The sequence below is a fragment of the Oncorhynchus tshawytscha genome, linkage group LG10 (genome assembly GCF_018296145.1).
Source record: "Oncorhynchus tshawytscha isolate Ot180627B linkage group LG10, Otsh_v2.0, whole genome shotgun sequence".
Taxonomy (NCBI): Eukaryota; Metazoa; Chordata; class Actinopteri; order Salmoniformes; family Salmonidae; genus Oncorhynchus; species Oncorhynchus tshawytscha.
The window spans coordinates 19,077,654-19,144,944 of record NC_056438.1 but is presented as its reverse complement, the minus strand read 5'-3'; the positions used below and the strand labels follow the sequence as shown (position 1 = coordinate 19,144,944).

The following is a 67,291-nucleotide window of genomic DNA, read 5'->3' as shown; positions in this document are numbered from 1 at the left end:
TTTTCCCCCACTCAGTCACCACAAACAAACCTCCCGCAGGTGGACTTCAACAACTACAGGCTGATTTGATGTAGATATTCGAAACGAAGCGTTTCGTATCGGGTCCATGTAGGATAAACGGTGCTTTACTTAATACCAGAGAAGCAGTGTTATGCCAATATAACAATGTGCACCTTTCATTGTCATTCCCAGCCATTACAGACACGGTGCCGATCAGCATTTTGTCTGGTGGTAACGGGGTTACCTTGGCGAACATGTCAGAGCGCTCATTACTTCCTGTGCGCTGTCCCATATACAACAGACGTACCCTGAACCTGGTGCAGAATACACAAGGTTTCTCCCTCCGTGTATTTAATGATACCATTCAATAAATAAACAAAGACAACACGAGTAAATTTGTGTCTGGTAAAAAATGTATTCCAAGTGCCAGGTCTCCCTCCATTCAGAGACAACAGTACAGAGTGTCAGGTCTCTCTCCATTCAGAGACATCAGTACAGAGTGTCAGGTCTCTCTCCATTCAGAGACAACAGTACAGAGTGTCAGGTCTCTCTCCATTCAGAGACATCAGTACAGAGTGTCAGGTCTCTCTCCATTCAGAGACATCAGTACAGAGTGTCAGGTCTCTCTCCATTCAGAGACAACAGTACAGAGTGTCAGGTCTCTCTCCATTCAGAGACATCAGTACAGAGTGTCAGGTCTCTCTCCATTCAGAGACATCAGTACAGAGTGTCAGGTCTCTCTCCATTCAGAGACATCAGTATCAAGCCCACGCGTCAGTCTGGACTTCATCACATCATCATTGGTGAGCGGGCAAGAGGTGAGGCTGGAGGTAAGGTCTCTGTCAGCGCCCCATTGATGGGCATGGCAGTCGTAGATCACCTCCTGGCCCTTCATCAAAGATACTGGTCGGTCTCACACACACACACACACACACACACACACACACACACACACACACACACACACACACACATACAGAGCACTGATTGCATTCTCAACCTGATCACTGCGTTCCCATTTCTATTTCACTTCAGATATCATGAAACGTGACCCACCACCTATGTGGTGCTTTTTTACATAGGATAAAGTAGAGACTCATGGTGTATCATACACTGCAGTTGAGGAACAATGGGAAAGTCATTCTGCCTTGAAAGTTGATCAACTTGTAACCTCACTTTTGAGAAAATGGCCTTGACTCAAATGATGTCAATTAGCCTATCAGAAGCTTCTAAAGCCATGACATAATTTTCTGGAATTTTCCAAGCTGTTTAAATGCACAGTCAACTTAGTGTATGTAAACTTCTGACACACTGGAATTGTGATACAGTGATAAGTGAAATAATCTGTCTGTAAACAATTGTTGGAAAAATTACTTGTGTCCTGCACAAAGTAGATGTCCTCACCAACTTGCTAAAGCTCTAGTTTGTTAATTAACAAGAAATGTGTGGAGTGGTTGAAAAATGGGTTTTAATGACTCCAACATAAGTTTATGTAAACTTCCGACTTCAACTGTAAATGATGTTTCACAATGTGGTTCTCAAAGTAATGAAGTGGGTTTGCCTTCTGTATGTGTATAAATGATGAGTCTGTGAAAGCTTTTGCAGCTGACAGGTGAAGGTTGCTGGTCGGATTCTTGTCAACATGTCGCTGACTGTTCCATTCATTGGAACGCTCACAGTGAGGGCATGTCTACGTGATACTGATGAGGGCCCCCTTGCTGCTCTTCTCTCTGCTGCATGTTCAGCTGCAACCTAGACATCTCTCCAACAACTGCAGCAGACAATCTTATGATGTGGTGTTGACTGGGAGGGCCTGTGACAGGGTGATATACACTGAACAAAAATACAGTATAAACGCAGGACACAACAATTTCAAAGATTTTACTGAATTACAGTTCATATTAGGAAATCAGTCTATTTAAATAAATCCATTAGGCCCTAATCCATGGATTTCACATGACTGTGAATACATATACACATCTGTTGGTCATAGATACCTTAAAAAGAAGGTAGGAGCATGGATCAGAAAACCAGTCAGTACCTGGTGTAACCCCCATTTGCCTCGTACACGTTGATCCAGAGCATCCCAAACATGCTCAATGGGTGATATGTCTGGTGAGTATGCAGGCCATGGAAGAACTGGGACATTTCCAGCTTCCAGGAATTGTGTACAGATCCTTGCTACATGGGGCTGTGCATTATCATGCTGAAACATGAGGTGATGGTGGAGGATGAATGGTACGGCAATGGGCCTCAGGATCTCGTCACGGTATCTCTGTGCATTCAAATTGCCATCGATAAAATGCAATTATGTTCATTGTCCTTAGCTTATACCTGCCCATACCATAACCCCACCGCCACCATGGGGCACTCGGTTCACAACGTTGACATCAGCAAACCGCTTGCCCACACAACGCCATACATGCTGTCTGCCATCTGCCCGGTACAGTTGAAACAGGGATTCATCCGTGAAGAGCACACTTCTCCAGCATGTCAGTGGTCATCAAAGGTGAGCATTTGTCCGGGTGGCTGGTCTCAGACGATCCCGCAGGTGAAGAAGCCAGACATGGATGCCCTGGGCTGGTGTGGTGTGTGCCCTAGATATGGGTTGCACCTGGGACACTAATGTGACTGTTTTGTCTAAATTCCACTTAGAGAGCCATGGAAATACTTTTACATTGCTAAAGTAGGCAACTCATTTGTAGGAAACAACTTTACGGTCGTCTCTTCAATCAAATACGCGGTGGTCCCCTCAATCTTAGTTAGCTAGCTAAAGTTATACTGCATCTAGTCAATCTGGCGACATCACAATCTTGACAAACGGTTTTCCTACTAATAATTTGCCTTCTGTTGAAATGTTTATTGTGTTTCCAAGCCAAATCTGATTTGTATTGAGGTAGGCTAACATTAGCTAGCTAGACAACTAGTTAGGTAGCAAACATCAAATCAAAATAAAATCATTTTGGTCACTTACACATATTTGGTATTTGTCAGATGTTATTGCGGGTGGAGCGTAATGCTTGTGTTCCTAGCTCCAACAGTGCAGTAGTATCTAACAATTCTCAACAATACACACACTAAAGTAAAATAATGCAGTTAAGAAATATATAAATATTAGGACGAGCAATGTCGGAATGGCATTGACTAAAATACAGTAGATGAGTAAAGCAGTATTTAAACATTATAAAAGTGACTATGCTATTCTAGCGATGATAGTGATAATGATTATCAAAATATACATAACCAGATAAATATCAAGGGGTCTAGCTACCAGTATACTCACCACCACTGGGGACCAACGAAGTCCAACCACCTATTCCACATGATAGGGTCCTTCGGCAGGGCATGCAAACCATAGTTGTTGGCTGTGCATCCTGCTGGAATCATGCATTGCATGCTCAATCCTTATAGGGCTTTTCAGTCTCAAACGGCCGCGATTCTTTGAGCGCGTTTGTTTGGGGTGATGAAACAACGGAGCCCACATTCAATGAAGGGAAGCAAAGTGAGCGGAGGGGCGATTTGCACGTGGAGCTTGGCAAAAGGGGGCATGATTTGTTGACATAGTTGTAATCCAAACCCAACCTTCATTTACTCGTTGTGACGCGCTGAGGTCCCAAACTCTGTTTTAGACAAGACTGACTTTATCACCAAAATGATCCTATTTTCACTTTGTAGTCAGTTTTGACACTAGAATACATGTTTGATGCCACATACACTGTTTTCCAAGGGATTGTTTGGTTTTTAGGGGTAGTCACTCTTCAATGTATTTTTCCAGTGTGTGTGTGTGGGCGTCACTTGAGCCTGTACTGTATACAGTAGATGTGTTTGTGTGAAGTAGGAATGACAGGAATCTTTTTGACTTGTACCCATGAGAGGGATGCTATATATATCTGCAGTATGAGAACTGAACTCTCTCCACTCTCCCCGCAGCGCTTCTCTCTCTCTCTCTCAGTCCCTCTCCTCTCATTACAGTAGGCCCAGTCACTGTAATTACCCTCCACACACACACAATCACAAACACACATCCTTAAGGACTGTGCCCCCACTTACCCTCCCCTGCTGTGGGAGAGGAAGGGGGATTCTACTACTCAACAGAAAGATATATACACTACTTCACATTCGCACCCCCCCCACCACCACCACCACCACCACACAGCATCACACACACACATACTATACACAATACTGTACTATTCAGGTTGAGGAGGGAGGCGTTTTCTTAGCTAAACTGACCAAAAGGCTCCTCCAACAACACATAAAACTTTGCATAATTCTTTCCCTAAACAATGAGAATTTCTATCAACCAGTGGCAATATGTGAAAAATCATAAACATCTATGTTTGGTTCAGATGTTGTCAAGACCAGCCTTGATTTGGTCCAAACACAACGTCTTTTCAACTTTCATTCAGAACCGAAAATGTACCTGATTTCAACGTCCCGAAAATAAACATTTTCAACATCCGGAAATACGTATTTTAAACATCTGGAAAATATGTATTTTCACCTTTCATTCAGAACCTAACTTTAATGTCTGGAAAATATGTATTGATTTTTCTTACTGGGTCTATTTTACATTTGCTGGGGGGAACAAGAAGAGGCTGTTGATTGATGTGGCCGGGGTGGGACTCAAGTGTACCACACACACTGCTTCAGCCCGTAACCCCCCACGATACACACACACACACACAGCCCCCTGAGTATAAAGTACATTGATGACTGAAAGCTATGTAGTTCATACCCACTCAAACACACATGCATGGGATAGCAGAGAATAAAGAGAGAATACACTAAGCAATATATATCTCTCTATAATGCATTGCTCTGAACACACTCCATCACTTTGTTTTTGACTCGTCATTACAAGATTTATAATCAAACACACACTCTCACATTGACATAGAGCACTCTCACGTTGACATATGGCACTCTCACATTGACATAGAGCACTCTCACATTGACATAGAGCACTCTCACATTGACAGAGCACTCTCACATTGACATAGAGCACTCTCACATTGACTTAAAGACTCCATTCTACTGGTCGCTTTCAGACAGTCACGCAATACGGAACATTGAAAGAACATTCATTCTCATTCTCAATTACATGTCAATACCATGTACTGCTATGTCTTGAGTCTTTCTCTAGTGTGGTTCTGTGTGTGTTCTCTCTATGTGCGTACTTGTATGTGTGTGTATGTGTGCGTATGTGTGTGTGTGTGTCTTGTCCTGTCTTGTCTGGGGGAGAGGAAAGACACCTTGTATGTTCATTGTGCCAGAGAATATCTCCTTGTGAGGTCACGATGTAATTTACTATCGGTAACAGGAACAGGCAGTTCAAACTCATGTTGTGTGTGTGTCCCTGATTTTGGTTCTGTGGGAGAATCATCAATGACACACTCCTATCCTGCTGAGGTGGTGGATCTAAATATACTGTGTGTGTGTGTGTGTGTGTGTGTGTGTGTGTGTGTGTGTGTGTGTGTGTGTGTGTGTGTGTGTGTGTGTGTGTGTGTGTGTGTGTGTGTGTGACACATGCTGCCTTTAATAACAGACCATGTGTTTGGCATTATTATAGTACCCACGTTGGTGAGTCCTGGGGGGATTGAAGTGCCCAGCCATTTCCGTCCCCAGAGAGCCAGAAACCTGGTACAGAACAGAGTTGGGGGTTGATCAACCGCATTATATCCCATGTTCCACATGTACACAACATGACCAATAGTATGTGGACACCTGCTTGTCAAACATCTCATTTTTAAAATCATGGGCATTAATATGGAGTTGGTCCCCACTTTGCTGCTCTAACAGCCTCCATTATTCTGGGATGGCTTTCCACTAAATGTTGGAACATTGCTGTGGGGATTCGCTTCCATTCAGCTGCAAGAGCATTAGTGAGGTCGGGCACTGATGTTGGGTGATTAGGACTGGCTCGCAGTCTGTGTTCCAATTCATCCCAAAGGTGTTCCATGGGGTTGAGGTCAGGGCTCTGTGCAGGCCAGTCAAATTCTTTTACACCGTTCTCAACAAACCATTTCTGTATGGACCTCGCTTTGTGCACAGGGGCATTGCCATGTGGAAACAGGAAAGGGCCTTCCCCAAACTGTTGCCACAAAGTTGGAAGGACAGAATCGTCTAGAATGTCATTGTATGCTGTAATGTTAAGATTTGTCCTTCAATGGAAATAAGGGGCCTAGCCCGAACCATGAAAAACAGCCCCATATCATTATTCCTCCTCAACAAAACTTTACAGTTGGCACTATGCATGGGGGCAGGTAGTGTTCTGTGAGCTTTTGTGTTCTACCACTTCGTGGCTGAACCGTTGTTGCTCCTAGACGTTTCCACAACAACAGCACTTACAGTTGACCTGGGCAGCTCTAGCAGGGCAGAAATTTGACAAACTGACTTGTTGGAAAGGTGGCATCCTATGACGGTGCCACATTGAAAGTCAGTGAGCTCTCCAGTAAGGCCATTCTACTGCCAATGTTTTTCTATGGGGATTGCATGGCTGTGTGCCTTATTTTATACACCTGTCAGCAACCGGTGTGGCAGAAATAGCCGAATCCACAAATTTGAAGGCGTGTCCACATAGTTTTGTATATATCGTGTATTTTGGAAAAATGTTAAGGCAGGCACAGTACATTGACTTATCAATATGCATTAATATTATCAGTTATTATAATTAACCATTGATATTATTGGTGTTATAAAAGGTTTATAACAGGGTATAAGATATTTTCATATTATTCTGTATTTGTAATCTATTCTAGTCTTTGCTATTATATTATATTATCGGGCAGGATATCAATTATAGATGGTATTACTGTCCTTAGATCAACACGGGATCATTTTAGACTACAGCAGGATAAATGCTTTAATAGCTGTGATGTCAGGATAGTACATTGTCCAAAAATAGGCAGTCAGACGGAAAAGCTGTCCGGGTGATCAACCGGTAGGTCAGTCACGAAGCGAGCCCACCTTTAAAAAAAAACACACACACACACACACACATAGAGAGGCAGAGGAACACGCCCCGGTAGTCGCGGCTAGAGTGAGTCTCTCGGTATTCGATGCCAGTTTGCTCTGTCAGGGAATTCCGGGGACCGTGTGGTGACGTCAGCGAGCGAACGGACAGAGCAGGGCGCAGGAGGGGCGTGTCGTGTCTGTGTGTGGAAGACGCAGCCAGTGGGTTGGTGTGTGAATCTGTAGCGATAGCATCATAGGTTGAGCAGAGACTTGTCCCAGAGACTTGTCCCTTTAAAACACAGTTCGACTCAGCGCAACCTAATTGCCTTATGTCGACACAGAGAGAGAGAAGAAGAAGACGAGGACTGTAAAAAAGATAGAAGGCAGGGAGAAAACAAACGGAATAATAAAAAAGAGTATCTCGCTTGTCGACTGAAGCTAGGATTTCAAAGCCAGACAGAGTGACATTAGTTGGGCGTCAAGTGATATAAGTTTACAAGAGCTTCGAAAGGAAGCGAGTGAGACTAAGTGAACTATGTTACATTTGTCTGAGTCGCTGGAATTCAGCTGCACAGAGAGAGAAACTTGCAGATACAGCTCTGACTACTGCCTGGATTCAGGAAACTCCGCAAATACGGACTACAGTGTTACACACTGAAATATTTTTACTAGTGAAAAAAAGCTAGTTTGTTTTGGAAATATTCTCAAGAATTCCTACTACTCCAGACAGCAGTACGTGAATATATATATTTATTACTACAGTGTTACATTGTGAATATCTTTATAGCTTGTGTGTTACATTGTGAACGTCTTTTATTACGAGCATTCTGTTGCAATACTATTCGAATGTCAAATGTAACTTTTTATCTTGCGCCGCAGTTTGTCTAATGTACACAGAGAGACATGTTGCCATTGGCCGTTTTTACTTGAGGTCTTGTAGGACGAGTTTAAAAATAAAATACAAATCAGTAAAACTTTAGTAATGTGGAAATGTCTACTTTGGGCTTTTCGTCGTTTTCTCTTCGGCTTGTTTGTTCATATCGATTACAAGAGAGCGCGTTCAGAAAGTGACATTTAGCGACGGGGTCGGGGAGCTGATATTCAGCCTGGTAACGTTAGTGTACAACATTTAATAGTTAATAGATGAAACCGGAAGACTTGTTTGCTCACGCTGGCTTGTTATCTCTTGTCGTTTGTATCAAATATATTACATGGGAAATACGTCGCCTATTATAATTCCCATTTTAGCTCATTTGTAATGACAAACCGTCTACATAATGGGTTGAATGCGTAAATTACAACAAGGCCATAGTCTATTCTCTTGATGCTTGTGCGGTTGTTTTGGTGAATTTATTTTGACAGTAGAAAGAGGGAGGCACTTCAGAAACATAGCAGCATCCCACGTGTGTTTGTGGGACAGATACGAGGAATATATGGAGGGAGAATAGGGGGGAGAAAGAAATTGCTTGTGTAAAGATCTCCCCCCTCCTCCGGGCCTTTGTTTGTGGGAGGGCTGACTGGGGAAGTGTTGAGTGGGGATGGGCAGACAGGGGGAGGTAGGCAAGCTGCCTTATAAAGCGAATGTATTGCCCCAAGTCAGACCTTCCTCTGGCACACAAAGAGTCGAATTGAAAGGAAGTCATTTGCATCGTCCACGGGGGGAGGGTGGTGTTTTTGGTCTGGTTTTGGTGTGTCACTCACTGTGTCTCAAAATACCCCTTTCTGTCTGGAAGAGCCGTCAGGGAAGAGAAATAGCACAGAACAAGCAATTGAAACACGATTGGAAAGTTAGCCTGTTACTGACGGTATTCATGATCATTTGACCGGATAAAAAAATAAAGTCGTTCGTGCAAGAACTCGACTCGGTGCTATGCATTTTATGGGCCGTTATAAACCGAGCCTTGTTCCAAGGACCGGCGTGTGCTGGCATGGGGTCGGTGAAACCCTTTGAACCCCACTTCCGATCAATCAAGGCGATAGACATGGAAACGAGTGGCGTGTTTCTTGTTTGGGACTCTTTGAAGTCCGGAGCTGTAAAGTTAGGACAGGTTGAAAGCTGCTTACGAAAATATATTCTCCTATCATACGGCTCCAGTTTCTTGGCTGAATAGTAGCCAAGTGACTGCTTCTTGCTCTGGCTTGAATCACCCGCCCCCATGTGTCCCATCCCGTGATCTAAATGCGAGTGAATGAACAATCGCCGCCCATTCTACTACATCTATGACGAACATGTACCGTTAAAGTTGTACACACACCAAATATTTGTCTGAATATTTTTTAAAGATGCACCATGCAGAAATCGCTCCGCTATTTACAGGTTGCAAAAATGATATATGAATTTGGTCGGGTTTCCCGAAAAGTTACATATTAAGGCTCAACTTGAGTCAACACTGATGAAAGGGGAATAAGCAGGGCTATAGAAAGTGTAAGTGTGTGTGTATAGGTGTTGGATGAAGATGTTTGGCCCATGGTGTTTTGAGGATGGTGTATCTTACATAATTGACAGGTGGTGTGGGTGTGAGATTGGTTGTAGAAACAGGTGTGGCTTGTGTGTGTAGGGGAAGAGTGGCGGTTGTGTAGGAGGTGTTTGTGGCATGAGTAATGTGGGTCAGTAGGCTAGTTTACATTTCTTAGTCACCTGACACTTCCTCGGTCGTTGAGGGAGGTTGTGATGAAATGGGGTCAGTGTGTCGTGTGAACATCTCATGTTGTCTCAGGCCCTCTGACATTATTTTCATTGTATTGCGCCCGTGAAAAAACAAAAACTTTCATATTGTGTGGGTGGTTACTTGGGTCAGAGGCACGGGGAACTAACTTGATGATGTCAGACACTAAAAGCCTTGTTTTACTCTACCTGAAACGAAAGGTGTAATTTCTTCAACAAGGAAGTGGAGTACAGCATTTGTCATGCTGCAAACAATAACATGAACTTCTGTCCTATCTCAAACATCTAGCAGGCCATTTTGATAACAGTCCAACATATAATCAGGCAAAGTTTTCGGCTGATTACTTCCACCTATCCAATCCTTTCAAATATACAGGAGTGGATTATAGAGAGAAGGGTCTAGAGGTCCATTTAGAATAAGAGCACGTGTATTGATAGGAGAGCGAAGAAGCAGGGTGGGTGAGAGGAGGAGGAGGTGCTAGGAATTACTGGGGTAAAGCTCAAGCAGCTCTGTGTGGAATTCCACCTAGCAGTGTTGAGGCCTCTAGCTGTGACTCTATGGAGACCGACAGGCTGGTGTATCACACCGTGTGTGTTGACTCTGTCGGCGAGGTAGTTCTGTGTTTCTGTCTTTGCATTCTACGGTTCCAGCGCCATATGTGTTCCTGTTATGGAGTTCCAGAACCGTCTCTGTGTGTGTCATGAAAGCTCCCTTGTGGGATCTGTGACTATTCTTTAGCTTCGTTATCCCTGGCAAAGTGCCACCGATGATGCAGAGGTGAAAGGGAGGTGTATAAACGTGTGTGTGTGTGTATGACTAACACACCACAACACACACAGGGAAGGAATGTGCTGTTTTTTCCTCTGTCACCCCAGTGACTACTTCACTCCAACCCCTGAGAGAGAGAGGCCAGGAATGAGTGTTTGAAAGGGAGAGGAAAGAGATGTGAGTATTAGAAAAACAAAGAGCGAGAGAGAGGTGAGGACAATCGGTAAACGAACAGTCCAGTGTTCTTTGGGCTATATGAACACACAGTTCAGTCTGCCGTAACAACAGAAATGCATCATTATCACTGCTTTATGTCTGTTCAGAGAACTAGAGCTGTGTAATTATTACCTACCAACTATAATATGAACACTGGACTGGACGGTAGCTGTACCTCATCTGGCTTTGACTCCGATGGGGAACTTTCAGTTCAAGAGGTTTGTTGACTACTGACAGTCATGTTCTCTGCTCGGTCCCGATAGGCAGGCACACACACGCGCTCAGATAGGGGTCGAAGTGTGTCGAGGGTCAGGTTGTCCTTGATGTTGTTGTTCAGTGGAGACATGATCGCAGACCTCCAGCTCTTGGAAGGAACATAAAGGACAACCTGATTCTCAATAGACTCCCACTCCTATCTGTGTGTGTGTGTGGGGGGGAGGTTCAGTCCAAGAGGTTTGTTGACTACCGTCAATAATGTTCTCTGCTCTGCTTTTTCCCGATTGGCGCACACACTCTCAGATGGGAGTGTGTTGAGGGTCAGATTGAAAATGAGGGGCTGATGATGAAAAGTAGCTGCTCTTAGCTAACTCGGGTGCACGCATCATATTTCACTGTCTGAAATGTATGTTTTTAATTGCACGTGGTTCCTTTAAATAACCTGCCAGTACTACAGGTTGACCTTAATGTTAATGTTCTTGGAATGGAGAATGTTCAACCTGTACTAGGGAATAGAGAATGTTCAACCTGTACTAGGGAATAGAGAATGTTCAACCTGTACTAGAGAATAGAGAATGTTCAACCTGTACTAGGGAATAGAGAATGTTCAACCTGTACTAGGGAATAGAGAATGTTCAACCTGTACTAGGGAATAGAGAATGTTCAACCTGTACTAGGGAATAGAGAATGTTCAACCTGTACTAGGGAATAGAGAATGTTCAACCTGTACTAGGGAATAGAGAATATTCAACCTGTACTAGGGAATAGAGAATGTTCAACCTGTACTAGAATGTTCAACCTGTACTAGGGAATAGAGAATGAATAGGGAATAGAGAATGTTCAACCTGTACTAGGGAATAGAGAATGTTCAACCTGTACTAGGGAATAGGGAATAGGGAAGAGAATGTTCAACCTGTACTAGGGAATAGAGAATGTTCAACCTGTACTAGGGAATAGGGAAGAGAATGTTCAACCTGTACTAGGGAATAGAGAATGTTCAACCTGTACTAGGGAATAGAGAATGTTCAACCTGTACTAGGGAATAGAGAATGTTCAACCTGTACTAGGGAATAGAGAATGTTCAACCTGTACTAGGGAATAGAGAATGTTCAACCTGTACTAGGGAATAGAGAATGTTCAACCTGTACTATACTAGGGAATAGAGAATGTTCAACCTGTACTAGGGAATAGAGAATGTTCAACCTGTACTAGGGAATAGAGAATGTTCAACCTGTACTAGGGAATAGAGAATGTTCAACCTGTACTAGGGAATAGAGAATGTTCAACCTGTACTAGGGAATAGAGAATGTTCAACCTATACTAGGGAATAGAGAATGTTCAACCTGTACTAGGGAATAGAGAATGTTCAACCTGTACTAGGGAATAGAGAATGTTCAACCTGTACTAGGGAATAGAGAATGTTCAACCTGTACTAGGGAATAGAGAATGTTCAACCTGTACTAGGGAATAGAGAATGTTCAACCTGTACTAGAATGGAATAGGGAAGAATGTTCAACCTGTACTAGAGAATGTTCAACCTATACTAGGGAATAGAGAATGTTCAACCTGTACTAGGGAATAGAGAATGTTCAAATACTAGGGAATAGAGAATGTTCAACCTGTACTAGGGAATAGAGAATGTTCAACCTGTACTAGGGAATAGAGAATGTTCAACCTGTTCAACCTGTACTAGGGAATAGAGAATGTTCAACCTGTACTAGGGAATAGGGAATACTAGGGAGAATGTTCAACCTGTACTAGGGAATAGAGAATGTTCAACCTGTACTAGGGAATAGAGAATGTTCAACCTATACTAGGGAATAGAGAATGTTCAACCTGTACTAGGGAATAGAGAATGTTCAACCTGTACTAGGGAATAGAGAATGTTCAACCTGTACTAGGGAATAGAGAATGTTCAACCTGTACTAGGGGGAATAGGGAGAATGTTCAACCTGTACTAGGGAATAGAGAATGTTCAACCTGAATACTAGGGAATAGAGAATGTTCAACCTGTACTAGGGAATAGAGAATGTTCAACCTGTACTGTACTAGGGAATAGAGAATGTTCAACCTGTACTAGGGAATAGAGAATGTTCAACCTGTACTAGGGAATAGAGAATGTTCAACCTGTACTAGGGAATAGAGAATGTTCAACCTGTACTAGGGAATAGAGAATGTTCAACCTGTACTAGGGAATAGAGAATGTTCAACCTGTACTAGGGAATAGAGAATGTTCAACCTGTACTAGGGAATAGAGAATGTTCAACCTGTACTAGGGAATAGAGAATGTTCAACCTGTACTAGGGAATAGAGAATGTTCAACCTGTACTAGGGAATAGAGAATAGTGGCGAAAGTCAATCTCTCTTGAGAAAGTACTTTCTCTCTTTCTGTATCCCTCTCTCCACCTTAATAACCGTCTGCCGCGACGCCACCGATACCACGGCAACCGTTGTCTAGGAAACAGAGTCTCAGCTCTGTTGTGGTCTGTGCGTGTTTTTGGGGGAACTAATCAGGGTGCTGACTTGTTTGTTTGTGTCTGTCTTGCTCTAGATTCTGGGAAGTGAGGCCATGGGTAGTACTGAAGACACTGACTGGGGGAGGGGGGACTTTGGGCTGTTCTGTCCCTTTCTGGTACCTTCAGACAGAGAAAGCAGGGTGTCGTGTGTGACGCTGTTTCCCTGTGATGTTGTGAGCCGGCGTGTTCGGGGAAAAGGCAGGCAGGTTTTTTTTTTTTAAGTGAATGAACGGGAAAGTGAGTGAGTTTGATCAAGTGTTATTGTCGATAGTGAACGTAAACACACGCTTATGGTCGTTCAGATTTCGGCGGCACAAATGTCACAACATATTTCTATATAGTCACATATACCGTTTTCGGTCTCTCACAGACATTCGTATAGTGAGTCACTGCTTCACATCCTCACACACACTGGCACGCACATCTGTGTGTGAGTGCTCAGACGAAGGCATGGGCTCTTGGTCTGACTGACTATCTCCCGCTTGGAGTCATGCTGTTTCTGGAAAACGAGAAAAGAAGAACGTCACCCCTTCTTGTGAAGTCTTGTCCTCAACATCTCTTTCGCAGAACATCTGCTTGAGTGACTGACTGGAAGTCACCTTACCCTACCCCCACACGCGTCAGTCAGCCCCCTCAAACTTTATTAGTGGACGATCAAGAAGAAGAAAAACTGCCTTCAGCCCTGTTTATGGTCCGTTAACGTTCAAATGCCTCGGTTCCGTTTGTTTTAACATCTACATTTAGAGGTGAAACCCTGTTAATGGTTTTGTATTGACTCAGGTTTACTCTCACTCGGTCACATATTTACACAGAATTATTTTGTCCGCACGCGCACACACCGCTTCTGTTCCGCAGGAAACTACTACTGATGCCCTCTGCCGTCCTCAAGGCATCCACACACACACACACACACACACTGACAGTTGTTACAAGCACAGGTGCGATGGCAGTTAGATAAAACAGCTCTTGCTGTTTCCATCTCCTCAACCTGCGTAAACCAGCAGGCTGCCAAAATACCACACTAGACTTTCAGCCTTGTACATGTACGAGAATGTAAATATCAGACCATTTCACCACGTCTGTCAGTAAAAGTCATGTTAGAGGATCCAAAGAGGGAGAGAGGGGTGTTGGGCATGGCTTTCCTCTTGAGTGTACTCTGCGACTTGGACCGACTTTTCAGAAACCACACATGTTCAGCTTCACTCCAGCCAGGATGAAAATCCACGTTCTCCAACAGAATGGGGGATAGGAACATATTTCAGCCCTCTCTCTCTCGCTCCGGTTCTCTCAGCCTGCGTTGTCTACCCTTATTCTTGGGATGTGACAGTAAAAGGTGAGAGGTTGTCCGTTTTAGAAGGCCAAACAGCTAGACCTAAAGAGACAGAGCAGCAGTACTATAGTTAGTGTGGAGGAAGAGTTACCTCTGTTCTCTACTAACCATAAATAGCCGCTGTAGGATGTTCTCTGTGTGTGTTTGACCATATCGGTGCTCTCCCGGTTTGTGTAGGCGGTAGTGTGTGTGGGAAATGCTTGGCTGCATTGGTGACGAACTAGCCTGCATCACACGCGCACACACACACACACACAAACAAACACACGCTGTGGGAGCCTGGCAACGGAACGGACGCAGGCAGGCTGTGTGTTCCCGGCGGTGTGTGTGTGTTTCCTTAAACTCAATCCCTTTTTGGGGCCAGGTATGTAATGGACCAGTGTGGAGAGAAACCCACAGGCCTTTCTCCTCCCTCATCTCTCGAACTCGCCAGACACGCCGGAACCTTCTTTCTCTCTCTCGCTTTCTTATCAAATCGATCACTTATCTCTCGGCCTGTCCGGAACTAGTGTCTGTAGGTCGTCATCTTTACGTCATCCTTTATCTCTCTCCTGCGCTCTCTCTGTCTCTCTCACTCGCTGTCTCTGTGTGTGTTCGTAGTCTGTTATCTATGTTTAACTGAGCCCTTCTATGTCGCTTGTCTGGCTCTGGACCAAACCACTATGAGGCTGGCAGGGGAGTTCTCTGTTTGTCTCATTACTGGAGTCAGACGGGGGGTGAGGGTGATTTGGTGGCTGACCGAATGTTTGTATTTAGCTTTGTAACAGTGGTAGTTGACTTCTAGTGGCTTATCATAGTATACTTCTATTCTTTTTTACAAAAAATAGTTTTATTTCCATATACACCGAATATGTGCAGTGAAATGTGTTGTTTTACAGGGTCAGCCATAGTAGTACACGACTATTCAAAGCTGAGTACACCGAATGTACCAAACATTAAGAGTGTCTTTCACCCTCCTCCTCCTTCCTTTTACCCTCCAGAACAGCCTCAATTCATCAGTCAACAATGTGTTGACTCCAATGCTTCCCACAGGTGTCAAGTTGGCTGGATGTCCTTTAGGTGGAGGACCATTCTTGATACACACAGGAAACTGTTGAGAGTGAAAAACCCAGCAGCGTTGCAGTTCTTGACATAAACCGGTGCGCCTGGCACCTACTACTATACCCCGTTCGAAGGCACTGATATCTTTTGTCTTGCCCATTCACCCTCTGAATGGCACACATACATACACAAGCCATGTCTCAAGGCTTAAAAATCCTTCTTTAACCTGTCTCCTCCCCTTCATCTACACTGATTTGAAGTGGATTTAACAAGTGACATCAATGAGTGATCATAGACTGACCAGGTGAATCCAGGTGAAGTCTGGGGGAAAGAGCAGATGTTCATAATGTTTTGTTTACTCTGTGTATATTAGAGATGTGAGTCTTGAGTAATGTTTTGGTAGTTATGGCTAGGAACGTTTAACATGATGATGGCATGGCCCTAGCCTCTCTCTACCAGAGTGGTAGCCAGGTTTGTGATGCCGTAACCATGGTGACGGAGGTGTTGACTGGAACAGGTCTTTAACGTCTGTCGTCGTGAGAGTTTCACTGTTACCCAGGTGACATACAGGGGCAACCGTGGGAATTCACACATTCGAACATTCGTTATGTTGCACAACATTCTTAGTTGCAATGTTAATTCTGCTGGTGAGATTCTGCGGTCTGTGTGGTAACTTCATTGTGGTTAGTAGGAATTCCCCTTACCCAATTGGGGAAATCGGCAACACCACAAGAGAACGCAGAATCTAAAAGTGACTAATAAGCCCCACTGTAATTGTATCATGGTATGGTGGTCTGGCGATTCCTGTGTTAGCCATAAACCCCCGACCTGCCTATCTACATGTTTCACCATAACACCGGTTCACTAACCACCGATGACGGCACCTGAGAAATTCCCTGAGACGTCACACTGTCACTACCAACACCCCCGGTCACCTGACTGTAAGTGGCGTCCCAGTGGGAGGGGGAAGGGGGTGAAGTGTTAAGTTTAGGGTAAGCCCTTTCCCCCGACCGCTGGGGGGGGGGGCAGCGTATTGTCACACACACACACACACACACAGCGTACTGACAGATATAATCAGTTGTCTGTCTCTCTATATAACCTGAGAAAGCTTGTCTTAGCTTCCTAATATTATCCGAAGTTTGTTTCTCACCCATCCCCAGTGTTCAGTTCCCCATGCTGCACGTTTGTTAGTTTCGTTTTCTCTCTTCCCCTCATCGGTCTCTCTGTGCCTCTACTCTCTCCTCTTCCCCCCGTTCCCTCCCTCCCTCTTGTTGCTGCGCTACAGTTTCACATGTGATAGTTGACTTAACGTGCCGACCTCTTCCTGTGAGAGGCTACTGTTGTTTATGTAGCAACAGCCCTTGTGCCTCTAACACAGTTATTCTCACCATTGTGTGTGTCTGAGCCCCCTCTCGCTTTGTGTTGTCGGTCCCCTGCTGATTCACCCTTTCCCCTCCTGCCCTCCCTGGGTTTCCACACACCCACTCGACTAGGGAGTCGAAGCAGGGGAGAAGAGCGGAGGGGTGATGTCTCCATGTTCTTAGTAACCGTGGGAGAGAGCGAGACAGAGATAGGAGGTTAGACAGTCATACTAATATCTAAAGTCCCTGTCTGTCTCCTGACTCTGACTGATAAATGCAGTGTTGGACAGGTCTGGTTTCTCAGATCCGTTGTCGTTCTGGAGAAGTCTACCGACGCTGTCTGATGTAATAATATGAGTACAGCTATTGGGTCATTCCACCTCCATAAAGCACCAGAAAGAGGATTTCAACACCCACATCTCAGATTGTTCTGAAATAGTTTCTGTATGTAGAAACCGATACGATAAGCATTCCAGAAACATTATTTCTTTATTTTTATAATTAGATTTCTGATAAATTACGCTAATTGATTGCACCCAAGTTGGCTATTTGAATTTATTCATATAATAATCAATAAATATAGTACCTAACATCCATTTCAGACCAGAATAGGAAACTATATTCATTGGAAAGGAGCATCAAGATCACCGTGCACTTCCACCACCCTGTGAAGTTCATCAGAAGTTATTTCATCTGTAGCCCCTGTTTCCTGAGTCGTAGTGGGAGGACCACACACCATATCATCACGTGACTCCAACTTTACTTCCACATGATGGTTGTTATATCAATATTTTCACATAAAGGCGTTTCTGCCACCATTTCTCGCGTAATACTTTTACAGACAAAAAGATCCCACCGCGTCAAATGCACACGTGATCTGTCGGATATTTATAAAATTGTACTGAAACACAACAGCTGTGTTTTCATCACAGCTGTTGTGATTATTTTTATACGGTATGATATTAATATGTACCATGTTAATACCTAATATGCATAAAAACTGTGGATGGAAACATGCTTAGTGTTAGAAAAAAGTTTGATCCATATCGCATATTAGGTACTATAATTATTGAATGTTAATAATTGAATCGTATACATTACAATGGCCAATTTGGGTCAAATCAATTAGCTTAATTTCTCAGATCAAATTGTATTTCAACAAAAGTAAGTTTCCGGGAACGCTTATCTCATCTGTTTTTAACAACAAAGGTTTTCAGAAGAATCTGAGATGGCTTTCTGAAATGACATGGAACAGCCCTGTTGTCTGACACATACAGCTATTGGCTAATTGGGATTGTGTGTGAACAGATGTTGTTGCGATTTTGATATTAAATCTGACTGTTTCTTCTGATTGGTCCAGGGCTGAAGAGATCCCAGAGATGATTGGCTGTAGAAGCTGAGACTTGACGAGACAGCGGATCTTGAATTAGGTGCTATTCTGAAAGGTAACTGTGTGTGTGTGTGTGTGTGTTGCTTGTGTATACAGTGCATTCGGAAAGTATTCCGACCCCTTGACTTTTTCCACATTTTGTGATGTTAGACTTATTCTAAAATGGATTAAATTAAATGTTTTCCTTTTGCAAATGTATTAAAAGTTTTAAAAAATACCTTATTTACTTACATAAGTATTCAGACCCTTTATGAGACTCGAAATTGGGCTCAGGTGCATCCTGTTTACATTGATGATCCTTGAGATGTTTCTACAACTTGATTGGAGTCCACCTGTCAAAAGAATTGTCCATAGAGCTGCCAGACTGTGTTGAGGCACAGATCTGAGTAAAGGTACCAAATAATTTCTGCAGCATTGATGGTCCCCAAGAACACCGTGGCCTCCATCATTCTTAAATGGAAGAAGTTTGGAACCCCCAAAACTCTTCCTAGAGCTGACCGCCCAGCCAAACAAAGTAATCGGGGGAGAAGGGTTTTGGTCAGGGAGTTGACCAAGAACCCGATGGTCATTCTGACAGAGCTCCAGAGTTCCTCGGTGGAGATGGGAGAACCTTCCAGAAGGGCAACCATCTCTGCAGCACTCCACCAGTCAGGCCTTTATGGTAGAGGTGCAAGACGGAAGCCACGCATCAGTAAAAGGCACATGACAGCCTGCTTGGAGTTTGCCAAAAGGCACCTAAAGGACTCTGGCCATGAGAAACAAGATTCTATGGTCTGATGAAACCAAGATTGAACTCTTTGGCCTGAATGCCAAGTGTCATGTCTGGAGGAAACCTGTTACCATCCCTACGGTGAAGCATGGTGGTGGCATCATGCTGTGGGGATGTTTTTCAGCGGCAGAGATTGTGAGATTGAGGGAAAGATGAATGGAGAAAAGTATAGAGAGATCGTTGATGAAAACCTGCTCCAGATCAAGGTTCACCTTACAACAGGACAACGACCCCGAGCATACAGCCAAGACAACGCAGGAGTGGCTTCGGGACAAGTCTCTGAATGTCCTTGAGTGGCCCAGCCAGAGCCCGGACTTGAACCCGATCGACGATGTCTGTAGAGACCTGAAAATAACTGTGTAGCAACGGTCCCCATCCAACCAGACAGAGCTTGAGGATCTGCAGAGAAAAATAGAAGAAACTCCCCAAATACAGGTGTGCCAAGCTTGTAACGTCATACCCAAAAATACTTGAGGCTTTGATCGCTGCCAAAAGTGCTTCAACAAGTAAAGAGTCTGAGTACTTATGTAAATGTGATATTTCAGTTTTTTTTAGACATTTGCAAACTTTAAAAAAACAAAACATTTTTTGCTTTGTCATTATGGATTAGTGTGTGTAGATTGAGGGGGGGAAAAACAATGTAATCCATATTGGAATAAGAATGTAATGCAAGAAAATGTCAAAAGTCTTTTGGAATGAGCTGTGTGTGTGTGTCTGTGGGAATGTGTAAACCAGTCTGAGCTGTGTGTGTGTGTCTTTCTATGTGGCTGTGAGAATGTGTAAACCAGTCTGAGCTGTGTCTGTGGGTGTGTCTGAGCTGTGTGTGTTTCTTTCTATGTGTCTGTGGGAATGTGTAAACCAGTCTGATGTGTCTAAACCAGTGTGTGTGTGTCTTTCTATGTGTCTGTGGGAATGTGTAAACCAGTCTGAGCTGTGTGTGTGTGTCTTTCTATGTGTCTGTGGGAATGTGTAAACCAGTCTGAGCTGTGTGTGTGTGTCTTTCTATGTGTCTGTGGGAATGTGTAAACCAGTCTGAGCTGTGTGTGTGTGTCTTTCTATGTGTCTGTGGGAATGTGTAAACCAGTCTGAGCTGTGTGTGTGTGTCTTAAACCAGTCTAGCTGTGTGTGTGTGTCTTTCTATGTGTCTGTGGGAATGTGTAAACCAGTCTGAGCTGTGTGTGTGTGTGTGTCTTTCTATGTGTCTGTGGGAATGTGTAAACCAGTCTGAGCTGTGTGTGTGTGTGTCTTTCTATGTGTCTGTGGGAATGTGTAAACCAAGCTGTGTGTGTGTGTCTTTCAGTCTGTAAACCAGCTGTGTGTGTGTGTCTTTCTATGTGTCTGTGGGAATGTGTAAACCAGTCTGAGCTGTGTGTGTGTGTGTGTCTTTCTATGTGTCTGTGGGAATGTGTAAACCAGTCTGAGCTGTGTGTGTGTGTCTTTCTATGTTCTGTGAGAATGTGTAAACCAGTCTGAGCTGTCTTTCTATGTGTCTGTGGGAATGTGTAAACCAGTCTGAGCTGTGTGTGTGTCTTTCAGTATGTGTCTGTGGGAATGTGTAAACCAGTCTGAGCTGTGTGTGTGTGTCTGTGGGAATGTGTAAACCAGTCTGAGCTGTGTGTGTGTCTTTCTATGTGTCTGTGGGAATGTGTAAACCAGTCTGAGCTGTGTGTGTGTCTTTCTATGTGTCTGTGGGAATGTGTAAACCAGTCTGAGCTGTGTGTGTGTGTGTGTCTTTCTATGTGTCTGTGGGAATGTGTAAACCAGTCTGAGCTGTGTGTGATCTCCTAGTCTCTCTTTACATGGCATTAGTGTGTGTGTGTCTGTCTAGGGTGTCGTTATCCCACTCACACACGCGTACACACAGATGAGTAGAGGGGGAGTGTCAGCGTGGCTCGGTGTTGTCTTTATTTCCGTCTCCCTGGAAGCTAAAAACGGAGCGCCTGAAATATCTTCCCCCTAGGCTTTTAATAGCGGGGCGGCGCGAGGGAGGGAGGGATAAGGGAGGGATGAGGGGGAGGAAGGCCCCACACATGCTAGCAGAGCTTATTTAGGAACCAACGCTGACTAGAGTGGAGCTTTCTGCTGGCTCGTCGTCACACTGTGTGTCTGTCACGGGTGTGTGTCTGTCACGGGTGTGTGCTCGTCTCCATTTTTAACAGGAATCTCATTCTGTCTTCTGTAACTCTGTGTTGGACAACATGGGCCTTTTCTAGCTGAGTCTTCTCTGTTTCTTAGTGGTTGTGATCCTGTGTGTCAGCATCTCTTTTTCTGGGTGATGTGACTTTTTGCGTGTGTGTCACCGTGTGTGTCACCGTGTGTGTCACCGTGTGTGTCACCGTGTGTGTCACCGTGTGTGTCACCGTGTGTGTGTGTGTGTATATATATATATACCAGGCTATTTTCTGTGTTCTCCAACTTTCTTTGTTTGCCTCTCTGCCACGTGTGGGAAGGTGTGTGGGCGTGAGATATAGGCAGCACAGCCCCTCCCTCCTTCCTTGAAGAGCACTTTTATTTTCCACACATCTCTTCTTGGTCTTCTATCCTTCCTTCCTGTTCAGACCCTCTGTTGTGGCTTCCCCCTGTCCCTCTCCATCACGCCTGTTCTAATAATGGGATTAAAACCTAGTGGATCCAACACACACACAAAATATATATATATATTCTACAGATCTATGCACGCGCACACACCCTATACCCTTGGTTGGTCTGTGTGGGTCTCTACCCCCTGTAGGGATTACAGTAACCTCAGGGCTCCCCTGTCATAGGTCCACCAACTCCCCCAGAACCATCTGTGCTCGGTTATTAATCCTTCAGTCAGCTACAGCAGAGCTACCGTGGCCCCCTAGGGGCTGGGACACAGTGCAGCACTACCAGAGTGTACTAGCTAATTATACCGACACACAGACAATCTGGTTAGACTGTAATACCTAGACCTACTGTCTGTTGTGTAATAGTTGTTAAACTATTGTGAAGTTGACACATTTCTGCAGATAAACAGTTAGAGCTGTACAATGTCTGCTGCCTCCCTCCAACACAACACACTGTATTTCAGTCACTGAGACGTTTGTAAGCTCTCTCCTCTCCAACTGTTCCATATCTAGACTTTCTACCTCTTCTTCCTTCCTCTGTCCTGTCTCCTCAGTCTCAACCCCTCCTCTTTGTCTGCCAGTGAGTTCTGCTCTAGAGCTGAGCTATATAATGGAACACCTACTGGCAATTATTGACTTGCACCTCTCTCCCCTTCTCTCCCTCCTTGTTCTCTCTGTCTCCTCTCTCCCTCTTATTCTCTCCTATACCTCTGTATTTCTCTCCTCTCGTTCCCTTTCCCTCTCTAGCCTAACAGGCTGTATAGTATTGGTGTTGAAGACAGGTGTGTAGTCTTCCCTTGGTCTTTGGTGTGTGGCCTTCTCTGTGCTGCAGTGGAGGGCTTCACAGACACAGCTACTGTGGTGAGTAGAAAGCGTGCACTTGCATTTTTGGGCAATCCACAAATGCTATAGGATTATAGTTTGTTGACTGTGTGCCTGTGTGTTTGTGCATGTGTGAGGAAAAAGAGGGGAGTGTATGTGAGAAATTGCGTGTTAAGGAAATTCCTCTGCAGAGGGCACACGTTGTGTACATGCTGAGTGTGCATCTCTCCAGTGTGTGTGTGTGTGTGTGTGTGTGTGTGTTCCATATATTGAGTCCCGCCCTCTTCCTCCTCCAGGCTGGATGCATCACGCAGTAGAGCAGTTTGGTGGGCGTGGCACACGGGACTCCTTCCCTTTGGACGGACTCAGCCGGGTACCATGGACGCCCGTGGGCAACCGCGCCACCTGGGCGCAACCTGCCAGGTATGTTAGGTTTCCACGGCAACCAACAAGCCCCACACACACACACACACACCTACCTACTGGTCAATTAATTACACCTACACTAACTGACTTAGACCTCAAGTGAGAGAGTTTGAAGCCAAGACCACACATTCAGTGCAGGGTAGCCTAGTGGTTAGAGCGTTGGACTGGTAACCGGAAGGTTGCAAGTTCAACCCCCTGAACTGACAATGTACAAATCTGTCGTTCTGCCCCTGAACAGGCAGTTAACCCACTGTTCCTAGGCCGTCATTGAAAATAAGAATTTGTTCTTAACTGACTTGCCTAGTTAAATAAAGGTAAAAATAAAATAAAAAAATTTTTTTTAGGTTGAGGTGGATATTTCTCTCAGGTTAACAGGTCTCACAGTATTTAGTCCTGGTCTGACTCTTATTCTTGTTCTCTCTACCAGGTTTTCGCCAGGTGTCAATCAACACCAGCTCCTCCCCCATCTAGCGCCAAGTCACATGGGCGGACTGAACCATCCCAGTAAATTCTTCAATAATGGGTGAGTCCGGCATATGTTCCATTGGGCTAGCTGTAGTCTCCGCCTTGTCTTTCCTTGTCACTACACTCATAACTCCAGGCTGTAGTCACTGTAATCTGACTCTCTCTCTGTCTCGCTCTCTGTTCCCAACAGGCCCATGCAGGTTCGTGGTGGGGAAAAGCTGGAGCTGTCCCAGGCCATGTTACCTAGCCTCCAGAGAGGGGACCAGCAACGCCCCCCTCCTCCCCCCCACCGGGTGTGGGAGCAGTTGGGTCAGCTGTATGACTCCCACCCCCCTCCTCATTCACTTGTACCCCTACCCGGCGACCACGCCCCCCGCCTGCACAGCGGTGGATACAGCACTAGGCCTCCTACCCACCTGCCTTCCAGACCCAATCAGCTACTGAAGGTGAGAGAAGGGGCCAGTGATATCATCTGACAGGACGAGTGTAGATAAACGAGTGGCCTATCAGTGAGTGATGATTAAAGGTGGATATCTTGTTAGGAGATGTAATGCTGACTTTTCCTCACTCTCCTCACTCTCTCCTTCTCTCTCTCTCCTATCTGTCAGTATGAGGGTCCTCAGGAGCACCATGTTCCCAGGGGTCCAGCATCACTGGGTGATGATATGTGGTCTCAGGTACAGCAGCAGCAGAGGGGTTACCCAGGGAAAATGCTGGGGGGGCAGCTGAAAAGGCCGGCCCCCCCTCTCGGGGAGCACTCGGTCATCCAGCACACCCCGCCCCCCTCCCTTCACCCCTCCTCTCGCCCCAATGAGGACTGCCCCAGTCCTAGCAAGAGGAAGAGGAGTTCTGAGCAGGTACGTGGATGACAGAAACCACTGCAATCAACACTTCACTCACGCAGTTACTTTTACTTTACACATACAGGATAAAGAAATCCAAGTCTATACTCTCTCATATGTAGCATCAGGTGATTGCATAGAATTATTTGTGACCTTTTGATATATCAACTTAGTTTGTTGTAATTTGATCATGTTGTTTTGATGGGACCTGCTGTAGTATTTACATTGTTACTCTACTCCTCTCCAGATTCCTCACCCCGGCATCCAGAGGTTCTCTGGCCCAGGAGGACAGCAGCAGCCCCCGGCCCACCTCCCCCCTCCCCCATCCAAACCTGCCTTCTGGAACCCCATACACAAGGGGAACGCCCCCTGGGCCCAGCCCGAACGCAGGAGTGGGCCTCCAGAGTTCCAGATCAGATCTGTAAGAACACTACCACATCGTCAAGAGAATTCACTGTACTTATCAGGTGTTCTTATCAGGTGTGCTTATCAGGTGTGCTTATCAGGTGTGCTTATCAGGTGTGCTTATCAGGTGTGCTTATCAGGTGTGCTTATCAGGTGATTATTATAGTATTTGTTGTTGGTGGAACTTGGTTTGTTGTGTTTGACATAAAGTAACATGTCAGTTTATGAGATGCAGGTTAGGTGGTCAAATAGTTTGTCTATGGTCTCCTAGCCCACAAGTTCTTATCTGATCGTGTCGCTCTCTTTCTCTCTGGTAACAGGACTCAGCCAAGTCGGGTCTGGGCGGCTACACCTACAAACCTCCCCCTCCCTCCGCCCCTTCGCCAATCTCCCCAATCCGCATCTCCTCCCCGGGAGACTACCCCCAGGGGCGCGGAGCCCCCCACCCCACAAGCCCCAGTACCCACCTCAGGCCCTCAATCATCCCCACAATAACCACCCCCAGTACCCCAAACAACCAGCTCCAGCCCCGCCTCTCATGGGGATGGAGCCCCGGGGAGGTCCTCCTACCCCCCAGAGAGGCCCTACCACTGGGGGCCGAGGAATCAACAACCATCCCCCCTCTCATCCTCCTCACCACCAAGCTCTAGCAAGGGGGGACAGTAGAGGAGACAGGGACAGTAGGGAGCCCCCCCAACCCTCACCAGCAAACCACACCGGCGTGCCTTACAACCCCCACCCTCACTTCCAGCCCCACGCGGGGCTGGGGCACACGGCCCCCCGCCCCCCTGCCCCTGCCTGCAGCACCGCAGTACCTCCGCAGCACAACCCCACCACCCCACACCATGAGGCGTGGAGGCCCCAGGGCCAGGGGAGGCCACAAAGCAACCACCCCCTGGTGAGTCCTGGTTTCCCAGCAGAGCTAATGTTGCACCCAGCCTCCATTTGTTAATGTGTGATCTCCGCCTTTTTCACACGGATTATTTTCAAAATCCCGAATCGACGCCCGGCGGGCTGACTGGGCACTTCACGTAGACCCGAAGAGTCCGTGAACAACTCTCATTTTACCTACTCATTGTCATTTAGTGGATGGTTCTGTTTGGAATTGATTGGGCTTGGTTAATGGGCTTGGTTAATGGGCTTAGTTAATGGGTTTAGTTAATGGGCTTAGTTAATGGGCTTAGTTAATGGGCTTAGTTAATGGGCTTAGTTAATGGGCTTAGTTAATGGGCTTAGTTAATGGGCTTAGTTAATGGACTTAGTTAGTTAATGGGCCTAGTTAATGGGCTTAGTTAATGGGCTTAGTTAATGGGCTTAGTTAATGGACTTAGTTAATGGACGTTTGCATTGTAGTGAATCGGGTTGGCGTCCCAAATGGGCCCTATCAAAAGTAGTGCACTGTGTAGGGAATGGGGTGCCATTTGGGAAGCGACCCGTGTCTGTTTGTATTGCGCAGTATCTTCAGTGTACTAACCTAGCATGTGTCTCTCCCTACAGGAGTCAGGTCTCTACAGGGCAGGGCCGGTATCTCAGGGGCAGCATCAGAACCAGGTCGGGGAGACCCGGGGTCCTGCACCCCTCCAGCATCATCAGCACCCCCGCCCCCACGTCAGCCCCCCTCTGGCCTCCCCCATAACTCCTACCAGGACGCCAGTCATCACCCCCCATCCCCTCTGCTCACAGTCACATAACAACCGCTACAGTAGTAGTATGACTGGACCTGCACTCTCCACTGTGACCACAGCGCCCCCTGCTGTGTGTTCAGCTAACAACACCCCCAGCAGCAGCAGCAGGAGAGGCAGGGAGACGATGGGAATGCTCCACCAGACCTCAGTTCCATCTCAGCTGGAGAGGGACCCAGAGAGGGGGCCCATCCACCCCATGCTACACCCAGGGTATCAGGGAGCCCGCGTGGGCACTGCCAGCCACCCTCACCCCCAGCGGGCACCACCCAGGCCCCAGCAGCAGCCTAGCCGCCACCACCACCAGTCTGTCCAGGGGAAGGGTTACTACGGACGGCCTGAGGCTGATCGCACTCCTTCCTCTTCGTCATCATCCTCAGGACACCAGAGGGCAGGGGAGAGCGTTATCACCAGCAGAGGGTCTCACCCCAACCCCCTCCCGCAGACGGCGGTCACTAGCTCGCCCCATGACCGCACCATGACCGCCCCCCAACCCCACACGGTCAACTCTGCCCCTCAGCCAGGCTCCAATCCCTCTTACTCCAGACTCTGTGCCCAGTCTACACCCCAGCCACCCAAGGCTACCACCACCTCAGCCCAGGGGTATCTTAACTCTCGACCCCAGCCACCACCACCCTCAGCCCCCCAGTCCATGGAGGAGGCCCTGGATAAACTGGATGCTGAGCTGCAGGGTCATATGCAGGCCGAGGAGAGGAGAATGGACTGGGAGAGGGAGCAGGAGGAGAGGAAGAGGAGGGACTGGGAGAGGGAGCAGGAGGAGAGGAAGAGGAGGGATTGGGAGAGAGAGCAGGAGGAGAGGAAGAGGAGGGAGTGGGAGAGGGCAGAAGAGGAGAAGAGAAATAAGGAATGGGAAAAAGAGCAGGAGGAAAGGAAGAGGAGGGACTGGGAGAGAGAAAGGGAGGAAGAGGAGAGGAAGAAAAGGAGAGAGTGGGCAAGAGAGGATGAGGAGAGGAAGAGGAGGATGGAGAGGAAGGAGGAGATGAGCAGGAGCAGTAAGGGGAGAGAGGAGTCCGCCATCGAGAGTCTGGAGAGACTCCTGTCAGGCAGCACTTCTTCTGCCCCACCTCCTCCTCGCCTGTCCACTGTCTCCACCTCCTCCTCCTTTGTCCTACCTCCACCCCCACCACCCCCAGCCAGTCCTCCTCCTCGCCCCCTACCCCTGGCTGAGCCGGGCCGGGGCACCCCTTGTCCCCCAGGCCAGGCACCACCGTCTCCTGCCCCCCTGGAGAGGTCGCAGCCACCCCCTCTCACCCCCCAGACGGAGTATGCCAGGGAGAAGCAGAGGCAGAGGGAGAAATGGAGTGGGAGTCCCCAGTCATCTCACAGTAGTAACGTTACCTCAGGGAACAACGCCCGGTCCTCTTTGGGGCCCTCCTACCCTAACAACCCCTCTGCTGTTACCTCTTACCCCAACCACCCCTTAAATAACACCACCATGCGAGGCACCCCCCGTCCACCCAAAGACACTCCCCAACCCAAGGAGAAAGCTAGTCAGCAGGCCAGAGGAGGAGTGATGGGGGCTACGGGTCCCCTCCACAGCTCCATCAGCATCACCCTCCGAGAGCCCCCCAAACTCTTCCAGGCTTTCCCCAGGGACAGCCTTTCGTCCGCTACCAACCCCTCCAGAACCACCAGCAGCACCTCCAGCACAGGGGGTCTCCTCCACAAGCGCATGCCCAGCGGAGGCCTAGGCAGCCTGGGTAGCAGCGCCAGCAGCAGCAGCAGCGGAGACTCGGACAGCGCCCAGTTTGAGGAGGAATCATCGGAGCTCTCTACGTTACTCCCGGACGGTCTGGCCAACATCATGGCCATGCTGGATGAGTCCATCAAGAAGGAGGAGGAATCTTTCTATAGCAGCGACCGAAATGGAGCTAGAGAAAACAACACCTTCTCTGATACCGTGCCACCGGACAAGAGCTACCTGTGCGCCCCGGACCTCATTCCGGCGCCCAAGCAGCAACCGCAGGACGACTTTGTTGGGGCGAACCTCCACGCCAGCCCCCCCGTGCTGAGCCGACAGGGCTCCATGGCCTCCCCCTGCAGTCGGACCTCCTCCCTCAACGAGGAAGAGGAGGAGGGTTGTCCCACCCCGAAACCCGCTCCGGAGCTCCACAAGCCAGCCGTCCCTCTCAACCCCAACCCCCAGTCAGGGACTAACTACAGCCACAGCGACCTGGCTAAACTCTACGGTCTCCCGGAGCCCGCGAAGAGCGAGTGCGACGACGAAGATGAGGAAGAGGAGTCGGAGACCCCGTCCAGTTCCCCTCCCCCGCCCCAGAGGCCCCACCTCCACCAGACGGGGGTGAGCAGCACCTTCAAGTCCCCGGCCGCCCTGGAGAACCAGAAGTACACCTACAGAGGAGGTCCATTTGGCCGCCCGCCCCCCTCCGCTCTGGGGGGACTGAAGTACTCCTCCTCCCTCTCTCTGGGTCCCGACATCCAACAGCAGCAGAATAGCACCTCCCCCACCTCCGATTCCACCAATCACCCGGGCTTTACACCGCCCCGAAAGTCCCGCCCACACTCACCCTCCAACTGGGAGGCCAAGAGACAGGTCAATATCAAGATGGAGGCGCCTGATATCTGGAGAGATGGGAGGGAGGCCACGGAGAAGAGGATCCATTCCTCAAAGTCACATTTGAATCCCTCCACACAATCCATCAAGAAGGAGCCGAAAGAAGAGATGAAGCTCACTACCATCTCTGAGTCTTCTCTAGCCGAGCTGGGACGGAGCTGTGAGGTCTCCCTGACCCGGCACTCCAATTCCCTCCCCAGCAACAACACCTCAGACAGGACCAAGACTGAGCTGAAACACGAGGACAGGCACCACAAGCCTGAGAGAGAGAGGGAACGAGACAGGGAGAAGGACAGAGAGACTGAGAAGAAGAGGGAACACGGTAGCAGCAAGAAACACCAGGACAGGAAAGAGAGGAAGAAAAAGCACCGAGAGAAACGAGAGGAGATGTCCTCCTCCCACTCCAGTTCCAAACGGCACAAGGAGGGCAAAGTTCACAAGGAGAAGAAGGAACACCTGCGGATCCTTGGGAACCTGGACCTCCAGAGCAAGGAGATCCGGGAGAAGCACCGCGACCACGTTCACGCTGACATGGAGAGAGACCGGAAGAGGAGGAAACAGGCTGGTTCCACTAGCGGAGACGAACCCTCAGAATGGGCGTCCCATAGTAGAAGTGAAAAAAGTTCTGGTGTCATGTCCTCTTCTCAGGGCAGTGAGGTTGGATCGACACTGCAGGGTTCGGCTGCTGACTTCATGAAGCTGAAGGCCCTGTCGGACGGGCCGCCCAAGGAGCTGAAGGCCCTGTCGGACGGGCCGCCCAAGGAGCTGAAGGCCCTGTCGGACGGGCCGCCCAAGGAGCTGAAGATCAGGCTGATCAAGGTGGAGAGTGGAGACAGAGAGACGTTCATCGCCTCGGAGGTGGAGGAGAAGGGGACATCGCTGGAGGAGATCAACATAAACAACACAGCCGCAGAGGTCATACGGGCCTGCAAGTGAGTATGGTGGAGGAGAGGGGGATGGAGGGGTGAACAAGGCGGGAGTGTTGTGGGAGAGCGTGTGGGGCGGTTTTACCAACTGGAAGTAAAGGATGGTCCATTCTAGTAAATACATTTCTAAAAAGACAGCTTTTATGCTCTAGTTTGTGACTGTGTTTTATCTATAAAAAAAAAATAATTCTTCTCTCAGGGGTGCGAGGGTGAAGGGGAAGTTCAGAGAGTCCTACCTGCTCCCTGCATTCTCTGTCAAGCCCCTGTTTACTACAGAGCCCATCCCACGGGAGAAACTCAACCCTCCCACACCAAGCATCTATGTAAGTCCCTGTCGTTCACCATAACCCCACCACACATCTCACATATCTATCTTTCTCTGCACCCCGTCTCCCATGATATTATTACACTCCGTCTCTTTCTCTAATAATGTGTAGCGTGAAATTAAAATCATTTTCTAAGCCAGTATTTGTATTTATTATGGATCCTCGTTAGCTGCTGCCAGTTACTCTTCCTGGGGTCCAGCAAAATTTAGGCAGTTATATATATATATATATTATTATTTTTTTAAACATGACATTTTGGGCCTCCTGAGTGGCGCAGCGGTCTAAGGCACTGCATCTCAGTGCTAAAGGCGTCACTACAGACACTGGTTTGATCACGGGCTTGATCGGGAGTCCCATAGGGTGGCACACAATTGGTCCAGGTTAGGGGAGGGTTTGGCCTGGGTAGGCCGTCATTGTAAATACGAATGTGTTCCTAACTGACTTGCCTAGTTAACTAAAGGTTAATTTATTTCACAACACATTGTGTGCCATCAGGCCCCGACTCTACTACCACATATCTACAACACAAAATCCAGGTGTACGTGTGTGTATAGTGCGTATGTTATTGTGTGTGTGTGTGCATGTGTCTGTGCCTATGTTTGTGTTGCTTCAGTCTCCCCAGTTCCATCAGGTTTATTATTGTTTTTATCTGATTCTACTGTTTGCATCAGTTACCTGATGTGGAATAGAGTTCAATGTAGTCATGGCTATATGCAGTACTGTGCATCTCCTATAGTCTGTTCTGGACTTGAGGACTGTGAAGAGACCTCTGGTGGCATGTCTTGTGGGGTATACATGGGTGTCCGAGCTGTGTGCCAGTAGACAGCTCAATGCATTCAACATGTCAATATCTGACACAAATACAAGTAGTGAAGTCAATCCCTCCTCCACATTGAGCCAGTACTGTACTGCCCTCTGTTGGTAGAAAACGGCACCTGATGTGAATTATTATAATTGTACTAACTGTTCTATCCTCCCACCTCTCCATAGCTGGAGAGTAAGAGAGATGCCTTATCCCCAGTACTACTGCAGTTCTGTACAGACCCCAAGAACCCTGTTACTGTCATCAGAGGACTGGCCGGATCCCTACGACTCAGTGAGTTTAACACATCCCGCCACACACACACTTCACGTCGTTATCAATCATTTATTCAACACTATCTACCACAGTAACCACACACATCATTCATTCAAACTGCACTACCTACAAATAGTAATCATGCCACACCATTTCATCCCACACTGTCAACTGTGTTTATTTTCAGCAAACTTAACATGTGTAAATATTTGTATGAACATAAGATTCAACAACTGAGACCAACTGAACAAGTTCCACAGGCATGTGGCTAACAGAAATGGAATGTGTCCCTGAACAAAGGGGAGGGGGAGGGGGGGCAAAATCAAAATTAACAGTCAGTGTCTGGTGTGGCCACCAGCTGCATTAAGTCTCTCCTCCTCATGGACTGCACCAGATTTACCCGTTCTTGCTGTGAGATGTTACCCTACTCTTCCACCAAGGCACCTTCAAGTTCCCGGACATTTCTGGGGGGAATGGCCCTAGCCCTCACCCTCCGATCCAACAGGTCCCAGACGTGCTCAATGGGATTGAGATCCGGGCTCTTCGGTGGCCATGGCAGAACACTGACATTCATGTCTTGCAGGAAATCACACACAGAAAGAGCAGTATGGCTGGTGGCATTGTCATGTCAGGATGAGCCTGCAGGAAGAATACCACATGACGGAGGAGGATGTCTTCCATGTAACGCACAGAGTTGAGATTGCCTGCAATGACAACAAGCTCAGTCCGATGATGCTGTGACACACGACCCCAGACCATGACGGACCCTCCACCTCCAAATTGATCCCGCTCCAGAGTACAGGCCTTGGTGTAATGCTCATTCCTTCGACGATAAATGCGAATCCGACCATCACCCATCATGAGACAAATCCGCGACTCGTCAGTGAAGAGCACTTTTTGCCAGTCCTGTATGGTCCAGCGACGGTGGGTTTGTGCCCGCAGGCGCCGTTGTTGCCGGTGATGTCTGGTGAGGACCTGTTTTACAACAGGCCTACAAGCCCTCAGTCCAGCCTCTCTCAATCTATTTTGTGCTTTCCTGGTGTAACTCTGGCAGTTGCCATCCTATACCTGTCCCGCAGGTGTGATGTTCGGTTGTACCGATCCTGTGCAGGTGTTGTAACACGTGGTCTGCCACTGAGAGGACGATCAGCTGTCCGTCCTGCCTCCCTGTAGCATCTCACAGTACGAACATTGACATTTATTGCCCTGGCCACATCTGCAGTCCTCATGCCTCCTTGCAGCATGCCTAAGGCACGTTCACACGGATGAGCAGGGACCCTGGGCATCTTTCTTTTGGTGTTTCTCAGTCAGTACAAAGGCCTCTTTGGTGTCCTAAGTTTTCATAACTGTGACCTTAATTGCCTACCGTCTGTAAGCTGTTAGTGTCTTAATGACCGTTCCACAGGTGCATGTTCATTAATTGTTAATGGTTCATTGAACAGGCATGGGAAACCGTGTTTAAACCCTTTACAATGGTCTGTGAAGTTATTTGGATTTTTACAAATTATCTTTGAAAGACCGTGTCCTGAAAAAGGGACGTTTCTTTTGTTGCTGAGTTTATGTTAAACCACTGTTTCTCTCTCTCTCCCCACAGACCTGGGTCTGTTCTCGACTAAGTCTCTGGTGGATGCTAACTCTGAGCATGCTGTGGAGGTGAGGACCCAGGTACAGCAGCCTGCTGATGAGAACTGGGACCCCAGCGGCACAGGGCAGACTTGGCCCTGCGAGAGCAGCCGCTCACACACCACCATCGCCAAGTACGCCCAGTACCAGGCCTCCAGCTTCCAGGAGAGCCTCCAGGTATGGATGGATGCAATGATACACACACACACACACCATGTGTACACACACACACCTCTTATATTTCACTTACCTCTACCTTCTTCTTTTGTGTCTTCAGGAGGAGAAGGGGAGTGATGAAGATGATGATAACGAAGATGAGGAAGACAAAGAGAAGAGTAAGGAGACTAGCTCTGAGACGTCTAACAAAGACCCCACAAGCAAAGACGCTACCAGTACCGAGCTGAAACCAGTGGGGAAGATCATCAAGTTTGGCACCAACATTGATCTGTCAGACCCCAAGAGGTAAGCTGGAGATAGGGATGCATTTTATTACCACATAGAACATGTGGGACTTTTCCCATTTGTTCCAGAACTTTCCTCTGAGGTTTTGCTGACCCCTACTGGTCAGGTTTCAGTACTGCATCTTTATTACATAAGCCACGTCCATTGCTAAGCAAGGCCATATTGTGTAAAATCACAATAGTACATAAGATCCTTAGTGATGATAGCATTGATGCTACTACTGCCACTCAGACTGGGTTCTGTTGGCCAGTTTAAAAAATACAATAACCCTGTTCTCCCTCTCTCTCCCAGGTGGAAGGCCCAGCTGCAGGAGCTCCAGAAGCTACCAGCCTTCATGCGTGTGGCGTCCAGCGGCAACATGCTGAGCCACGTAGGACACACCATCCTGGGCATGAACACGGTCCAGCTCTACATGAAGGTCCCCGGGAGCCGCACGCCTGGCCACCAGGAGAACAACAACTTCTGCTCTGTGAACGTCAACATTGGGCCTGGAGACTGCGAGTGGTTCTCTGTGCACGAAAACTACTGGCCAGCCATCAACGACTTCTGTGAAAAGTAAGTAGTGTGGCCATTGGTTGATACACTAGCGTGACTTACTGAATGTGTTGATGATGAGGAACAATAATCCATTCCTGATTTGAGACTGTTTGATGTAGGGAAAGAAATCTGTCCAATTCGCCCTTCCGGGTAACTAGAGCTCGGCTCGTGAGTCCTTAGAATGTAAAATAGTACAAGTGTCTCATCTACTCAAGTGTACCATTCTCCCAACGTATCACCCACTACCTCAGAGGATCTAACCCCAGTATCCCCCCCCCTCCTTCAGGCATGGAGTAGACTACCTGACCGGTTCCTGGTGGCCTGTTCTGGAGGACCTGTACCGCTCCAACATCCCTGTGTACCGCTTCATTCAGAGACCAGGAGACCTGGTGTGGATCAACGCAGGGACCGTCCACTGGGTCCAGGCTGTGGGCTGGTGCAACAACATAGCATGGAACGTGGGACCACTCAATTGTACGTTAACTCCCTGATAAAGGGAACTACATTACTCTTGCTACAGATGCAGATGTTTGACTCCGCCCATCTACTGAAACGTATTGCCTTAAAGCCATTGCTTGTCTTGGTCAGTCATTTTGACTTGAGAGTTTTGAGGTTAATGACCGTAGTCCAAATCCACACCAACCAAACGCATAAGTAGGGGACGGATGTTGAAGATCCGTTGAAGAAACATACAAGGTCACTAACAATTTGACTGTTGAAGAGCTTTCAGAACGTCAGGCACTAATGTTAGCGTTGTTCCTCTCTGCAGCCTACCAGTACCAGTTGGCCCTGGAGAGGTTTGAGTGGAACGAAGTGAAGAAGGTCAAGTCCATCGTCCCCATGATCCACGTGTCCTGGAACGTGGCCCGCACCGTGAAGGTCACCGACCCAGACACATACAAGATGATCAAGTGAGTGCAGGCTGATGGGTCCTCTATTTAAGCAGTAAGGCCAGAGAAAGAGTGGTACGTGGCCAATATACCACGGCTACGGGCTGTTACGCACGACGCAACGCGGAGTGCCTGGATACAGCCCTTAGCCGTGGTATATTGGCCATATACCACAAACCCCCGAGGTGCTTTAGTGCTATTATAAACTGGTTACCAACATAATTAGAACAGTAAAAAGTAATTTTCTGTCATACCCGTGGTATTCCATTCAGGGCTCGAACCTCATCCTCTCTCCCTCCCTCAGACACTGCCTGCTGCAGTCCATCAAGCACATCCAGGTTCTGCGAGACCAGCTGGTGACCGCAGGGAAGAAGATCTCCTACCAGAGCCGGGTGAAGGATGAGCCAGCCTACTACTGCAACGAGTGTGACGTGAGTAATACATCTACCCAGCTCTCGCGATACAAACCCTCAACCCCCCCATCTGCCAGCACCAAACCACCTTCTAACTGAACCCAAAACACAAACACTTACCTTACAATCAGAGAGAGCCCGTCTCTCTTCTGAAAACCGCATTACTTCAACCCGCTGTCTTCCCTCATGATTGCTTCAGCATGCTTTCAATTCATCCCCATGCATTACAAATTGAGCCCTGTCGCACAGCCCAGTGATCCCTGCCTGTATACTGACTGGGTGTGTGTATATATTCTGTCCACCAGGTGGAGGTGTTTGACCTGCTGTTTGTGACGTCTGAGAGCGGCAGCAGGAAGACCTACGTGGTCCACTGTGAGGACTGTGCCCGCCAGAGGAACCCCAGCCTCTCCAACAATGTAGTGGTGTTGGAGCAGTACCGCATGGAGGAGCTAATGAGTACCTACGACACATTCAACCTGGTGAGGAGACGAATCGTTTTCTTATGAGGGACACGCATATTTTTTATTTAACCTTTATTTAACTAGGCAAGTCAGTTAAGAACAAATTCTTATTTACAATGACAGCCTACCAAAAGGCAAAAATAAATATAGGACAAAACACAAGAGACACTACATAAAGAGAGACCTAAGACAACAACATAGCAAGGCAGCAACACATGACAACACAGCATGGTAGCAACACAACATGACAACAATATGGTAGCCACACAAAACACGGTACAAACATTATTGGGCACAGACAACAGCACAACAGGCAAGAAGGGAGAGAACAATACATCACACATAGCAGACACAACTGTCAGTAAGAGTGTCCATGATTGAGTCTTTAAATGAAGAGATGGAGATAAAACTGTCCAGTTTGAGTGTTTATTGCAGCTCGTTCCAGTCGCTAGCTGCAACAAACTGAAAAGAGGAGCGGCCCAGGGATGTGTGTGCTTTGGGGACCTTTAACAGAATGTGACTGGCAGAACGGGTGTTGTATGTGGAGGATGAGAGCTGCAGTTGGTATCTCAGATAGGGGGGAGTGAGGCCTAAGAGGGTTTTATAAATAAGCATCAACCAGTGGGTTTTGCGCCAGGTATACAGAGATGACCAGTTTACAGAGGAGTATAGAGTCCAGTGATGTGTCCTATAAGGAGCATTGGTGGCAAATCTGATGGCTGAATGGTAAAGAACATCTAGCCCCTGCAGAGCACCCTTACCTGCTGATCTATAAATGATCTAGCATGGGTAGGATGGTCATCTGAATCAGGGTTAGTTTGGCAGCTGGGGTGAAAGAGGAGAGATTACGATAGAGGAAACCAAGTCTAGATATAACCATAGCCTGCAGCTTTGATATGTGCTGAGAGAAGGACAGTGCACCATCTAGCTATACTTCCAAGTACTTGTATCTTTCTTATGAGACACAGACACACACTATTTCTTATTATGAGACACGCGCACACAACCTTTTTCAGTTTTTTTTGTAAGACAAGAGCACGCTCACTCAGTCTGCCCTGACTGTGTTTTGTATACATCTGCCTGACAATCTGAGGCTAGTATATCTAATGTTCTGTCCTGTCTTCTCTCTCCAGGCTGCAGCGCCCAGTTCACGGTGATGAAGATCCTCCACGTCTCGCAGCCATAACCAAAACTCCTGCCAGACGGGACTAAACACACCTTTTAAAATGTCTTTTAACCTTTTTTTCCTTCCTTATTTAAGATATTTTATACGACTACTGCCGATCAAAACAGCCAATCGAAAACCAGTTTACTACTCATCATCACTGTTTACAAAACCAAACCGCCAATCAAACTCCAGTTTACTTTTGTTGTCTACGGTGCTCAAGACCAGCTTACTGGTTTCTGGAGGACTTGAAAAAAAACGGAAAGGCAGTTGGTGCTAGCTACCATTGTAAACAAGCAACTGAGTTGACGGTTGTTATCAATGGCATGAATTTTTGTTATTTCCGGATTTCTTAAAACAAATTGTCGTCTTGAATACTGAAATGTGTAAATGCTGTTTGTATTTTTTTGTGGGGTGCTGTTTTCTAAAATAATTTATTTTCCTTTTTTTTAAGACTAGATCAGCCTAGATATATACCACATTGGCCTTGTGACTTGTATTTAGAAGAGAAATAAGATGGAAAATACTAATAATAGAGATGACATTTTTCTAAAAGCATTAAGAATAAGAAGACCCATTTTTTGGGGGGGGTTTGGAATGCTTCAAAACATACGGGTTTTAAAGACAATTTAGTTTTTTAGTTCTTGTCTTTCTGACTCTTGTATGTGTTGTAAATTTTGTGTTTTTACAAATGTATAATGTTTATTTCCTTAGGAGAGAGAAAGAAGGCAATTGTCACACCTCTTTAGGACATCAGGTCTTTGTTTTAATGAATTGTTTCCATTTTTCATCGTGATAATATTTCAGTTGGTGTAATAATGAATTGTGCTGTACCTCTGATTTTGTTTTGAGTTTTTTTTTTTTATATACAGATTTATTCTTTTTTTTGGGGGGGGGGGTTTACATTGTACATTGTTCTTTTTTAATTTAAAATGTGTCTCGTATTTATTGGATGCCAATGTTCTCCCCTTGTTTTTATGGTGATTCTAAGTCCTCTGTAACAACTGTGTCACAGGAGGACAAAGTTTTCTCTGGTGCTTCTTCTGGTTCTATACATATATAAATGATATTTCTAATGAATATAACTTACACCTTCCCCTGTAGTTGCTAGGATACACAGCCGAGGTAGAAAATTGACTAACGGAATACTGTCTCTGTAATGCGTGAAAAAAACAACTACATTTTCTGTACATTTTTTTTATCCGAGAAATCGTAATTTTGTTTTTCATCCTTTTTAGGGGCCTTTAGATTAAATGAATGATTTTTTAAATGTTATCTGTTGGAGTATTGACAGTTCTCTGATGAACAATTTCTTCTTTTTAATCCTTTTTAAGATGAGAATTCTATTTTTCCTGTTCCAAAATACATTTTCATTCATTTTAAACTGCACTGTTTAGAGAATTCACAGACACGCATACACAACAAACTGAGCCAGACATGTCTTAAACACTTTGTGAATTTGTGTGACATTACTATGACTATTATTAATAAATAAATGCTTTCGATTAAAGCCACATTTGCATATATATTTTTTGTAACTTGAAAATTACATTGATGGTACTCACCTCAGCTGAACTGCTAACACAGTCACCTGAGTTGTTCTGGCCGATGTCTGAAACAGACCCCATCTCTTACCAGATACCACCACCAATTGGAAATCACCTAACGTAAAGAAATAATGTACCATCCCAGTTAGTCAATCTGAAAATATACTGTAGGCTACTGTGGCCTTGTAACTATAAAATATAGTGTAGAATCTAGCATAATGAATAAAGCCCTCAGGGCTACCCATGAACATTTGGCCTGTTCAAACCGAGAGGGAAAAACCCTGCTTGACTGTTTACTTGCCTAGTTAAATAAAATAAATATAATATATAATAATAATCCATCTATGGTGTTTTTGAACATCCAGCTCATGACTTCCTGCCTGTGGCTGATTGGCTGACAGACTGACCACTGACGTGGGTGTGAGGGGATGTGAGACAGAGGAGCGGATATCTTCTATTTACACTTTGGCCCCATATACAATAACAACCCAAACCCTCATATCGCTCGGCTGTCGCAACATATGCCTGGCACTTGCAGAGGTCGCTTCATTCAAGACAATCACTAACAGTTTTGTTTGTGTGTGTAGAAAAAATAAAAATCGGTGTTAACAGGGGTTTCCATATGGTGAATCTCATCCAAGGTAAACTGAGTGAGGAAGCAGATCCTAACCAACAGCAGTGTCATACAGATAGCAGACAGGGTAGGAAATAGCAGGGAGCAGCACACAGGACTCAATGACAAAGTAGAGATTTCAGTTTCTCTCCCCTGATCATTTCACTGACAGAGACAACTCTATAGTACGTGTGAATTATTTCAGGGGATAGGAATGGACTACCGCTGAATGGTGGTGAAATAGCCAGTAGTTGTTTTGACATCCATGATTACGGATGCTGATTGATCTAATACAATCAGGAGACTTCAACACAGACATATACACAACATTGAGGGAAGGCAAAGGCCGCTCATAAAACAAGGCCGATCATATTCAAAATCAAACACATATCCACCAATCCAGCACAGATCTGGTCCTTTACCTAATCTTTCTCTATTGGGTCCATCTAATATCAGTTATTTCAGAATAATGATTCATTCCTGCCTCATCAGTGGAAAGCGGTGAGAGATAGAATGTCCGTGTGTCCCGTCCTGTGACCCGGGGTGAAGAGATCAACAAGGGGTCAAGGACAGAGGAACGCTGGACAGACCGGAGGATATCCTGCTTCCATAGGAAGTTGCATCCGGCGTCCACTACGCCCTGATATCGACCGCCACGGATGGTCAGTCTGGGGTGGGGCGGGGGGGGTTAGATGATGATGTGTGTGGGGTTATTAATAAACATAGCCGACTATGAAGTAAGTTATTATTAATTTACTATTACTCAGATGGTATCAATGCAATATATAGATTGTTATGTGGATATATACCTTACTTGAAGACGTTTCTTCAAGGTTTCCCTCAGTGAATAGGTTCAACATGGCACAGTAGGAGAGGAGTATTGGCAAAAATTGGCTAAGAGTCTCCATAAGAGTTGGTTGGACAGACTCACAAAATGCAAACACTACAATTACTCAATCAACCTGTGTGATATCAGAGTTGTGTGGTTTCAACAGTTAGTTTTGGAAGCTATTACTTGGTCACTCTCTTTCTCTCAGCAGCACTTCTGATTGCATTGCGTAAAACCACATCCCTGACTTCCACCCTCCTCCCATCCCATCTACTCATTCATCTTCCACTTCTTCCACAATCCAACATTAACCAAGTAAACCATAGGCTGTGTATGACATAAACACAGATGCAAATCAGGCTCTTGGGTGTACAGTACAGTCAGAGGTAGAAGATGGTACTGATGAGGCATTTGTCTTCTTTCTTTGCTCTGATAAGCATCTTATCATCTAACAAATGACATCAACATGTAAAGATCAGTATCTCTAACTCATATATTTCAGCCTGTTTTGATCGCCTCTGTCTCTCTAGCCCCATTTATACCTGATTCTAACTTGCATCTTTTGTCCTGATCTTGTCCACATTCTGATCGTGCCTTCATTTTTAGACAGGTCTAGACGACTAAAAGGTCAATTGTGATCTGATTGTGATCAGATCTTATAAGTCTAAACATACAGGTCAGATCAAGATCAGGATGAAGGACGTATTTTATCGGCAGGTATAAACAGGGCGTCTGTCCTCCACCACTCAGGTATGAGTGAGTATATTCATTTATCTCTATCTTAGTATATATGATTTTTATACCATGGCATTGTTGAATACTCATTTCTTATTGACTTGACGGGCATTCTAGAGCGTGCATAATTTCTCTATATCGCACGTAATATTTGCACGGTAGAATTCAATGGCTAAAGATCATTTTTGCATGTTTTGTTTGAGCTGCTTTTGAAAGCAAAAGTAGAATTGAAAACAGTATTGGTATTGTTGAATTCGATTTTCATAATAGCAAGCTAGGGTTGATGGTTTGGTTAAACTACCAAGTCTGTTTGTTTGGTTACCATGGCAACTCCTGTAGTTATCTAGTGAACTTGCTAGCTACACTAATTTACCTGTCAAAAGTTTTAGAACACCTACTCATTCAAGGGTTTTTCTTTATTTTTACTATTTTCTACCTTGTAGAATAATATTGAAGACATAAAAACTATACAATAACACACATGGAATCATGTAGTAACCAGAAAAGTGTTAAAAACATTTACATATATTTTATATTAGAGATTCTTCAAAGAAGCCACCCTTTGCCTTGATGACAGCTTTGCACACTCTTGGTATTCTCTTAACCAGCTTCATGAGGTAGTCACCTGGAATGCATTTCAATTAACAGGTGTGCCATCTCTAAAACATTTGACCGGTAGTGTACTTCAGTGGATTTGAACACATTTCAACCGGTAAATGAACATATTTGTAGAGGCAAATGAGTTAAATTATAATCATGGTATAAAATGGATAATCAACTCGGGGCTCTATGTATGGGGCTCTATGCGTTTTCTGTAAAATAATGCAACTCCGTGGAAGGTCAGGTCCATCACTAAGCTGCCGCGTTGTGGAACACACCTTCCACGTCATTCATCATTTTCCATAGAACTGATTATCCCTTACATATCTTACAATATCTTAGTATGTCTTCGTATACTGTTTCTTAGTATATTTTTTCGGTGTATATACACATAGATTGCAATTGGAATACTGAAACAGTGTTATTTGGGTTGTTGTTTCCTTCTGACATTTCTTGATTAAATGTTTTTTTTATGTGTTTGTGTACTTGTTTGACATTTTACTGCACTGTTAGGAGCTAGTAACACAAGCATTTTGCTGCACCCGCTATAACATCTACAGACCAATAAACTTTCATTTGATTTGAGGGCAAATCCCAGTGGAGAGAGAAAGGAAAATAATTGCTGACCAACTCAAAGGAGAAAAGAGAGAAAGAAAAGACAGAGAAAATAGACAGAGAGGGGAGAAAATCAGATTAGCCAACAGTCTCTCTGATTCCTGTGATCTGTACTCGCTCTCTTATCAGTTGAGAAATTATTTTTCTGCCCCTCTCTTGCTTATAACCCTTTCTTCCTCCCTTGTCCCACTGATCCCTCCAGTTATCTGTCTGACCCGTGATTCCTAATATTGTTATTTTTCAACGTAAGAGAACACCAGGTTGTGACATCACTCTCTAGACATCAAAACATCTTTTACATCTCTGTGACACGTAACAGTTATGACATCCATCCTCTATTCCTCCTTCATCCTCTGTTCCTTTCATTCTCTATCTGGGGTCTTGACCTTTCTCAGCAGGACCCATCCCTAAACACTATCAGAGCTGAACTGGCCCACCCATCCCCGCCCTGTGAAGCTGCTCTCTCTCAACACTATCTCCCACTGCTACAGACTCATGGGTTTTGAAGAAAGGGAAAGGGGGATACCTAGTCAGTTGTACAACTGAATGCCTAGGGTTAGGGCTCGGGTTAGGGCTAGGGTAAGGCTAGGGGTAGGGTTGGAGCTAGGGTTAGGTTAAGGGTTTAAGCTAGGGTTAGAGTTGGGATTGAGCTAGGGTTAGGGCTGAGGCTGGGGTTATGGTTAAGGGTTAGGTTTGGGGTCAGGGTTCAATTAAAGGCTAGGGTTGGGGCTAATAGTGTAAGTAAAGTTTCATACCAAAATGTGTTACTTACAGAAATCTTTGTACAATAACAAAAGCACTGTTTATATAAGTTAGTCTAACCAACCAGGGTTGTGATCCTGTCTGTAACATGGTGGGGATGTCAGGGGCACCGTGTAAACTCTGCTCCATCCCTGACTGCTGATTAGACCACAGCAGCTCTTTAAATAAACACTTGCTCTCTCTTTCTCCCCGTCTCTCTCTCACTCTCTCCTTCTCCCCTCTCCCTCTCTCCACATGCTCCATCACTTCTCAGGTTATCAGAGGAGCTCCAACCCCAAAGACCCCCAGAGTGCTACACACCGTTAACAGAGGGAACGAGAGAAGAGATGTGGGTGCTTTGCAAGCACTGGGTATAGTAGTTAAAAGGGAGATAGAGGAAGGGGAGTGAGTGGAAGGGGCACAAGCACTCAATGTAGTAGTTAAGAAAGGGAGGGGGAAAGAGGGAGGGGAGAGAGAGAGTGAGAGCGGGAGAGAAAGGCATCCCTCTAATTCCTCAAGAGGGGCTCTTGTATCAAACAGAGAAAGAGTGAGAATAGGAGAAGAGGAGGGGCGGACTGACGGTGGGAGGTACAGAAGTTTGGGATAATTCTAAGGAGCTGAGACCCAAAACGTTGAGGCTGGAGTAGTCAACTGCAGTCAGGGAGAGAACAACGGATGAAAAAACAAAGCACACTGTCTTATCCCTGACGGACCGACGACGAGTGGAAACAGCAGGAGATCACCACTACGGCTACAGAAGGCCAACATACCAGCATGCCACTACAATACAAGCTGGTCCCAACTTCATTGACAAGAGTGTGAAGGAATCTGAACTGATGCATGAAGGACTAGAAGCGTGAGAACCGCAAGGGGAGATTTGAGAGAAGACGGGAGAGAGAGAGAGAGAGAGAGAGAGAGAAGTTGTTAACGTTTGTGAACATTGTCCACCTGCTTGTATACGTGGTTAAGAGGAGAGAGAGTTTCAGTGTAACTTGCAAGAAGAGAAGAGAACCGCAAGGATCAGAGAGAGGCTATACCCGGCTCCACGCAATGTGAGTGAGAAACCAGCCACAGAGAGGTTGAATTAACTAAAACATTCTTTTCAGATGATTTCTAATCTAATATCTATGAAAGAACGTTCACAAAAGCATTTTAAAATGACAATTCTGGTTCTCATCACTGATAATTAAATGCGTAGGTCACGTTTCAGACAGGCGTCACATGTATGCAACTGCCAGCCAAAAGACAATAGAATAATAGAACAAAAGAGCTTCTCCTGAATGTTCTAGATGAGAATGTCAGAATATTTGAAGGACCAGCTTGAATGTAGTTCAGTGCTCTATCAGTGACCACAAGCTAGAGAGGAAGCTCATTTGAAGATACTGTAGGTAATTCAATCATTTCTATAGCGTTAAGATCAAGTGTCTCCATGGTTATGAAAAACAATCAACGCCTCATAAAATGGAAAAAAGCAAGCCAAGTACATTGTGTAAAACAGATGGCCAAGGGTAGGCCAAGTAACGGCCAAGTGTAGGCCAAGTAACGGCCAAGTATAGGGCCTTAGATCACAATGAGTGAGCTAGTTGGACTCTTCCTGCACCCCCGACCTTAGACCTGAACGACAACACTTCACTAACAATGGGAGGTTGACGCAGAACACTGTTGAGGTAGCGACGTCTGGCAGGGACACATCTCAAGTGGACCTCTTCCGTAGCGTGGTTGGGTTCAGGGTTAGCGGTCGGATGAGGTATGCGGGTGATGTGTGTTTGTCGGGTAAAAGTAAGAAGGGGTGGTTAAAAGAAGATGAGTACCCACGTATACCCTATGTCTATGGCCAGGAGTTTATCATGGTCAGGAAAAACTCATTCAGATTCCGAGTGTTTAATAGTCACGTGTACAGGGTTGCAGGTGTGATTGCAGGGTACAGTGAAAATCTTAGGCTTTGAGCTCCAACATGCAGGACTAGTGAAATAAAATAATGAAAATGGTAATAAAAAAACTATTGAAATAGCACTATATACATAATAACAACTGTGGCAGTGAGGAATAAATAAATGTCCATTGGGGTGGAAGCTAAGTAAAGACTATTGAGGGGGTGGGTGGAATGATCATAGGGGGAGCAGCAGCATGATCATGGCCCTACCAATACCTAATATGTGGGTGGTTTTGTATCCTGCACCTGTGGAAGTGCTAGATGTGCCAGTACTAAAAGTACTAAGGGGAGGAAGAAGAACAATACCCATACAAACACTGCCTTAATTCTCTTGAGTGTACTTACATACCACCAAAACGTTTGTGGGTATTCTTCTCTTTGCTATGGCATTCGTTTTACCCTGCACTTGTGGAATATTGCTCAATACACTTTTACACAACTTCTGAACTAACATTGTTAAGTTCTAGACCTTGGCCTTTCTGGTCTGTCCTGATAGATTTATCACTTTGGTGCAGAGCGGTACAGAGCGGTGCTGAGGGCAGGGGTATTTCTGGGAGGAAGGCTGGCAACTGACCCTGGCCCATTGTTCAGGCCGTTTTGGGCAACGCTTAGTAAGTGGGGGGTTGCTATCCTGTCACTGTTAATGGGACATGTCAGTTATGAGTTGTTACTTATCGCTGATTCAGGGAAACGTTCAACTTGGTCTGCGCTGATTTGGAGTTGTTTTTACCATACTGGAAGAATGAAACAACACTTTTAAAGTGTCTTGAACATAAGGCCATGACATGACTTGTACGTTTTCTATTTCTGACAAGACATGAACTGCAGTCTTCAACCAGTGCCAAGATAAACAAATGCATTCAGGCACGTGCACAGGCATACACAGACGCACGCACGCACACACACACACACACACACACACACACACACACACACACACACACACACACACACACACACACACACACACACACACACACACACACACACACACACACACACACACACACACGTGTATGCACACACGCATCCTTTGATTCTGTCTCTTACCCTTCATCTTCATCTTATCCATCATCATCCTCTGTGCACCCTCGCCTGGCAATTAGGTTCCTTTCCTCTGGGCCAATCAGATTTCAGATAACTATCCTGTTCTGACAGAAGATATAAGAGTTGATAGATTACGCCGTGCAGCCTGCCTTCCTCTTCCTCTAACAGATAAAGTCCTCTAACCTCCCTGTGAACTCCCTGGTTCAGTCTACATTTGAAGACTGAACCTCAGTTATGATATGTCTACGAACCAAGTTTGCGATAGACATGAGTTTGAGACAGGGAGAGACTTCTGTTGCACAAATTGGCTATCAAAAAGCATGACACTGTCACTATAAAGAGCCACTCATGAAAAGCCAAACCATTTCACATTCGCAATATGCTTGGAACAGTATTTCCACATCCGAGAAGTAGGGACCATTTGTGCTTTCGCAAACCTGGCTAAACTCTGCCCCTTCTTCCTCTCTCTCCCTCCCCTCCTACCCAGTTGACCATGAGTATGAGCGGCACATTGGAGAAGGGGGCTCACCACCAGGCCCTTGACCTCTCTGAGGAGCTCTCCCCCCACATGCACCCCCACCATCACCCCCACCACCAGCACCAGCACCACCACCACCTCCAGCACTCCAACTCCCTGGCCTCCACCGCCCCCGTGGGGACACCCTCCGGCGTGGTGGTGCCTCCCCCGTACTTTGCAGCCGAGAGCGGGGGAGGAGGGAGTGACGCTCCCCTGGAGCTGAGGGGCTCTCTGGACTGCTGGGCGTGCTCAGTGCTGGTGACGGCCCAGAACCTGGTCATAGCGGGGATCAACGCCTGCCTGGCCGGACTGGTGTTCGGACTCATCCTCACCCCGGCTATAGTGATGGTGGTGTTTGGGTTCCTGTGTCATTCTACGGTAAGGAGGGAAAGTGGTGGGGGCTGTCTTCTCCTTCTTCTTCTCCTTCTTCTACTATTCAGGCAGAGAGTTGTCACGCTCTCTAATGAATAACCCGAGGGAAAATTCAGAGGAAAGGTTACTCCATCTTCCAAAGTTCCTGAGTGTTCAATTTCACATTCATAACTCATCTACTGTATGTGTCTGAGTGAAGGTGTGTTTGCTAACACACTCATAACATTAGAGCCTTCGAGAGGTATCGTCACGAGAAGCTAACTAGATAATAGATCAGAATAATATTAAATAATCCTATGGTATACAGAGTAGTGATATAGGCTGACATTTCAGGAGGGACTAACTGTGAATCCTAAAACTCATAACTAAACTTTCACCACCCAGCATGAGTTTGGAATATTTTAGCAGAAGATGAGGGTGGAGTTTGGCCCTCTGTGATGAGTTTCATAAGCAGATCAGCCAGAGAGTATTTCTCAGATGTTTAAGAACAGGGCCTGCATTCCAAATGGCACCCTATTCCCTTTATAGTGCACTACTTTTGACCAGGGACCATAGAGCTCTGGTAAAAGCACTGCTCTATATAGGGAATATGGAGCTATTTTGGAGAGAATTTTTGAGAATCTGACTGGACAGGTCAGAGGTCAAGGGAAAGACTTTAAAGAATAGAGGGAGGTAGGGATTAGCTTGCCTAGCTGGTCCCATATCTATATGCTTTAACTCCTACAAATCTAGGACAAGGATATGTTGAAGAAAGCTTTAAACACACACTCACATATTCACAGCCAAAATAGGAAAACATTAAGTGCGAAATGAATTTAGCACACTTGAGCTCACACACAGACAGACGCACGCATAAGCACATGCGTGAGCACACACACACACACACACACACACGCACACGCACGCGCACACACACGCACACACACCTTTGACCCCAGTTAGCCCCACCTTACTAATGACTGTGTGTGTGTGTGTGTGTGTGTGTGTGTGTGTTACAGGATTCCCCTCCCCTCTAACCAATTAGGAACCTTGTGGCACCAGATTAAGGAGGGATTAGGGTGGAGAGGGAGAGAGAGGGAGGATTGAAACAAAGGAGAGAGGTGGATGAGAAAGAAAGGAAGGAAGGAAGGAATGTTAAAGCTAGCTAAACAAGTTATCCTGATCTCGCAGTTCGTTGTCACAAAATATTGAATTACACAAACTCTGAAAAACATTCACCAACAATTTTGAAAAAGGGGAAGGGAATATCTTCACGATTTATTTTTATTTTTTATTTAACCTTTATTTAACTAGGCAAGTCAGTTAAGAACTTAAGAACAAATTCTTATTTACAATGACTGCCTACCCTACTAAGCAGCTGCATTAAACAACATTAACTTTAACTGGCATGATACAGTTGCATGATTTCAAAGCTAGACACCCCAATAAGAGCTATGAATATCAAATATTTTCAGAAGGTTGGCTGTGGGACATAAACCCCCTGGCCTTAGAAAGTAGAAATAAGCATGGACATACTGTAGTGTTATCTATTCACCTCCCAATCTGTTTCCCGCCATCCCTCCCTCCCTCACCCCTCTGTGCCTCTCCTCTCCCTCCCTTTCTCCCTCCATCCCCCTCCACTTGCATATTCTGTTCTTACCACATAGAGATAAGGAAGGGTGACAGCCCCTCCATTTTCCCTCCAGTGCATTCCTCACATTCTCTCCATTCTCTGCTACCACTTCTACCACTTCTCCCTCACACTAACAACATCACATACCACACCAGCAGGCGGACATTTTAATTCTAAAGATCCATAGATATTATTGTGATGTTTCACAGCTGTGATATAAGAATGGCAATTCATCACATTTCATCTATGGAAGGGCCCCTCATTCTTCGTGTGTGTGTGTGTGTCAGACTGCGATCTGCTCTGTGTCTGTCCTGACCTCCGACACACATTCCAACAGGGGCACGTCATCGTCTCCCTGCATCTCCTCCTCTCCTCTCCTCCATCTGTCTATCCCCGCATTCGTCTCTGACTCCTCCATCCTTCACTTCTCTTGAACATGGGTGCTGAAACCAATAACTCTCTCCATCTGTTCTGACAAGACTCCAACAGAAAGCTTGATTCGCTTCATCAGCTTGTCAGAAACTATAGCAACATTTGAGATCAATACATTTCTGTTGCATTGACATTGCATTATTGTCATTATACAGTCATAAGAACATTATGTCAATCTCTTCGTTGTTGGTGCAACACATTCTTCTGGTCATGTGAAAAACAGCAACATAATCAACCAGAAAAACCAACCCTCTGCTCTCCTCCACTGCCCCCTCTCCTCTCCCCAGGTGCGCCCTCAGGGGACGACCCGCTACTGTTCGGACCTGCTGAGCGACGGTGGCTGTGTGGCCCTCTTAGTGGTCGGGTTCCTCCTGGTCACCCCCCTCCTGGTACTGGCTCTGGCTGCCTACTGCCGCCTGGCGCGTCACCTCCAGTTGGGGCTCTGCTTCATACCGTACTCCAGGGCCGTCTACAAGAACCTGCCCGCTACAAAACACCATGGCCTGGGAGGGGGCTGCTGTGGAGGCAGCAGGTCTGGAGGGGAGGGAGGTGGGAAGGGAAAGGTCTGGGTGTGAAGGGGAAGAAAGGGGAGGGATTGAGGTTGGAGGAGGGTGCAAGGAGGAGAGAGAGAAGGAGGATGGAGGGAAAGAGAGAGGAAGAGGCAGAAAGAGAGAAAGACAAGGGGGTAAGAAAGAGAGAGAGGGAGAAAGGAGGGAGGGAGAGTGAGGGGGAGGAAGGGCGAGCCAAGATTAGAGGAGATGGGATGAGAGGAGGGAGATGGGATGAGAGGGAGGAAATGAAAGGAGGGAAGAATTACATTAGAGAAGGGAGGAGAAAGAGGACAAAAACTACAGCAGCCAAACTAATATCTGGGAAGACTACAGTATAGGCACCATAGTTTAAAGAACAAAGTTAACCATTCCTCTGGCCTGAGTTCAACCGAAGTAACCTCCCTCACACCACCACGTTATATGTTATCCCTTTAATGTAAAAATTGCTTTTAAACCATTGATATATTGTGTTCGAAAATGTTATAGCAGACGAAAAAGGAGCAGGGATTTTTACACTGTTCTAGAAGTAGAGGCAATAAATCAACAGCAAGCATCTCAATCACACCGCAGACTACGTTTAGTTTATGCAGTGAAACACTGGGCATTAATGAAGAATATATCACTGCCATGTGTCCACATTTTATAAAACATTTGAGTGATTTAGCAGGAAGCTCTTTCCAGAGCAACTGGGGTTAAGTGCCTTGCTCAAAGGTACATAGACACATGTTTCACCTATTAAACCAGCAACCTTTTACTTACCTGCCCAACGCTCTTAACCACTAGGCTACCTACACCTCTTTAAGATATCAATAACATTGATTCAAGACAATGTCTTTAAGCCTTTATACACCCTGAAGGACATGTTGTGTTTAGCATAGTTTGTACATTTCATTTACTAAGGTTTATGACTACTACTGTTTCTTGTACATTTCCTTTTTTCAAATATAGCCTATTTGGAATCAATTGGAGTCATTTTTCTTTTATAAAAAAAAAAACAGAGTTCATTGTGGTTATGCATTCACACACACGCACACACGTACACACGCACGCACACACACACACATCATTATGGGTTATACACACTCCTCTCTACAAAGTGGAGGAGAGGTTATTGCATAAGTAAATCACAAGCAGAGCCAGTGAGTACAACTGCTTGGCACGAGGACTTCATAAACACGTGACATAAACTCGCTCCAGCTGGATATTATCACAAGTTTAAATGTGACTAATGTGTGTCTGGATCCACCAACATAATATAACTGGGGGAGTAATGACGACGAGCGCCAGAGGATACTTGAATGTTATGATATAGTGCCCTCTTGTGCTTTTTCACTGCATGACACGGTGAGTGCAGAAGTGTTCCAGCAATTCTCTTCTGTTTTTGCTTCTATTTGATTATTTTTCTTCCTTTTGTGTTTGTTTTACGGCACCTGGTATTCCCAAGCAGTCTCCTGTCCCAGTACTAACCCAGTACTATGGCCACAAGCATATATTTTTTTAACCCAGTTTTCTCCCCGAATTATGACCTACCTGGCTGCCTACTTCTTATCACACTGCTCGCTTAACCCGGGTGTCAGCCGCACCATTGTGACGGAGGAAACACTGTTCGACTGACGACCGGGGTCAGCTTGCAGGCGCCCGGCCCTGTCACAAGGAGTCGCTAGAACAGTGGTTCCCCAACCTTTTTCCTTACTGTACCACCAACTCAATTTTGCTCTACCTGGAGTACCCCTGAAGTACCCCCTCATGTGAATTTTACCAGTAGGACTATGGCCTCATGAGTCTACTCATGTACCCCTTGTGGATAGGCCAAGTACCACCAGGAGTCCTAGTACCCCTGGTTGGGAACCACTACACTTGTGCACAATGAGCCAAGGAAAACCCCACTGGCCAAACCCTCCCCTACCCCGGCTTTTGACCGCGGCGCCACCCAAGACCATCAGCAATTCTCTTCTGGTTTGAAATAAGCAATGGAATCAGCTTTCTGACATATGTAATTGTCAAATAGCAATCTAACAAATTACAGTAAGACAATAACTTAACCACAGACACAATCTTATTGTGACAACAAGGTTGATGAAATCCGAGCAAGGGTAGCATTCCAGAGGGACATCAGAGTCTGAGGGACATCAGAGACTGTAACGTTCTTTGCTTCACGGAAACATGGCTCACTGGAGAGACGCTATCCGAGGCGGTGCAGCCAGCGGGTTTCTCCACGCATCGCGCCGACAGAAACAAACATCTTTCTGGTAAGAGGGGCGGGGGCGTATGCCTTATGGCCAACGAGACATGGTGTGATGAAAGAAACATACAGGAACTCAAATCCTTCTGTTCACCTGATTTAGAATTCCTCACAATCAAATGTAGACCGCATTATCTACCAAGAGAATTCTCTTCGATTATAATCACAGCCGTATATATCCCCCCCAAGCAGACACATCGATGGCTCTGAACGAACTTTATTTAACTCTTTGCAAACTGGAAACCATTTATCCGGAGGCTGCAGTCATTGTAGCTGGGGATTTTAACAAGGCTAATCTGAAAACAAGACTCCCTAAATTTTATCAGCATATCGATTGCGCAACCAGGGGTGGAAAGACCTTGGATCATTGTTACTCTAACTTCCGCGACGCATATAAGGCCCTGCCCCGCCCCCCTTTCGGAAAAGCTGACCACGACTCCATTTTGTTGATCCCTGCCTACAGACAGAAACTAAAACAAGAGGCTCCCACGCTGAGGTCTGTCCAACGCTGGTCCGACCAAGCTGACTCCACACTCCAAGACTGCTTCCATCACGTGGACTGGGATATGTTTCGTATTGCGTCAGACAACAACATTGACGAATACGCTGATTCGGTGTGCGAGTTCATTAGAACGTGCGTTGAAGATGTCGTTCCCATAGCAACGATTAAAACATTCCCTAACCAGAAACCGTGGATTGATGGCAGCATTCGCGTGAAACTGAAAGCGCGAACCACTGCTTTTAATCAGGGCAAGGTGACTGGTAACATGACTGAATACAAAGAGTGCAGCTATTCCCTCCGCAAGGCTATCAAACAAGCTAAGCGTCAGTACAGAGACAAAGTAGAATCTCAATTCAACGGCTCAGACACAAGAGGCATGTGGCAGGGTCTACAGTCAATCAAGGACTACAGGAAGAAATCCAGCCCAGTCACGGACCAGGATGTCTTGCTCCCAGGCAGACTAAATAACTTTTTTGCCCGCTTTGAGGACAATACAGTGCCACTGACACGGCCTGCAACGAAAACATGCGGTCTCTCCTTCACTGCAGCCGAGGTGTGTAAGACATTTAAACGTGTTAACCCTCGCAAGGCTGCAGGCCCAGACGGCATCCCCAGCCGCGCCCTCAGAGCATGCGCAGACCAGCTGGCCGGTGTGTTTACGGACATATTCAATCAATCCCTATACCAGTCTGCTGTTCCCACATGCTTCAAGAGGGCCACCATTGTTCCTGTTCCCCAAGAAAGCTAAGGTAACTGAGCTAAACGACTACCGCCCCGTAGCACTCACTTCCGTCATCATGAAGTGCTTTGAGAGACTAGTCAAGGACCATATCACCTCCACCCTACCTGACACCCTAGACCCACTCCAATTTGCTTACCGCCCAAATAGGTCCACAGACGATGCAATCTCAACCACACTGCACACTGCCCTAACCCATCTGGACAAGAGGAATACCTATGTGAGAATGCTGTTCATCGACTACAGCTCGGCATTCAACACCATAGTACCCTCCAAGCTCATCATCAAGCTTGAGACCCTGGGTCTCGACCCCGCCCTGTGCAACTGGGTACTGGACATCCTGACGGGCCGCCCCCAGGTGGTGAGGGTAGGCAACAACATCTCCTCCCCGCTGATCCTCAACACTGGGGCCCCACAAGGGTGCGTTCTGAGCCCTCTCCTGTACTCCCTGTTCACCCACGACTGCGTGGCCACGCACGCCTCCAACTCAATCATCAAGTTTGCGGACGACACAACAGTGGTAGGCTTGATTACCAACAACGACGAGACGGCCTACAGGGAGGAGGTGAGGGCCCTCGGAGTGTGGTGTCAGGAAAATAACCTCACACTCAACGTCAACAAAACTAAGGAGATGATTGTGGACTTTAGGAAACAGCAGAGGGAACACCCCCCTATCCTCATTGATGGAACAGTAGTGGAGAGGGTAGCAAGTTTTAAGTTCCTCGGCATACACATCACAGACAAACTGAATTGGTCCACTCACACAGACAGCATCGTGAAGAAGGCGCAGCAGCGCCTCTTCAACCTCAGGAGGCTGAGGAAATTCGGCTTGTCACCAAAAGCACTCACAAACTTCTACAGATGCACAATCGAGAGCATCCTGGCGGGCTGTATCACCGCCTGGTACGGCAACTGCTCCGCCCTCAACCGTAAGGCTCTCCAGAGGGTAGTGAGATCTGCACAACGCATCACCGGGGGCAAACTACCTGCCCTCCAGGACACCTACACCACCCGATGTTACAGGAAGGCCATATAGATCATCAAGGACATCAACCACCCGAGCCACTGGCTGTTCACCCCGCTATCATCCAGAAGGCGAGGTCAGTACAGGTGCATCAAAGCTGGGACCGAGAGACTGAAAAACAGCTTCTATCTCAAGGCCATCAGACTGTTAAACAGCCACCACTAACATTGAGTGGCTGCTGCCAACACACTGACACTGACTCAACTCCAGCCACTTTAATAATGGGAATTGATGGGAAATGATGTAAATATATCACTAGCCACTTTAAACAATGCTACCTTATATAATGTTACTTACCCTACATTATTCATCTCATATGCATACGTATATACTGTACTCTACATCAGACTGCATCCTTATGTAATACATGTATCACTAGCCACTTTAACTATGCCACTTTGTTTACATACTCATCTCATATGTATATACTGTACTCGATACCATCTACTGTATCTTGCCTATGCTGCTCTGTACCATCACTCATTCATATATCCTTATGTACATATTCTTTATCCCCTTACACTGTGTATAAGACAGTTTTGGAATTGTTAGTTAGATTACTTGTTGGTTATTACTGCATTGTCGGAACTAGAAGCACAAGCATTTCGCTACACTCGCATTAACATCTGCTAACCATGTGTATGTGACAAATAAAATTTGATTTGATTTGATTTGATTGGGGTGCCAGATTCAAAAACTGTTACAACTATTCAATAACATACATATATACAACAAACGAGACAATAATTTCACAATATTGTCCACAATCTAGAAATAATATCAATACCGGACTTATACAAGAGTTGTCTGACAGGTCGGCTTCAAAATGACTGTTTTCATTGAAGAAGAAATCAGGGTTTTGACGAGATGGGATACAGCTTTGTCAGATGTGGCTTTTCGTGGCAGATTAGAGAATTTACGCAACAGGTTAGGAGAATTATGTTAGGGTTAGGAGAATTATGTTAGGGTTAGGAAAAGGGTTATGCAAGGCATAGACTACACGACTTCTACAACCTTAACAACTTGGACTTGTCCCAAACCTGTCATTCTGTCCATCCTCAACCCCAGGACGTGGGTGCTCACCAGTGTCCATCCTCAACCCCAGGACGTGGGTGCTCACCAGTGTCCATCCTCAACCCCAGGACGTGGGTGCTCACCAGTGTCCATCCTCAACCCCAGGACGTGGGTGCTCACCAGTGTCCATCCTCAACCCCAGGACATGGGTGCTCACCAGTGGCGGTCAGTGTCGTTTAAGATGAGGGAGGACGTTCTTTTTTTTTCATGACCTTATTTCTATTACAGCATATTAGATGACTGCCATTCATGTTCCATTCACCTAGTTCAATGTAACATCGATAGGTTTAGGCTACTACATGATACTCATATTTTCTCTATACCCATCATGAGGTTGCTACAACCTAGCCTAAAGATTTTACTAAATTACAGTTCATGCATGGAAATCAGTCAATTGAAATAAGTAGATTAGGCCCTAATCTATGGATTTTACATGACTGGGTTTCAAGATATGCATCTGTTGGTCACAGATACCTTAAAAAAGGTAGGGGTGGATCAGAAAACCAGTCAGTATCTGGTGTGACCACCATCTGCCTCATGCAGCGCGACACATCTCCTTTGTTGCCGTACACGTCAATCCAGAGCATCCCAAACGTGCTCAATGGGTGATATGCCTGGTAAGTATGCAGGCCATGGAAGAACTGGGGTATTTTCTGCTTCCAGGAATTGTGTACAGACCCTTGCGATGTGGGGCCGTACATTATCATGCTGAAACATGAGGTGATGGCGAGGGATGAATGGCACGACAATGGGCCTCAGGATCTCGTCACGATATCTTCTTTGTGCATTCAAATTCCCATCAATAAAATGCAATTGTGTTCATTGTTGGTAGCTTATGCCTGTTCATACCATAACCCCACTGCCACCATGGGGCATTCTTTTCACAATATTGACATCTGCCAACCGCCTGACCACAAGCCAAACAAGTGGTCTGCAATTGTGAGGTCGGTTGGACGTACTGCCAAATTCTCCAAAGGATGTTGGAGGTGGCTTACGGTAGAGAAATTAATATTAAATACTCTGGCAATAGCTCTGGAGGACATTCCTGCAGTCAGCATGCCAATTGCACGCTCCCTCAAAACTTAAGACATCTGTGGCATTGTGTTGTATGGCAAAACTGCAGATTTTAGAGTGGCCTTTTATTGTCCCCGGCACAAGGTGCACCTGTGTACTGATAATGCTGTTTAATCAGCTTATTGATATGGCACACCTGTGAGGTGGATGGATCATCTTCTCAAAGGAGAAATGCTCACTAACAGGGATGTAAACAAATTTGTGAACACATTTTGAGAGAAACAAGCTTTTTGTGCGTATGGAACATTTCTGGGATCTTTTATTTCAGCTCATGAAACATGGGACCAACACTTTACATGTTGTGTTTATATTTTTGTTCAGCATGTTTTGGGTTCCTTTCAAAGAGGATTCTACATGGAACCCAAAACGGCTCTACATGAAACACAAAATGGTTGTACCTGGAACCAAAAAGAGTTCTCCAATGGGTACAGACGAAAAACCCTTTTGGAACTATTTTTTCAAGAGTGTAGTGTAAGTAGATCCAATTGAAATATCACCACCTTTAGTGATAGAAAATTGTAAAGCAAATCAAATCCTATTTTAACTCGCCCTTGTGTCCTGATTCAACAGAACTTATCTCAGCCATGAAAGCTGCCAGAGCGAGGGGGGACATGGCTTACATCCCCCTATGACAGGCTCATTGTCCACCCTCACTCCCAGAAGCCTGGAAGGGATGAGAGAGCCAAGCCTATGGGTTCGTAGCTTCAACTCCGCAGTACACACACACCAACTGATTAATGGACTGCTGAATGCATATTTTTTTAACTTGCTTCGTTTGCTCTTTTCCATATCATGTCTCTCTCTGATAAGCTACCCAGGAAAGGGCTGAACATAGCGCATGTTAATATATGTAGCCTTAGAAACAAGGTTCATGAAATCAATAACTTGATAACATCAGGAGGAAAGAGGAAAGTCTTTGTCCTCGGGCCTGGAGGGAAGCCAAAGTCATTCCGCTACCCAAGAGTGGTAAAGGGGCCATTACTGGTTCAAACAGCAGACCTAAAAGCTTGCTGCCAGCTCTCAGCAAACTGTTGGAAAAAATTGCCTTTGACCAAATACAATGCTATTTCTCTGTAACCAAATGAACAACAGACTTTCCGCATGCTTATAGAGAAGGGCACTCAACATGTACTGCACGGACACAAATGACTGATGATTGGTTGAAAGAAATTGATAAGAAGATTGTGGGAGCAGTACTGTTAGATTTCAGTGCAGCCTATGATATTACTGACCATAACCTGTTGTTGAAGAAACCTACACTACCGTTCAAAAGTTTGAGGTCATTGTTGTTGAAAGAAAATCACATTTTTGGTCCATTAAAATAACATCAAATTGATCAGAAATACAGTGTAGACATTGTTAATGTTGTAGATGACTATTGTAGCTGGAAACAGATGATTTCTATTTATTTTTTTGAATTTTTACCCCTTTTTCTCCACAATTTCGTGGCATCCAATTAGTAGCTACTATCTTGTCTCATCGCTACAACTCCCCTACGGGCTCGGGAGAGACAAAGGTTGAAAGTCATGCGTCCTCCGATACACAACCCAACCAAGCCGCACTGCTTCTTATCATCCAACCCGGAAGCCAGCCGCACCAATGTGTCGGAGGAAACACCGTGCACCTGGCAACCTTGGTTAGCGCGCACTGCGCCCAGCCCGCCACAGGAGTCGCTGGTGCGCGATGAGACAAGGATTTCCCTGCCAGCCAAACCCTCCCTAACCCGGGCGACGCTAGGCCAATTGTGCGTCGCCCCACGGACCTCCCGGTCGCGGCCGGTTACTCGTCAGTCTATTCTTGTTCTGAGAAATGAATGTCTATTCCATGTGAGAAATTGCCAAGACACTGAAGATCTCGTACAACGCTGTGTGCTACTCCCTTCACAGAACAGCGCAATCTGTCACTAACTAGAATAGAAAGACGAGTGGGAGGCCCCGGTGCACAACTGAGCAAGAGGACAAGTACATTAGTGTGTCTAGTTTGAGAAACAAACACCTCACAAGTCCTCAACTGGCAGCTTCATTAAATAGTACCTACAAAACATCAGTCTCAACATCAACAGTGAAGAGGCGACTCCGGGATGCTGGCCTTCTCGGCAGAGTTGCAAATAAAAAGCCATATCTCAGACTGGCCAATAAAAAGAAAAGATTAAGATGCGCAAAAGAACACAGACACTGGACAGAGATATGGCTTTTCTTTTCCAACATGGCTAATTCAGGCAATGCTTCTTGTAAACAGCAAACTCACATTTTGTGAGTGTTTTTTATAGGGCAGGGCAGCTCCAACCAACCAACTCCAGGTTAACTGACTCCTGACTCCAATTAGCTTTCAGAGAAGTCATTAGTCTCGGGGTTCACATACTTTTACCAACCTAGATTGTGAATGTTTAGATGATGTATTCAATATAGACAAGAAAAATAGAATAATTTGTGTTTTATTAGTTTAAGCAGACTGTATGTATATTGTTGTGACCTAGATGATGATCAGATCAAATTTTATGACCAAATGCAGAAATCCAGGTGTTTCCAAAGGGTTCACATATTATTTCTTTCCACTGTATATAGCGTCGCTATTGTTTTTTATTGTGTTACTATTTCTATGTTTAATTGGTAATTTTCTTAACTATGCATTGTTTGGAAAGGGCTCATAAGTAGACTAAGTATGTCACGGTAAAGTCTACACCTGTTGTATTCGGTACATGTGACAAATACAATTGTTTTTAGATTTACACACACAGGCCATATGGGCTATTTTAGTCTTGTGAAATTATCATATTAACAATTATAATGAGTTCTAATATTCAAATGTTTCACCTGTTACGGATCATATGGTAGCAATTTGACAAAGCTCGGGAGGAACCTGACAATTACCAAATCAGGACAAAAGGATAGGCCTACATGATACTTTGTAGGCCACACCGTTCAGATCGTTTTTTGGGATGTCTCATGGTCTGACAAATACCGCTCTAGCTCTGCCACCTTTCACCCCAGATGTCTCATGGTCTGACAAACACCGCTCTAGCTCTGCCACCTTTCACCCCAGATGTCTCATGGTCTGACAAACACCGCTCTAGCTCTGCCACCTTTCACCCCAGATGTCTCATGGTCTGACAAACACCGCTCTAGCTCTGCCACCTTTCACCCCAGATGTCTCATGGTCTGACAAACACCGCTCTAGCTCTGCCACCTTTCACCCCAGATGTCTCATGGTCTGACAAACACCGCTCTAGCTCTGCCACCTTTCACCCCAGAGATGTCTGACAAACACCGCTCTAGCTCTGCCACCTTTCACCCCAGATGTCTCATGGTCTGACAAACACCGCTCTAGCTCTGCCACCTTTCACCCCAGATGTCTCATGGTCTGACATACACCACTCTAGCTCTGCCACCTTTCACCTCAGATGTCTCATGGTCTGACAAACACCGCTCTAGCTCTGCCACCTTTCACCCCAGATGTCTCATGGTCTGACAAACACCGCTCTAGCTCTGCCACCTTTCACCCCAGATGTCTCATGGTCTGACAAACACCACTCTAGCTCTGCCACCTTTCACCCCAGATGTCTCATGGTCTGACAAACACCGCTCTAGCTCTGCCACCTTTCACCCCAGATGCGGATGGGCAATATCAGCATATGTGGTGGATTGAGACGCAGCCCATGCAAAAACATTGATATCTTTAGCTTAAACACGGATTTGATTTTAATAGGAATTTCTTTATCATTTTAATTAGATTTGTAGGCTTGGGGTTAAAATAATCATTTAAAAAATAATAAAAACATACACATAGCCTATACAAGGGTAACTCATAATAAACCTCAGTATATATCAAATATTTACAAAATACAATTGAAAATACAATTATACATATATATAAAAATACATTTACAATGAAAGGCATATCCCTTTCCATATACATTTTACACATATGATACCCCACTTATCTATTTCGAATTGCATTGTTTTATAAATTGAACCAATCCCGTCGGTGACCACTTGAGGGTGTCATTGACGCTACATATGGCCTCACAAAGTTTTGCCTTGATAAGGGATACTAGTCACTAATTGTAATACTTTTCCAAATGTTTTAGTTCAAATTTGGCTACCTCTTCATAATCTTTTTTAAAATGTATATATCACAAATCTCTTTTTATTTTCCTGTTAACTAATGGGCTAAAGAAAATTCCCATAAAACATAGGGCATTGTTTCAATTGCAAAACAATTGTCCCTGGGACAACATGTATTCAGAGCCAAATTATGATTTTATAATGTTGAACGAACTCAAAGACGTCTGTGTAAAACAAGCGAATTAAAATAGTTCCGTCTGTTGACTAAACATTTTAATTGTATCAGTAGCAATTTAACACATAGCATTCTGTGGTTGACTACATGTTCTTTTACTTTGCAGACAAGCCGACATGCCCATTCAACTATTTTCTGAAAATGTAAAGGGATCATTTCAGTTTTTGGCTTACTACTATCCCACTCCACCATGACCCTTAACCGTAAACACATAGGCAAGGTGAAGTAATGAAGGCAGAATGTCCGCTAAAAGATAGTCGCCTCATTTTATTTCCACAGTCCCAATCTTTTATTAACGGAAATTACTTTGTATTTCCAATTCAACAGGTCATCTTTAATTTTATTTCCGAAAGATATCCCAAGCACTACCATTGGTCCCGTGCACACATTCAAACCACATAAACAGTTCTCCATTTCCACTGTCCCATATATTTTATTTATGTTTTATTTATGTTCATCTTCGACCCGGAGGCAACTGAAAACTCATCAATGACGTTGATTGCCTCTTTCATGCTCAGGTCGTCTAAAATATAAAATTGTGACATTTCTTGAATATCTCTTGCATGCGAACGTTTCAATATATAACACCAACATAGCTCTGAGAGAGGGTCCCCCTGTCTGACACTTCGTACTTGCGTGATTATATTTACCAATATTCGTCATATTTACCCTGCTACCAACATCAGTCTACTATAAATCCTTTCTTACCCATATCATTAAAAAAAAATCAAAAACCGAAAAATAAAACTCTACATAAAAACGAATGGTTTACCTTGTCAAAAGCCTTTTCATGGTCCACATTTACATTAATAGCTGGCAGGTGCATCTCGATGTGTGTTTCTAAATTCACTCTGGCACTCTGGACGTTCGTAAATTCAGAACATTGTCAGATTGTCTGTTCATAAATTCAGTGTTTCGCTCTCGGAAGTTCGGAGCTGGACGGTCTGACCGAGGAGTAGGGTTGATCCAACGTTCTGACCACACAACGGCAAGCACCCAAGCTAACTGGCTAAAGTTGGCTAGCTACTTCCAGACACAAATGAGAGAACACCTCACTCTGACCATTTTACTCGCCCTAGCAGAGCTCGTTAGGCTGTTGTCATGATATCTAGATCGTTGATGACTGTAGCTGTGCTGCTTATTCTTATTAATTCCTTTACACTTCTGTGTCTATAAGGTAGTTGTCGTGAAATTGTTAGATTACTTGTTAGATATTATTGCATGTTCGGAACTAGAAGCACAAGCATTTCGCTACACTCGCATTAACATCTGCTAACCATGTGTATGTGACCAATGTGATTTGATTTGACACCGGTCATATTCAACAGGTGTTGCACAGTTATTCTGCGCTCTGGCACACTCAGATGAGAGTGCTCTGAAATCCGAGTAGATAGCCCGAGTGAATTTATGAACGCACCCTATATATCCCTGAACACTATGTGCAATTGCAAGTTCCAGGTAAATTTTCTCCCTACCACACCACGTTTGGTCTAAATCAACAACATATGGCGTGGCAGAAGACATAACACGGTTTCCAGGTTAAAAGGGCTTGTTCATGAAATTTGGCCAGTTTGATGGGTAATTTTGCTGGAGAATAGTTGCACTTTCACAAAAATTGAAGACCACCCAATTTCATACAAATATCGCAGGGAATGAAGTACCATATAAAATGAAGTACCACATATATTCCTAGCTAAGCATACATCTTTTCACCCAGTTAACTGTAAAGGTATTGTTGATATCAATGAAATCTAGTACTTCAAGCCCACCATCAGCACTTTGGTTTCATATTACAGACTCCTTAAGTTTGCGTTGTTTATTTTTCCATATAAAGTGTAGGAAAGTTTTGTTGGTATCCTTGCTGGTTTGATCAGCTACAAATAGGATAGAGCAGGGTAGACAAAACGTGACAGAACCTCTGATTTGGACAATATAACCCTTCCAATAATAGAGAGGTCACGATGGAACCAGTTAAAGATGGATTTTTCTTTTCTTGAATCTGAGAGAAATTGAGATGTTGACGGACAATATGTTTTTTCACCATGTGCACCCCTAAATATTTCACATTATCTTTCACTGGAATATTCTCAATAGATTGGTCATTTGATTTACGTGTCGATAATATTTCGCATTTATTTAAATTTAAATTCTGTTCCAGACCAGAAGCTGAAGAGAATGATTTGATGATATTAAGTGCAATAGCAACTTGATCCTTGTCTTTTAGAAACAGAGCGGTATCGTCTGCTAACTGAAATATTTGTATTTATTTTTCCAAATATTGGAATACCTTTTAATTCAGGGTTGTTTAAAATGCTAATAGATAGTAATTCTACAACTAAAACGAATAAGACATCTGAAATAGGGCAACCCTGGCGTACACTACGATGAATTTGAAATATTTGGGATGTGTTACGATTAATCATAATATAAATATGAATATCTTTATAAAACATATTGATAACAGAGACAAAGCTATAGTCCCAAAACCAAACGTGTACAGCGAATGTATAAGGAATTTGTGTTCTATTGTATCAAATTATTTACAAAAGTCGAGGAATAAAATAAATACGTTGGAGTCAATTAAATCAGCGTAATCAATCAATTCTAAAACGAACCTAATGTTACAGCTGATGTGGCGACCTTTCATGAAACCAATTCATTAATAAGATGGTTTAGGCCCAATATAAGTCTATTGGCATATGCTAAAGTTATCCTTTTATAATCTGTATTTAATAATGTAGTAGGTCTCAAATGATCTATGAAAAAGCGATCTTTATCAGGTTTTGGTATTAAGGTAATATCCCCTTGTTTCATGGTAGTAATCACCCTTAGCTAGGCATTCTTGGAACATGTTGAATACTGGTCCCACTCAATGTTCCCAAAAGTGTAAATACAATTGTACAGAAAGACCATCTGTTCCAGGTGCTTTGCCTTTCTTCATAGATTTAAGAGCATTTCTAATCTAATATCTACTATTAAAAAACTCATCTTTCCATGTGGATTTGAACTCATCAGAAATAATTGGAACATGACAATGGACATGTTTCATAAAATGTTGACATTCAATCCCATTAAAATTAGATTTTTACAGATTTTTATAGAAAGAATTCACAAAGTTAGAGATTAATTCGGGGTCTTTACACAAGGTATTGTCATTATTTAAGGCAGAAAGGGAGACAGGCAACTGTGGTCAGTATAGAATACCGGAGTGACGCGTGCAGAGTCCACACCTGACAAACACAATCTATGTGGCTCCTCTCGCCCCTGCTGTTTCCCCAGGTGAACCCGGGATAATTTGCATGCGCCACTATATAAATATCAACCAAATTGTATTTCCCTCCGAGATTACCCACAGTCTTATCCCCCATAAAAACCTGTCTATTTATCATAAAAATAGTGTCCAGTTGGTAATCGTTTCCCTCTCTTTGGGTGTCGATGGTGCAATAGTTATTTGAAGAAATGTACCCCTCAAATCGATATGTACTATTAAAACCCTGCCCTGTACTGCTGAAAGACTTCCCACTATTTTTAAATCCCTATTCTCCTACAGAATACCAATCCCAGTAGAATGCACCCCGCCAACTCTCCCATCAAGAGCATGGTTACATCACAGCTTGGTATGGCAACTGCTCGGCATCCGATTGTAAGACCCTACAGAGGGTAGTGCATACCACAGGAGGTTGGTGGAAACTTGGCTGGAGCTGAATAATGTGTTTGATTCCATTCGCTCCATTTCAGACATTATTATGAGCCGTCCTCCCCTCAACAGCCTCCACTGGACTGCGTACGTCCCAGTACATCGCTGGGGCCAAGCTTCCTGGCATCCAGGATCTCTATACCAGGCGGTGTCAGAGGAAGGCCCTAAAAATTCTCAAAGACTCCAGCCAGGTCATAGACTGTTCTCTCTGCTAGTGCACGGAAAGCGGTATCGAAGTGCCAAGTTTGGGTAAGAAAGGGTCCTTAACAGCTTCTACCCCCAAGCCATAAGCCTGCTAAACAGTTAATTAATCAAATGGCTACCCGGACTGTTTGCATTGACCCCTGTTTTTACACTGCTGCTACTCACTGTTTATTTACTATGCATAGTCACTTTACACCTACCTACAGTTGAAGTCGGAAGTTTACATACACCTTAGCCAACTACATTTAAACTCAGTTTTTCACAATTCCTGACATTTAATCCCAGTAACATTCCCTTGTCTTAGGTCAGTTAGGATCACCACTTTATTTTAAGAATGTGAAATTTCAGAACAATAGTAGAGAGAATGATTTATTTCAGCTTGTATTTCCTTCGTCACATTCCCAGTGGGTCAGAAGTTTAGTATTTGGTAGCATTGCCTTTAAATTGTTTAACTTGGGTCAACTGTTTCGGGTAGCCTTCCACAAGCTTCCCTCAATAAATTGGGTGAATTTTGTCCCATTCCCCCTGACAGAGCTGGTGTATCTGAGTCAGGTTTGTAGGCCTCCTTGCTCGCATATGCTTTTTCAGTTCTGCCCACACATTTTCTATGGGATTGATGTCAGGGCTTTGTGATGGCCACTGCAATATCTTGACTTTGTTGTCCTTAAGCCATTTTGACACAACTTTGGAAGTATGCTTAGGGTCATTGTCCATTTGGAAGACCCATTTGCGACCAAGCTTTAACTTCCTGACTGATGTCTTGGAGATGTTGCTTCAATATATCCACATAATTTTCCTACCTCATGATGCCACCTATTTTGTGAAGTGCACCAGTCCCTCCTGCAGCAAAGCACCCCCACAACATGATGCTGCCACCCCTGTCCTTCACGGTTGGGATGATGTTCTTCAGCTTGCAAGCCTCCCCCTTTTTCCTCCAAACATAACGATGGTCATTATGGCCAAACAGTTATATTTTTGTTTCATCAGACCAGAGGACATTTCTCCAAAACTATGATCTTTGTTCCCATGTGCAGTAACAAACCGTAGTCTGTTTTTTTTATGGGGGTTTTGGAGTAGTGGCTTCTTCCTTTCAGGTTATGTTGTTTTACTGTGGATATAGATACTTTTGTACCTGTTTCTTCCAGCAAGGTCCTTTGCTGCTGTTCTGGGATTGATTTGCACTTTTCGCACCAAAGTACGTTCATCTCTAGGAGACAGAACGCGTCTCCTTCCTGAGCAGTATGACGGCTGCGTGGTCCCATGGTGTTTATACTTGCGTACTATTGTTTGTACGATGAACGTGGTACCTTCAGGTGTTTTGGAAATTGCTCCCAAGGATGAACCAGACTTGTGGAGGTCTAGAATTTTTTGGCTGATTTCTTTTGATTTTCTCATGATGTCAAGCAAAGAGGTACTGAGTTTGAAGGTAGGCCTTGAAATACTTCCACAGGTACACCTCAAATTGACTCAAATGATGTCAATTAGCCTATCAGAAGCTTCTAAAGCCATGACATCATTGTCTGGAATTTTCCAATCTGTTTAAAAGCACAGTCAACTTAGTGTATGTAAACTTCTGACCCACTAGAATTGTGATACAGTGAATTATAAGTGAAATAATCTGTCTGTAAATAGTTGTTGGAAAAATGACTTGTGTCATGCACAAAGAAGATGTCCTAACCGACTTGCCAAAACTATAGTTTGTTAACAAGAAATTTGTGGAGTGGTTGAAAAACGAGTTTTAATGACTCCAACCTAAGTGTATGTAAACTTCTGACTTCAACTGTACATATTACCTCGACTAACCTGTTCCCCCGCACATTGTCTCGGTACTGGTACCCCCTGTATATAGCTTTGTTATTGTTATTACTAGATAGAGCCAGTGACACCAGTCCTTTGCTAACGCCAGGCAAACACCTGCACTCACCATTGTTAATAGAACTGTGGGAAATTAGAGCTGCTCATGCTCCACTGGCTTCCAGTTGAAGCTCGCATCCACTACAAGACCATGGTGCTTACCTGTGGAGTAGCAAGAGGAACTGCCCCTCCCTACGTTCAGGCTATGCTCAAATCCTACACCCCAACCTGAGCACTCCGTTCTGCCACCTCAGGTCTCTTGGCCCTGCCACCCCTACGGGAGGGCAGCTCCCGCTCAGCCCAGTCCAAGCTCTTCTCTGTCCTGGAACCCCAATGGTGGAACCAGCTTCCCCCTGAAGCTAGGACAGCAGAATCCCTGCCCATGTTTCTAAAACATCTAAAACCCAACCTCTTCAGTATCTTAAATAATCCTCCTCCTCATCTCGAACCCCCCCCCCACTTGACCAGCACTTGTACTTTCTATGCCTGTGATATGAATGCACTAACTGTAAGTCGTTCTGGATGGGAGCATCTGCTAAATTACTAAAATGTAAATGTACTCAAGTAAGTATTTTGCTGGGTGACTTTCACTTTTATATTTTCTATGAAGGTATCTTTACTTTTACTCAAGTATGACAATTGGGTACTTTTCCCACCATTGCTAAAAAGTGACACTACACATACTAAAGAGGTATACGGTTAAGGAGAACTCAACATCCAAGGTTCAACATCCACTTCACTGCAAACCGGGCCTAGCCCAATGAAACGCAATTGTACAAACATGCAAATTCACTGCTCACAGGGTCATAATACACGGTTGATCAAGTAGGTTTTAGCCTGATTAATTAACACTCCATTTAGTATGATATGTTACATTTCGTATGGTATGTATGAATTTGTGGATGTCCATCACCAATTTCATAGGATATGTTACGAATTGCAATTTGTATTATATGTTACCAATTTGCAAAACATGTTGTGAATTTTAGCTAGGTGGCTAAGTGGCTAACGGCTAAGTGGCTAACGTTAGCTAGCTGGCAAATGTAAGCGAAGCTCTGCCTTGTGTCAGTTTCTCGAGCAATTAGTTCATGACTTGGTGACTTCCTCCCTCAGCTGTCCCACGGCTTCACCACCGTATTCATCCTGTACTGTTTGTGATTTTTAACATGCCTGCACTCATACCTGTCTGATGTCCACTGTCATTCACCGTAACATCACTGTAATATACAGTGAATGACAGAGAAGGTCAGTGTATTGGATATCCCATATGGGGGCCACACTCAAGACAGCCTTTCCAGCTAAAGGAGAGCTCCCTGGTCCAGTCCACAGCTGGATGTAAGTACAAAGAGTCCCAACATGTGAGAAATGGTCGGTGTCATTATTACCCTGCACTATGACACTCAGTAATAAAGCCCTACCACTATCACATCACTGAGAACACTAATCAAACACGTCAATTGATACAACAGCCATAAAATGAAAATCCTAAAGGTGACTA

General features: G+C 45.2%; 2 protein-coding genes across 2 annotated transcripts; both read left to right on the top strand.

Moving 5' to 3' along the window:
* The first annotated feature begins 7,185 nt into the window (after positions 1-7,185).
* LOC112236313 (lysine-specific demethylase 6B-like) lies at positions 7,186-38,454 on the top strand. The gene is given in 21 exon segments (XM_042328295.1): positions 7,186-7,689; positions 18,435-18,519; positions 22,569-22,682; positions 22,940-23,066; positions 23,497-23,592; positions 23,725-23,980; positions 24,143-24,391; positions 24,624-24,797; positions 25,102-25,414; positions 25,417-25,679; positions 26,279-29,991; positions 30,185-30,308; positions 31,302-31,407; positions 32,984-33,189; positions 33,290-33,474; positions 33,766-34,029; positions 34,298-34,485; positions 34,781-34,922; positions 35,206-35,332; positions 35,620-35,793; positions 36,909-38,454. Coding segments are annotated over 18 exon segments (6,726 nt in total). The 5' UTR covers positions 7,186-7,689; positions 18,435-18,519; positions 22,569-22,682; positions 22,940-22,944; the 3' UTR covers positions 36,933-38,454.
* Positions 38,455-43,169: 4,715 nt separating this feature from the next.
* LOC112236312 (transmembrane protein 88) lies at positions 43,170-50,047 on the top strand. The gene is made up of 3 exons (XM_024404891.2): positions 43,170-43,672; positions 46,088-46,495; positions 48,821-50,047. Exons 2-3 carry the CDS (start codon positions 46,094-46,096, stop codon positions 49,106-49,108), a joined length of 690 nt encoding a protein of 229 aa, XP_024260659.1. The 5' UTR covers positions 43,170-43,672; positions 46,088-46,093; the 3' UTR covers positions 49,109-50,047.
* Positions 50,048-67,291: the final 17,244 nt, after the last annotated feature.

Bases quoted from the DNA above. Each gene is read 5' to 3' on its own strand.
- LOC112236312 (XM_024404891.2), top strand. From the start codon at position 46,094: ATGAGTATGAGCGGCACATTGGAGAAGGGGGCTCACCACCAGGCCCTT. The intron at 46,496-48,820 runs GTAAGGAGGGAA...TCCTCTCCCCAG, and splicing joins GGTTCCTGTGTCATTCTACG to GTGCGCCCTCAGGGGACGAC.